This window comes from Leuresthes tenuis, unplaced genomic scaffold (genome assembly GCF_036924035.1).
Source record: "Leuresthes tenuis unplaced genomic scaffold, fLeuTen1.0.hap1 SCAF_19, whole genome shotgun sequence".
Lineage (NCBI taxonomy): Eukaryota > Metazoa > Chordata > Actinopteri > Atheriniformes > Atherinopsidae > Leuresthes > Leuresthes tenuis.
The window spans coordinates 6297014-6357961 of NW_027325373.1; the positions used below are offsets into that span (position 1 = coordinate 6297014).

The 60948-nt window shown below is 39.2% G+C and overlaps 3 protein-coding genes across 3 annotated transcripts; 1 reads left to right on the forward strand and 2 right to left on the reverse strand.

Annotated features, from left to right (window-relative positions):
- The first annotated feature begins 39398 nt into the window (after positions 1–39398).
- On the forward strand, positions 39399–40583 carry ppp1r3c2a (protein phosphatase 1 regulatory subunit 3C2, duplicate a). The gene is made up of 3 exons (XM_072372578.1): positions 39399–39412; positions 39516–40407; positions 40524–40583. The coding sequence occupies exons 1-3, from the start codon at positions 39399–39401 to the stop codon at positions 40581–40583; spliced, it is 966 nt and encodes a 321-aa protein (XP_072228679.1).
- Positions 40584–45722: 5139 nt separating this feature from the next.
- On the reverse strand, positions 45723–46911 carry LOC140277344 (phospholipase A2-like). The gene is made up of 4 exons (XM_072372321.1): positions 46810–46911; positions 46558–46705; positions 46330–46463; positions 45723–46203 (listed from the first exon to the last, which is right to left on the reverse strand). The coding sequence occupies exons 1-4, from the start codon at positions 46856–46858 to the stop codon at positions 46085–46087; spliced, it is 450 nt and encodes a 149-aa protein (XP_072228422.1). The 5' UTR covers positions 46859–46911; the 3' UTR covers positions 45723–46084.
- A 1130-nt stretch (positions 46912–48041) lies between these two features.
- On the reverse strand, positions 48042–58406 carry prkab1a (protein kinase, AMP-activated, beta 1 non-catalytic subunit, a). The gene is made up of 8 exons (XM_072371989.1): positions 58306–58406; positions 55617–55808; positions 55316–55485; positions 54012–54105; positions 53388–53502; positions 52577–52710; positions 52344–52412; positions 48042–50986 (listed from the first exon to the last, which is right to left on the reverse strand). The coding sequence occupies exons 2-8, from the start codon at positions 55764–55766 to the stop codon at positions 50909–50911; spliced, it is 810 nt and encodes a 269-aa protein (XP_072228090.1). The 5' UTR covers positions 55767–55808; positions 58306–58406; the 3' UTR covers positions 48042–50908.
- Positions 58407–60948: the final 2542 nt, after the last annotated feature.

Here is a 60948-nt window from a genome sequence, read left to right on the forward strand (position 1 = left end):
ATTTAATGCAAGGTGCATTTCTGAATGAAAACAGGGAGCTGTTAATTTGTTAACCTAACTGACAAGTTTGATGTGCACAGTCTTATCTATAGTTTTCACACAGTCCATTGTGGCTTGTCCCTTTTGGTCTGTAATCCCTTGTAAACTTTAAAGTCCACTGACATTTAGAACTGATTCACAATTTACTGTATGCACTGTGATGTATATATATTTACCAATTTTAATCTAAATCAGCGCGCAGCAATTCTGTGAGAGCATTTAATTGTAGATGTTGCTTAGGTCGGTAAATATAAAACTGAAATACAAATGAGGGGGATAACACCTTTGTTTAATCTCACCTTTTCATTAGGTCAGCTTTATGCAATCAACTTAAATCTAAATAAAAAAAATACTTTGTGTCAAAGTGAAATCATAAAGTTACAATACTTTTTTTTTTTTTCTCCATCAGTAATTATTCATCATAAGCAGCCATTGCACACGGTTTATGTTGCTGCCAGGAATAACTTCCTGTAACTTTCTGTGTTATAGCGGAGCTGAAGAAGCCACTTACTGAACACACTCCTTTGTTTCAACACAATGTTTGAGAGGGTGTTCAGTATTGTTTTTGTGTGTTCAGTAACTTGTGCAGCATTCTGAGCCAGCCCTCACCAATAGTTTAATCAGTTTCTTCAAGTCAGTACTTCTGATGCTGCTGCTCCAACAGCTGGTTGCAAAGCAGATTGCACTTTCCACCACAGACTTAAAAAGATTTGCAACATCTCGGTGCAGACATTGATCGACCTCAATAGGAACATTCGAGTCTGTTCGGCCTCCTCTTGTCGACAGCCTCAGCATTGCATTTCTAGTCTAGTCTGTTTTGGTGAACAGCCAGATGGCAAGGACACAGAACACAGATGCAAGGTTTTCAAAAAAGGTAGTCTTTATTTTTAAGACCAAAGTCTCCAAGACAGAGAACTAAATACGGGCTATCAAAAATATCAAATAATAATCACTCCACTCTAGGAGGAAAACAAAAAGACTTAAAATTTATCAATAAACTGGTAAGCGCTCTCTCTACAGAGGCAACGTCAAATAACAGAAAACACTCCTGAAAACTGGAGGCACTATGAAAGGTAACCAAACAAAAAGTCACTCCTCACGGAGGAAACAAAAGGCTATGAAAATTCTAATCATATAACTTAAATCTATAATACAAAACTTACAAATCAAAATCACTCTCTTGGAGGAAAAACAGAGCAGAACACAAATGACTTTGGTTTTAACAAGGCTTGGTAATACCGTGGCAAGGCTAGAGTGACCGCACGAAACCAAGGATGGAAGCGAACACACTGGCACAGAACAAAGGGAGATGCAGACTATAAGTACACATGGAGGGGAGTGGGGAACAAGTGGACACAATCAGGAATCAGGGAAGACAATCAGACTGGTGACACACGAGGAAAGGCAAGTGACCTGAAACGAGAGGAGAGTCACTTTTTCAAAATAAAATAAAACAAACCCAGATGACCTCACCGCGGTGTGACACCAGGTGTCTGTAGTATTCCAACACCTCCACCTATTCTCTAAGGATAATGTTTGGCTCATCCCTGGTCCTCCTAAAATCTGCAATTATCTCTGTTTTTCTTTTGTTTGTGTTTAAAATGAGACAACTGTGCCGACATTATGCCACAAAGTGACCTAACAGTTTCATGTACTTGTACTTCCTTGACAGGACTCTGAGTTGTACTGTAAGTCTGAGGAGTACAGAGTGAGAAGAGACAATGATACCAACATCCTCTCAGTCTCACCTCGCACCCTACGCACAGACCACAGTTTGTGAGGGAGCCAATAATCCAGGAAGTCACCGAGGCATCCACTTTTTTCCGGAGCTTCTCACATCATGTTGCATTACAGTTTGTCCCTTTTTGCTTCTTACAAAAAAATAAAGTTAACTAAGATCAAATTGTAGTATTTAGAGGGTCTGCTGTTTCCTGAGATAAGGCCGGTCCTGAACTATACTCAAAATTAAGTTTAAAAATATCAAGTCAGTCCTCTGATCAGATCTCTGCTTTTTTCAAGGTTTTTTTTCATTAGGTACATGTGAGTTTGCTACTACCATTTGCTGACATTCACTAAGCTGAAATTCAGCCTGAATCAGTTTCTAAATTTCATCCTCTCCCATTGTTAATAAAAATGTGTGGTTAGTGGGGCATGGCACTTTCTGGCTTTTGAAGGGCATGCATGCTACATTAACTGTCCAGAACATTTGGGTGTAATGTAAATGAAAAGGGACAGTACTGACCAGGACTTTCTTCTTGCACAAAGCTTGCAGCCTGGAGTGTTTGTCTGTACACATTTTCTATTTCATCTCCTCACCGTGAGCAGAACATTTCATCACTTATTTAGCTTGTTTCTGATTCAGCATCTGTCCATCTCCGCCTCTTTCTTCATTGCTCCCCCTGGGTGTGCTTGCAAGTTTGAGTGCGTGCTTTGGAGCAGATGTTCACTAAAAGTTGTCTTTTATTTATTTAATATATATTTTTTATGATTTATTACCTGAAATTCATTGTTGCTCAGGCGCTTGTCTTTGTCTGGTTACACGTCTTTTCTCTCACCACAAGACCTCACATCCCTCCAGCTTGGAAGAAGGATTGAAGCTTTGTCAAAAGAAATCTTTCCTTGATCCTTCACCTAGACTGCTCTTACATATTGGTAGCTTTTCCCTAGCAACAGAGGGGACAGGCAGCAAACGAAGAGTGGAATGAGGACAAAAGGACAGAGACACAAGGAAAGCTGTGATTGTGTTATGAAGTTATGAAATGTCACAGTGTGTGTTTATATTTGTATGTGTGTGTAGCTCCCTCGTATGTGCTTTGCATACTTTTCTGTTTGTATTTCCTTTTTTAAACACAAGCCTGAGTGTCAGCTATTGTGGCTAGAATGGTTATAGCACTCCTGACTGCAGTGGTTCTGGTAAAAATTAAACTAAATTGTGAGCAGTAATCCTTGAGTTTTTTTCTAATTTGATGGAATAACATTGTTTGTGATCAAACAAGTTTTTTTTGTGTCAGCTCCCTTTTTAATTGGACCACTGGCTTCTTAATAGAGAAATGGTAAATGGGCTGTTTTGATAACGAGCTTTTAAGTTTTATTGACCACTTTCAACACAAGCCACATTCATGCCATGCTTCGGGCTGGACTCAACAAGCGCGTTTCTGAAACACGTACACACACACACACACACACACACACACACACACACACCAATGAGCTCTTCAGGGGCAGTGGGGGGTTCTGGAAAAGCCAGAGTTAGAGAAAAGCAGTCATCTGAGTGGTGGAGGGCAAATCCATACTTGATAAAAACTTTCAGCATGCAACTTCAAATAGCTTGTGGATTTTGATTCAAACACTATGATTGATTATTGAGGCATCTCAGTTATGTTTGTATCTGTCATTGTCATTGTGTTAGGAGTAATACATGTACCAATGGTTTACATTGCAAAGGTATTCTATAGCTGTATAGATAATAATAAACATATGCACAACATATTGGGCTTTGAATGTGTTTCACCATCACTTCAGGTTATTTATAATTGATTAGATGCCAGTGCAGTCAGTTATGCTTAATGAAAGAACAGATAAAAAAACACACACACACACATGTAACCAGTGGAGAATGAATGATAGTCTTGCTGTTTCATTGGCTGGGGGACAGAGAGAAAGTACAAAGCCTTTTGATTAAAGATTCTATCTCAGTCTGTGTTTAAATATGTTGGTTGCTATAATTCACCAGATTATGCTGTACATTAATCATAAAATGCTGTCTGTGTAGGAGCATTTTCTGGATTCTGAGTGGATCTCTGGATGGGATAGACAAGAAACTTAATTTAACAATTCAAAATACCTTTATTCACATGGGATGGTCATATTATCCATACTATACAATAAAATTGTTGTGTTTTGGCATTCAAGAATTCATCATAGAGTCAGACAGACAAAATGGAGTCTTAGGTTATTTCCTAATGGAATTCCACCAACAGGAATCCTCTACCTGTAATGGAAGCTTCCATAATGGTATTTTGCAATATGTAATGTACATTGCAATCATTTGGAAAGGATCATATCCTTCATCCCATTAAAAAAAGGTGGTAGGCAAAGGAAAGTCAACCATAAGGACGATTTTTGGATTTATAAATTACAGGCTATAAAATATCCATGACTAAATAACGACTGCTTTTTTGTAAAAACAGTTTGTTTATTCATTTACATAACTTATTGCAACTTGTGTTATCAGTTATCAGTTGTTATGGTGAAGAGAGACATAAGCTGACAGATAAAGCTGTAAATTTACCAGTCAATCTACTTTCCCATATCACCTATGAGCATAAACGTTGGCTGGTAACTGAAACAATGACATCACAAATATAAGAGGCGGAAAGGAGGTTCCTTTTAAGGGTATCTGGGCTCACCATTAGGGATAGAGTGAGAAGTTCAAGTCATCGAGGACAGGCTCAGAGCAGTCGCAACTCTTCCACATTGAAAGAAGTTGGTTGAGGTGGTTTGGGCAACTGCTCAGGATATCTTCCAGGAGCCTCCAAATGGAGGATTTTCAGACATTTCATAATGTTGAGCTGGAGGTCTCGAGGCAGACTCAGGATCAACTGGAGAGATTATATTTCTCAGCTGGCTTGTGAATGCCTTGGGTGGTCTTGGGACGTCTGCTCAGACTGTTGCATGACCTAGTCATAAATATGTGGTGAAAAAAAAATGCATGAGTGGAGAGTGCATTGGAGTGCACCCTAGATATTCTTGTACATAGATCAAGTTTTTGTATGTGACCTTAAAATCTTGTTCTATGTTTGCATAAGCTCCCAGCTGATAAATGGGATCAAGAGGACCCGTACTGTGAAATCATTGATATTCATCTGTTGGTTAAGCGGCACTTGACCAATAAGCTTGCAAAAAAATTCTCATTTTCAAATGATTTTTCATTTATGAAAGTATTTCAAATAGTTATACTATTTCTTAATTAAAAATAAAGGGTATCATTACATATTGCAATATATATATATATCTTTACAAATGGCATATTTTGTTTTAAAATAGTTAATTTGTGTTGCAAATGTAAGTTCAACATAGGTGACTAACTAGATTAGTTAAGTACACTTGAGTAAATATATTAACTACTTAACATATATCAGGTTGATTGAAAAGTCACACAGACAAACTGTGCTGATATTTGCTCTCTTAATTACACATTAAAACCTAATCATGTCTTAAAATAGCACAATTAAGTATTGTGCATTTCAGTATTTGAACAAACTAATTACATTAATCATGTATAATCAACACATCAGTACACTGTTAGTATGTCAAGAACATATGCCCTTACAAACTGCATTAATCATGAGTGTTTATGGAGGTCAATGGCTTATTCTTATTGAGGGCAATTTAGTTTACTTGGATTCCTAATTACAAAACTTAATTTTGATTAACAATCTGTGCCATTTCAAGGTAAAGATAGCCTCAGCCTTCAAGTTTGTATTTCTGCTTGCTGAATCCAAAGTTGAAAGAATGACTCCTCTGAGCACATCCCTCTTTCTCTTTATAAGCGTTAGAAGCCAAATTGAAGGTGTTGAAAAAGTAATTTAGCAAGACTTTTAACTTCAATATTGTAACAAAAGAAGAGAGATGTTGAACGTCGATGTCATGATATAACAAAACCTTAGCTGCATATCTATAGGGAACTGTGATGCAATGTTCCACGCTGCAGACTTTTTTGTTTACTTTATAACTCTTTCATTGTCTGACATTTCAAAAGGTAAAATTACATATATTCAGACTCATAGTCAGACATGACCCTTTATCTAATCTATTTCCACGTGGCAGGGCTGACTTTCTAGTTAAATCAAGTATAAGGATGATGCATTTAAATTTGATGACCTTTTCATTTGATCATTTAGTAAACAGAAGCAAACTGAGCTGAGAAAGGTAGAGTAAGCAGCAGATGTGAGTATTTTCAAGGCGTTCCTTTTCTTTCCCTAATTTTAGAATGCCCCCATCCCCAAACATTGTTATTAAATGCTTTGAAAAATCTGTTGTAGAAGTTTGTTGCTGGGGTTTAGAAAAGTGAAACAAAAATCACTGTGTCCTTCGAATGCTGTGCTCTGTACTCCAACTGTGCAATAAACCTCACAAGAGACATCACAGCGGGGATTCTCTCGCTCTCCGAAACACTGACTCTCCCAATAGGAGTTCCAACATTTGTCCCTGTCTTCATTGCCTCAAGGTTTAAAACTCACCTTTAATTTATTTGAGTGTTCTTTTTATTTAAGTGATTATTTCCATGAAATTAATTTCCTAAGCGCTGTTTTTTTTACTGCTGCACAGCCACACAGGAATTTAAGGCTTGGTACACCGCTGCAGGAGAAATTTGAAGGTGTTCAGTATTCCACCCTGTTTCCTGCCACAACACTTATTTACCAGGGGAGAAATTGTTCCAGAAAGGCCATTCAAAATGAAGCCGCGCAGCAGCTTGTGGGTGGCCATGGATGATAAAGAAAGGAGGAAAAATAAAATAGATACAGAATAAGCTGGAGTGGGGAGGAGGACACGAGAGCTGAGATGGCACAGTGAAACAGCTTGGAAGGCAGTGCAGCAGCAATGCTCCCCCTGGGGATGGGCAAACTCAGCACAATCCTAATTTTCATTTCTCGGTATACAACCCCAGATGATTAGGGCATAATGATGGTTACTCTAATTGGCCCTTTGTTTTTCCAATTTCACACGATCACATGAGCTCCTCGAATACAGACGCATAAGAGGCTGCTTTGCACAGTACTCATAGAACTATTGCTTTAGGCTCTGAACACTAAAGTCAAGATTTTATGGAACATGCATTGCTTAGAAAACTATTTTTTAGGACCACCTTTGGTCAAATAAATCTGTGAATATCATCCTGTAAAATTCATCCAGAAACACCTGCTCATTTGCGATTCAATGTGAAAGCCACTCAGACTGAATCAGGGTCACCTAACCCTTTTTAAAACTTCATGAAAGGGAAAGGTGGCTTTAATGGAGGTCAGATACAGTAGCAGTTTTTATTTTTTTCTCCCCATGTACTCTTTTTTCCAGGTTACAACACTGATGTTGTCAATTTTTTATCCTACCTGGGTAAAAACTCTGTCCAAAATGGTCAACAGCAGGGATGGGACATCACTTGGCTGTGAAGCATTTGTAGTGGGCTGAGAAAAAAAACGTTTTTGGTAATAAACATATAGCACCAAATCTTAATTTTTCAGTAATGACACTGAACACATCATAGCTTAACTGGACCATCCTACGGTGCCTCTTGACAGGCATGGTATAGATGCAGGAAAATAATGACTGCTCCCGGATATTGCAAGTCGTAGTTGTGTTATTTATGTGAAAAAAAATTCTGTGTGTTTAATATCTAACGCTGCATAAATGCCATGGTGAAATATGACTATAAGCTGTACACAAGAGATTTTCAGGAGAAAGTGTGGACAGTTTTTACAACACATTGAGAACAGCACACCAGGCTTCTTGTCGTGTTAATATCATCTCTGCATGTGCCTGTACATATCCACAACAGCAAGGACTTACCAGCACCCACACAGCTCACTCGCACTCAGGCATTTATGGCTCATTTATGGCCCACTGATGTTCTGGAGTTTTTACAAGAGAGCTGGGTAGAACATTTAATTTGGACCGCATCACATGGACATTCGCATGCGCACATGCCACTCCTCCAGAATATCTGCTGAACATTTCAGAACAGCGCATGTGTCAAAATGACTTTAGCATCAGCATTTAAGATGTCTATATCAATATACTAATAAGAACATGATTAATGAAACATTCTTTTTTTTTTACAAATACTTTCTGTTTTTAATGCTTGGAAACTCTTGTGAGGGAGCAAACACCTGTTGCCGAATGCTTTATTAAGTTCTCAAAGTGAAGTATGTTTCAATGTATGGGTAATGAATTCTCATTACATTATTCCTGATGTTGTGTTTTACACACCACTAAGCCTTCCTCTCAGACAGCGTCTGATGACATACTTGAAGCAAGCCTGAATCTTCTCCATTGTCCATTGATTTTGTCTCCTGGTAATAGTCTACAGTGAGTCATCTGTTTTGAAATCTGAGAGGAGCTGGATGACTGTTTTTATCAAACCATGTCATGAAAAAGGAAAGAAAAGAAGATAAACTGAGATATTGCAGATCAATACAGACAGACATATCGATCTGGGAGCTTTCTCTGGGTGATGTCAGTTTTCTAGTCTCGCTTTCTAATTAAATTCTATCTCTTGTCAGTCTGACTTTGTAGTCAACCAGTGCAGTCAGGTAAACTGTGCATTCTGTGAATTCTTTCAACAAAGATCTAAAAGTCATTGCAGGTGAAAGCCAGCAGGAAGACTGGTTGTTAGAGAGCTGCTCAGCCAGCAAATTTAATCCCACACCTGCAATCATAAGGACACGGTGTCATGTGAAAGTATGCAATAAACTTAATGGATACTAGTTTTACCATGTGCACTCAGTCAGTTAATACACCGTCTCTTGGGAGTTTGTTTTACCCACACATATGAAGAGATGGGCTGTGTAAGCTTTGAAGGTTGATTTGTATGCAGGCTTCTGTCTTACTGTGTTTTTCTGCCCTCAAAACAGGATGCTACACTGTGTCAAGAGCAGTTGTTTTTATCTGGTTTCAGCATTTTTCCATGATGTAGCCCAAAACATGTCACCCATGAAAGTGGGAGCTGTACTGCAAAAAACCTGCGCCGAAAGTCATCTTTGTAGTGTTTTCCAGGCCTTGCAGTGCTTTATCATGCACAGGGGACAAAACCCGGCAGACTGATGGGAAAGGAAGACTATCATCAGGGGATGTATTTAATTTCCATAAAGATGACTTTGTTTCCTAATTAATCTCCCAGCTCCATCTCTCTGCTTTGCTCCTGTCACTTCCACAGAATGAAACATGGCCGGCAATTTGTTAAATCAATTATTCCGGGGAAGAAGTGGGCCTTTCGGCAAGCCCATTCATAGAAGCACACATATCATACACTCAGACAAGCAGATGAGGCGGCAAAGGACACTGATTGTAGAGATAGTAGAGTTGCCTTCAAGTAAAAAGAAGTGAACAGTGTTGTTGGAATTTTGGATCTGGGCAGTAGGAAACAGTGACTGTTTGTCCTTGTTGACATGGCAGAGAGCTTTGTAAACACTTAGCTCACTAGGACTCTCCTTGGCTTCATGCCCTGAACTGCTGTAGAAAAACAGGACTGCTGCGCCCCTCGGGACAACATACACAGCGAGATAGAGAGGCAAGATGGGCGAGGGCAAAGTGACAGAGAGGGACATGAGCAAGGAATGGTAGGAGGAACCAGAAAAGATGGACTGCCACAAGGGAGAGGAAATGAGAGCCAAAAAAACATAGGAAAACTGTGTTTTGCTACATTTACATTTAGATACAATATATATTTTCTTAAATTCTCTGTCTAGAACTTTTTTATACACTCGGGTCATTAAAATATTGACTTAGAGTAAACAGTGTTAAAGCTGACACATCTCAGGGTGCGCTGGAGCAGAAGATGAGACTCAGACTTGAAACAAAAACAACAAAGCACACTTTAGATCAAGTTTGACTTGTAAATGATCTACAGGTGCACAGAATAGAAGCATGATTCATTTCAGGCCGAGACGAGAGACAGTGGATTGGTTCCAAATGAAAAAGCTGACTTTCAAATAGGAAGACAAACAGACGGGGGCTTCTGCTGGTAGCGGCGGCTCTTTCTGGCTGCATTAGGGAGAAGAGGAATAGCGTGGCAAGATGTGTTTAAATCAGAGCGCTCTATCTTGTAGTGGGACACATTTCATTAAGCCCAGCAGCTGGGGCCGCGGCTCCATGCGTCCACACATCTATCATACAAATCCATCAGGCCTGTCTCCTTTTCTCACTGACAGCATGTGTGTGATAGAAGCCCGTCCTCCTACTCAGACGACTCACTGACTGCCCGCACTTATTCATTTCAACTTCCATCTTCCCCTTTCTGTGGAAGGATTTCTTATTTGGGTCCCCCTCCTCACTGTCTCTGTGTTTCCGTGGTGCTCTTCATTTGCTCTCAACATCCACCTTTGGGCTTCATTTCTCTTTTCCCTCATTTTTTTGGGTGAACGGGATAGATGTTAGCCTGCTCTGAATGGATTCTGAACCCTGCTGTTTTTTCCCTGTTTCATTTCACTCCTTCATTGGTTTTCTAACTCTCTCCGAGTGCTGTGAGTGCTATAGTACAAGGCACAAAGCCCTGCATTATTATTTCTTCATCCATTTTTGATAATTTATCTAATCTTAAAAAGAGAAGTCAAATGCAAATAGCAAGTCCAGGATGCTATCATTGATACTATCAAAGAATCCCTAACCGAGTCAAAGTCAATAACTTAGTTATAAGGTAGCCTGTAACATCACAGATGTACAAGAGCAACTTTTTGCATTGTCGCCCCATGTAGCCATTGCGTATTCTGAAACCTCAAGAGCTGGTTTAAATGATCTGTAGTTAGACCAAAAGAAGTTCACATATGACACTGCTCCGGTTTCTAAAACTGGTTGTGTCTGACTGGATTTACAGAATTAAAAAAAAAAAGTGTTTATCAGCAGACAGATAGATAGACAAAAATTTAAATACACACTTAGCACACAAAGAGGATGTCAAATGCCATGAGGGTGTCAGCAGATTATGGGTGAGAAGTATCAGATTATGATGGCATAACTTAACGTTGCCCATCAGGTAGTAGGCAAACATGAAGTATGAATTCTAAGCGGATTATAAGAATCAGCTCTGAAGTACAGAGCTAACATTATTCTCAATTCACCATTGATCTATTTATTGGTAATGTAATATCCATTGTAATTTACAAGATGTTGTATATGTGAGATATTATTGCAAAGTAACTGCAATTAGAAAAATGTGCTTAGTGGAAAAAGATATTACTCCCTACGTAAAACATATAATGGTACAGACAGCATATAAACTTGAGCAACTTCAGTTTGGAATGAGTGAATTACCAGTATCTTAAAATGAGAGCTAAGGTGACTTAGTAATTGGTATGCTTTGTCCTTCGTCCTTTTCTTGCCCTCTCTTCAGCGTTCCGTGTGTCTTTGCTCCAGTGTCAGATTTCTTTCTTTCTGCCTGACCTGTTAGCAGTGTCCTACACAGCATGCAAACCCAGAGTGTAATTGGAATGGGTTATGCAGTCAGAGGGAGAAAAGCAGCCAATTAGGGAACTCTGGTCGAGGAGCTCTCGGGTGAGGGGTTACACTGTGGCTCGCTGTCCTGAGCTTCCTCCTCTGGCAGTTTGCCCATTCGTATAAGATACTCTGCGTATGTCAGTAAATCAAAGGCCTGTTTTTAGATGAAGAGCATCAAACGCTTGACCTACAAACTACTTATTAATGCAGCTGTTAATGAACCAGTGGGATCTTTCAAATCCAGTAATGAGGGTGTTTGTCCAAAGGTTGAAATAAAGGATAGGGAGCCTGGCGGAGTTTGTGGCCCCAAGCTAGCCATCCGCTGTCCTGCTCATTTATTGTTATTGTTAGTTCTGCCAGTGGTGCGATATACAGAGGTGAACTTCACTCTGCTAGCAGTATGTTCGTCCTGAGGGGGGACTCCTTTGAGACTGAGGCCTGTTTAAAAGACTAATGGAGCACGTCTTTAGAATGCTTTTGTGTGATGAAGCCTTTACCTATATTAGAATGTTTGAGAAAGATGGCAGATTTATTTAAAAAAGTTTATGATTTAATGAGTCTAGAATTATTAACATCTGGTAAATAAATATTAATGTATACCACCTATCTATAGTTGTTTTTTGTCATTTACTTGACATCGTTTAAAAATAATTACAGGCATTAGCTGCTTAATGTTTTTAATGAGGTTGAATCATGGAAAATAAGCCCATGTTCAAAAGGTCAAGAACAAGGAATAGATCAAATTATATTAACGGAAAATAAACAAGTAGAAAAAATGAAAAACTTGTGTTATTAGGTAATGTAGTAGGAAGAGTTTTTTTCAGATATGGGCTAATTTGAATGAATACAGAAAATCCACACAGAAAGAAACTTAAGGAATTAGGTGGTCTTATTTAGTGATTTTCATCATTATGAACAATGTATTAGTGCATGCAGCAGAAACTCAAGTAATTCAGGAATGAGAGCACAGTTTCCCTGACCGAACAGAGTCAGTGGAGCTACCATCCCTGACTGGATTCACTTTGTGGAACTTCTTTAACAACAAACACATCCATTTGTCGCGCTCATGTGTTTTAAGTCATCATTATGTTGACTGTAGCATAGCTATGTTTTACAGTGGACAACGGACAAAGACCCACCAGCCGTTCTGTTCTGTGTCCTATTTAATACTGCAGCCGGAAACAACCATCTTTATTTTTTGTATTACATGCAATTACAAACTGTATAATACTGCGACAACAATATTAGCAAATATCAGTGATATATCAGTAGCACTAAGCATCAGCTTACTTTTCCACTGGTTCTCCCCGTCTACAACTTAATTTCTCTGTCATGGATTATATTTCTTTTGGTAATGTAATTCCTGAGCTTTTTAACACCTGTTAGGATCAAAATTGTAGGGCTGTGGTCTGTCATGTGTATGTGAATTTACATTTGTGAACTCTAAATGTCAAAGCTCCAGTGTGGCTCTTTGTATCTTATTGTTAATATTGGGATGGATGCTCTCTCTCATGCTTCATCACTCATGGTCTGCTGCATCTTTTGAAAGTTGATGAAATTGTGAAACTAAAGTTTTACTTTTAGTGCTGTAATATTCTACTCCACATGCAACAACATGTCCTTTGGCTTCACAATTTGATATTAAACACTACAAACCTGAAATCATGAGCCTTGTTTTCTAGATGTCCACATTTAAAGCATGACTCCTCATGCTCTTGTTCTTCAGGTTAGAGTAACATCTCACTTAGGAGTGCGTTGGGATGCATCTCAATGATTTTTCATAGATTCACTTCGGTCATCACCTACTTTCATAATACCGACAAGCCAGGTGTGTTTCAGTGTGAAACTGCTGTGTGGCATTCTGTTTATTCCTCAAGCAACTAGTCTTGGCACATCACTGAGTGTATCGGCTGCTTACCATAAATAGCTTTGCGGAAAAAGCAATGTATGTGGGGCAATTCCAAATTCAAAGTGAAATGAGTTGCGTTTGCTGAACACAAGAAAAAAAACATCATTTTTTCATCAGGCACAGGAAAAAGATTCGCTCCCTTTCATTTCTGATCACAGGTGCCCTAAATAAACTCCATACCTCAGTTAGGTTTTACATGCTTGTGTCAAATATTTTTTATGTTGCACAGGGAAATAACATTGCTTTATACATGTTTTTTTTATCATCTGATTGACTGAAAAGTTTTTTTTTACTATATTTGCAAGAAATATTCCTTGTGTACTTTTGGTTTTGTGAATTGTTTTTACTATGCTGTCCTCATTACATATTTCTCATCTTATCTTTGAATGACTCCATTTTTCATTTTATATAGATAGTTTTTTGTCACTGACGCAAAGCTGAACATAATGAAGAATAAAAAAACTTTAATGCAAATGATTGCTTAAAACTCAAGTTCTTTTCTTGTTCTCACCGATCATTGCACACTGAGTTACGCAGCAGGAGGAATAAACATTTAGGGATGTACATTTGTCACAAAAGCTGAGGAAGAAAAATCAGGCCCTAATGACCATAAGAGAATTGTTTTAAGGATGTATGGCTCATTTTTTCTTGTCTACACTCATTTGAAAAAACTTCAACAAGCATTACATTTTTCCACACACCATTTGCATTTAGAGCATATGCTATATCTTTAAAAAAAATCATGGTAATAATGTTCAACATTTATTTATTTTCTTATTCTATATTTGCTCTAATTATTGTATGAATCAATTGATATGTATGTTTTTGGATTTTTTTTTAGCTGTTGTGTTTACACGTATCCCAGTTTTTTTTATCAACAGTTCAGCCAAGTCATCTCATTGTCAGGGACATATCTGAGGAGCATGTTTTCTTGTCTACTGAACATGCAGTTTGATGCTTGCTTCCCTGCTTTGCAAACTGTCACTATTTCCAATTAATCAAGTCCAGTGTGCTAATTAAACTTAATTATGCTAGCTGTGTTTGAAAAACATGTCAGTTACAAAGGTTGCCTGTGTGGTTTATTAATTTCACTGAATGAATACAATCTTATGGGCATCAACAGCAGCACATATCTGCATCTGGGTCAGCCTACCAAAGCATCATCTCACGTTTCTTGCATGGCTGCATTCATTTATCTCACAACCTGACCTGCCTGCCTGACTTTTTTACGCTGTCGCTCGACTCTCCTCCACCCCTAGGTCAGAGAGGTTAAAGTTGAACTCAGATTCTTACTTACTCCTTCTTTTCTACCGTGTAATCCCTCACCGTCTGTGGCCCGATTCCTTGTGAGCGGCAGATGTGAAGCTCATCTCAGACAGCCCTGACACGCTCTCTGACTCCATCTGTCTCCACACATGTCTGCTGGGTGACTTGCTGTATAGCTGCAGAGCTGGAAGACAGAGCTGCGGTTTTGGTGATTTTGAGCCAATCACAGGATAAAACGGCATCAGCACCTTGTGAGTGAGGGGAGAGAGTGTGCCCCCTGCTGAGGAAACCAAAATGATCAGTGTCTAAGATCTTAACAAAGCATCTTAACGACGGAGGCGGGTGAGGCACTCAAATCCTTTAAGTAAGGGTAAGCTATGCTCAAACATTGCTGCTGTCTATAGAGAACTGGTCTCAGTTGTGCACAGTTGGGGTGAGCAGCTCCAGAGCATAATCTATTCAACAAACAAAGAGACACACAGTGGAAAATATTTACAGTAGAAGTGTTGGAAGCAATTTACAGACATTTCACTATAAACAGTATTGTTTGTGTTTGTAATATTCAAACAGACCATTGAACAAGAAGTAAAACATGTCAAGTGAAACATGACATCATAGTATTTTTCATATAGATGCATCTGTTCAAAAGGTTCTGCAAAAGACCTGATACGCAAACTAAAAATACCAGTGCATCAGTATATTTGCAGCACAGACAAGCCCACTGGTGAGAAGAAGCACAATATGACTAAAAAACAATAATAATAAAAAAAAATTTAAAACTGGTCTGTCCCCATTTTAATGCTATGATAGGCTGGTGACATCTTCTGGCCCAGTGTTATTGTATGAGCAGGTGTAAAGAGTGAATTAATGAACGTAACCTTACATTGTATATCAAGTCTAAAAAGATCCAAAAATCTTATTTACAAAATATAAACCTAGTTCTATAAATTCATTGTTTCTCCATGCCCCTTCAGTGGAAAAAAGAATAATTTCAACATCTGGTAGCAGGACTGTATCATTCGTTTGACTTCCAAAAACAATTGCACATTGGAAAATAAACCTATTTTAAGTTTGTTTTGATGAGTTAAAGCTCGGTTGGATTTAGCCTCGAAGCTGGCTAACTTAGATCTCCTACTTTGTGTATACAGTAATAATGATGATAAAAATAAGAATTTATATATACAGCACCTTTCAAAGCAGAGTTACAAATAAAATATGCAGAAGAAATTGAATTCAAATGTCATTGCAAAAGGAAAAATATCTATAAAAGCAAGTATGTACATGCATAGGTAAAAATAACATATAGAACCCTGATTCCAAAAATGTTGCGACAATAGTAAAAACAGAACAAAGTTATTCTCTACAAAACAGAAATTATATAAAATGTTGAAAGGGAAAATTAGATTTTGAAAAATCAGTCATAAAAAATATTAGCTCATCTTGAATTTGATGGCAGCAACACGTTTGGGAGTGGAGAAAAAACTGGGACAGGAGCTGTAAAAGTTGAAAGAAAAAGCTGGAGGAACATGTTCCAAATCAATACTGGATACCAACGGTCTTCAGGGCCCTCAGGCAGCACTGCATTAAAAACAGGAATGATTCTGTCATGGTAATCACTGCGTGGGATCAGGGTCGTTTCCAGAAATCAGTCTGTGAGCTCAGTTCACTGTGCCATCCACAAATGCAGGTTAAAGCTCTCTCATGCAAAGAGGAAGCCATATGCGAACATGATCCACAAACGCTGCCGACCTCTCTGAGCCAAAGCTTTTTTTTTTTTAAATGGACTGAGGCAAAGTGTTTTATGGTGAAACTAATCAAAAATTGAAATTATTTTGGAAAGTAATGGATTATTCAGAGAAGTTCAGTTTGGAAATGGAGAAGCTTCCAGCTTGTTATCAGTGCTCAGTTAAAAAACCTGCACCACTGATGTTATAGGGGTAAAAAGCTGGTACAATTAAGCAGCTTGAATCGTATTTCAGAAAAGAATGGGAGAGCATTACCCTCCCAAAATTCCAGCAACTGGCCTCACATCTCGAATATTTATAGACTGCTGTTGAAACAAGAGGAGATGTTACATAGTGGTAAGCATTGTCCTGTCCCAACATTTCTTTTGTTTTTTGTTCTACTGTAATATTGGTATGGTTTTGATGAGATTCTTATAGCTTAAATATCAAAGTAGAAATACTTTTCATGCAAACGTACTTCCTACAGAGTGACTTTTCCAGTATAATTTCAATCATTTTACACTAAGAACATAATATAAATATAACTATAAAGTGGTATTTTGATACTGATAAAGCTATAGCTGAAGGTGAAGTTAATCACTGTATTTAGAGGTCAGAAGGAACTGACCATTGAAAAGTCAGTAAAAAATGTTACTAGCAGCTGAAACTGTCGAATAAATGCACTGGAGTAAAAAAAATGATCCCGTAAAATGTACTAGAGGAGTATAATGCAGCATAAAATTAAAATGCATGTGCTCAGACAAGCTTCTTCAATGTTGTATAAGCTGTTGTTAGTTACGTTTGTTTTACAAAATGGTATTAAAGACCTTCACACAAAAGCCATGTGAGGTCGTTTTTTTGTTTTTTCATTCTTGCTCTGGTGACTTTTTGTTCATCTCTCCCTCCCAGTAAATCATTATCTATCTCCCTCCCTCTCACCCCCGCTCGTGCAGAGCGCCACATTATAAGACTACAGTGCCCTTTCACAGAGGGTAACCAAATCCCCACTGGGATGCTTGAGTAAATGACCGTGGGAAACGGGTGTACTTTAGAACAGTGATGATATTAGGTCCACGTGAAGAGGGAAGCCTCTGCTGACTAAATCCTCTAGTCCCTTGCCTGGTGTTTACACCAGGCACCATATCGCTCCAGATCTGAAATCCTGACTATCCTCAAAACCCCATTAAAGACACTAATCCTCAGCTGTGTGCGCTCTTCAGTCCTCACTCTGGGAGGTTTTATGGTTAGACTGAGTAATTTAATTTCTACTAAACCGATTGCAAATTCTCTTTGTGTCAAATATTTCCAAGCATATATGTTTTGTCTAAATTCCCTGGTTTTGATCTTGCACATGGCAATCAATTGCACGTCTCATCACAGACAAGCTCATCTTGTTTGTTTGCTGGGCTTTATGGAACAGCAGGGCGCAACACGTGTTGCTGAAATGCTAAAGCAAAGTGGGACTATGCTAGTAAAAATACAGAGTACTTTTGCTGTATAAGTAGGGGGGGGGGGCTGTTGGTTTTGTCTTTACATTAAAATATTTTCACTACACTGTCTAATGTGCCTTATGGTGTCTTACTTTATTATAAATTGATGTTATCTAAATAAATTCAAGTTGAGCTGTTACTATCGAAGCTGTTACTCTTGAAGTGATTAAAATGGTAAAAATTACATTTGTTCCTTTTTTCTACAACCAGGGTCAAAGAGAATAGAATACAATAAACAAGGGTGAATAAAGGTAGAACTTACGGTAGCCCTGAGGCTGGTCCTACAACTCCTTTTAGATATATCTAAATGGATCTTGTCTGTGTGCAAAAAAGGCTAATGTAAAAACACTTTGTCAGTATGCATGACAAAAAAGTCCCCACAAATACAGACAGAAACAAGTGTGCTGAAGACAGAAAGCATTGCCAAGGCCAGAAGGGCAATTTACAACCCCAGACAAGACTAGAGAAGTGCTCTCATTTCTGGGACATGTCCACTTTTTTCACACAAAACACGGCAATGCTTTTAGATTCAATAAAGCAAAATTGAAATAATCAAAGTGAACCAGACATGGGGCAGAAGGGGGTTATTTTTTATCACTTTCAGATGTAAACTTAAGAAAAAAGGGGAAGCTGAGTTCAGGCAGCAAAGTCAGATAAAATTTCTACTGTTATGATATATTCTAGGCTCTGTGCATTATTCAGACAAGAGAGAAAATCAAGATAAGTAGCCCAAAAAAAGAAATTACTCACAAGAAGAGATTCCTGTTACATGCCATAGTGTTTTTATGGTCACAGGGGCTGAAGAAGTAAATGTATATCTAGAAATATAACTGCTTCTGACACGGATATCTTTATCTGTCTGGGTATGAGCTGGATTTAAGGCTTTCTCTGTGCAACTCACCCTAGGGGGAAATTTTGCGCATGTACACATAGCAGAAGTAGAAAATACTAACTTTTCAAAACATTCCCTTTCACTTTAGTGGAGAAATATCAGGTTAGTTTTCATAGGGCCAAGTGTTATTGATTTTTATTTCAGAGAGATAGAAATCAAAGACATTTTTCTTTCTATTTTTCTGTTATTGCTGCCCGGGGGGATCCCTCAATCAAAGCAATAACAAAAGATGTAATTGGATGATATTATGAAGTAGAGTGGGATCGCGGGAGTTATTATCCTCCCTGCCACTGCTGGTGGAAATCTTTAGGATGTGATTCACGCAGAAATCATGCTCATGGACAAGGTAATGTATTTAACTTTGTTCATGTTACATTTAATGTTGTAAATCTCCATTAGTTGAGAAAATCCATCTTTTCTAATGGAAAAGTCACAAATAATCTTAGCTCAAATTCTGGTAATATGAAATCATTTCTCATAGCACCACCATAGCTAACATTAAGTGGAAATTCCATTGTGGGGTAGTTCAATGTAGTTGTTTCAAAGAATGTGTTAATGATCACACTAAACACTGTTGTAATAAACTGTGGTAATGTTAACATTTGAATATATCAAGAAGATACATTATCTCAACCGGGTTACTGTGTTGCATGTAATTAATTATATAATTACGCAGTTTGCAGAGTAAATTCTGAATTAATGTTATATTATTTCAACTACAGTGAAGAAGTGGAATATGTCGTCACTGACTGGCATACAAAAATAAAAGTCACTTTTAATATTAAGTTACACTCAATAGATTTTTCAGGGTTTGGGTATTTTTAGAAACATGGAGGATAATGTAGGTTTCTTATGCACCAAATTGATGTGAAGAACTGGTGGTAACTTAAGCCCTCTGGCTAATATCCCACCCACACCCCGTCTGGGTTAAAAAAAAATAAATACAGCACTGGTTCACATCATAAATACAATATCTAGGAGCCAACAAGGACATATGATCTATGCCCGAGCAAGAGGACATAATTTTTCACTGAAATGGGGAGTCTATGCATTATCCAGTAAGTTGGAAAAAAAAAAAGTAAACAAAGCACTGTTTGTATAAATCCAGGTCATGTATTAGTTCTGTTTTTAGAATCCAACATTGTCCTAGTTCAGGCATGTCTTAAAAATACAGAGACGTCTCAAAAACATGTCTCTGTAAGTGCGAAGCTTTGTGTTAATTTCGATTTAAACCAACACATCATGTAGGTCGTCCTGTAAGTTTGTGCTTTAATTTAGCATTTAAGCTTGATGCATCAAAAAAATAAGTTAATGTCACATTTACAAATAGATTTCATTCACTATCCTGAGCTTCTAATCAAAATGACCTCTCCCACTGACAGCCCCATGGCAATGTTGAATAGGCTGATAAAGACATTCACCAATGTTCCCAACAGCCTCCAGTCAACTTGGTGTATGTTTATGTTTATGTATTTAGCAGACGCTTTTATCCAAAGCGACTTACAAATGAAGATTTAACAAGCTATATAAAGCTAACAATAAACTACATAGAAGGAACCCACTAGTCTGACTATGTCAGAGGTGACAGAGTAGAGATAGGGTGCAGGCATAGAAGGAAGTGCAGAAAGATAAAGTGCAAAGATAGAGGGGGTAGGTAAGTACAAGGTAAGTGCTAGGATAGGAGATGCTCTCTGAAGAGCTGGGTTTTCAAGAGCTTCTTGAAGATAGACAGGGTTCTGTTCTGGTAGCGCTCGGTAGGTCATTCCACCATCGTGGGACGACACATGAAAAGAGTTTGGATTGTCTTAGGTGTGGTGTAGGCACTGCTAGACGGCAATCCTGGGACGAACAGAGGGACCGAGTTGTGACATAAGCCTTTGCAAGAGCATTCAAGTAGATGGGAGCCGTTCCATTAAGCACTTTGTAGGCTAACATCAGTGACTTGAATTTGATGCGGGCGGCTAAGGGTAGCCAGTGGAGTTCAATGAACAGAGGGGTGACGTGTGCTCTTTTAGGCTGATTGAAGACCAGACGCGCCGCCACATTCTGTGGCCTGCACCAGGAGCTGGGTGGCATGTTGGGTCAGGTATGGTCTGATCTTTCTTATGTTTAGTAATGCAAAGCGGCATGAACGAGCAACAGAGGTAACGTGATCTTTGAAGGTTATGAGACCCAAAGTAAAGAAGTCAGCAGTGGTCTATATGTTTGTCGAAACTAGTACAACATTTATGGCAAATGATTGACAGAGTTGCAATATTATATTCACAGCTATGTTAATGTATATATATAATTGAAAAAAATAGAATAATTGTGCTTTTGTCGCTCTATTTTATTGACACTACAGTTTTCTGCATTAGACTTTTAAATGGCAATGCGTACAAATTAAATAGCATGCTGCTTTTCAGCACTTGTTGTGTATCATTAAAACTTTTTTTAAGCTTAAGCTCATTTTGAAATGCAATACTAAAATACTTTTGACAGGAGGTAAAATGTCCTTTTACACCATTTTTGTGAGACTGGACTGCCTTCTGTGATCTGCTTTTGGTTTCCTTTAACACCTCAGAGAAAAACGTGACTTTTAAATTAAGAAATTCTTTTTGTTTGTTATTTTTATGGGGATTTTGCTTACTCACTGTACCCAAGGTCAGTGGAAACACACAATTAGACGTGGATTTACTGTGGCAACAATATTTGTGGGGAAAAGGCCCATGTACTCTGGGCTTTATTAGTGTACTTCATAATAATACAGAAGCCACAGTCTGACAGTCCACTTTGTTCAAATTACATTGTTTGAAAACAAAACAATGAGCTAAAATACCATAAAGTACCCTGTAGAGCTGAAGAGGACAGCAAAGTTAGATGAAAATTATTGAGTCAAAACTTCTCCTTCTTAATCACAAGGTTTATGTATTATAAAGTCATTCATAACTTCAATTACTGACACTAAGCATTACTGTAGCCGAGGGGTACAATTGACATAAAACTAAACCTTTAGGTCACATTTTGCAGTGTTGCTCTCACCTCTTGATTCCAAAACTCCCATTTCCCTGCAGAAGGTTGAACTTATATAGGATCTAATGTTCTGTACAGGCAAGAGAACAAGATCCACCTGAAATCTAATGCAACGAATATCTGACAGACATCTTTCACCTTTTTTTTTCTTTGTCTACAACAAAATTGTCATGACTTTGTTTCCTTATTTTTCAGGTAAAGAAATAAAAGGCAAGCTTGGAGTATCAGAGCGGTCATCACAGTGAATGAAGCCAGCCATAGAGAAATAGGCTATGATCACACCTCTACATGTCAAAAATGACTAATATAAATGACCGTAAGCTGTTTACAGATCTGTAAGTGACTGAGTCATGGTCACAGAAAATAGGAAATTCACTCTCCAAACTAATAATCAGTTAAAGATGCAGCAGAACCGGCTGGCACACCGCCCATATTGGATCCACTCAGACCCGAGCTAAAGCCTCCTCGGGGGCCCTTTAATGGAACAACAGCTGCGCCAACGCTATTTCTCATCTAACATACTTAGAGGCTGCCTTCTTATCAGAGCCTCTGAACAAAAGCACCAGGTCGCCCTCCCAGCACTTCCCTCCTTCTCCACAGATCCCTAACATGATTGTAAACTTTCAAAATTTAATTGAGCTTCCGGAGAATTGCTTTGTGAATTTGATCGAAGCCCCCACTGGAAAACAAATCTGCTTGTTTCCTTGGAGAAAATCTCCCCCCCGGCCAGGGCCCTGTCCCAGTACACGAGCAGTGAAGGAACACAGAGAGAACCACACACATGATCACGCACACACCCAAGACAGCACTCTAATATAATTACGTACAAAGCAATTATTCGAGCAATCAGTCTCAGTTTGATGATGTGTCAACACTCCTTGTCAGTCCTATTTCCCAAACTGTTGTTGAGCCGCATCCCTAATTTTGTATTAATACTAAGCATCAATAAAAGCTTGCACTCTCTCCTCAATTTTAATCATTGTAGCCTCAAGCGAAGGAACTGTTGACAAGAGGTCAAGAGTCAAGTTATGAAATATTGCAAAAGTGGGAATTTATATGAGTCCCTCTGTTAGTTATCCTCCCAAAGTAAATGTCCAAAATGGACTACTTGAATGCATATTACCTCCTTGTCGTGATGGGTGAGGAGGCAGAGCAATTTAAATGTAGGGATAAATTTTCTGCGTCAGAAATAGACATGGATAAGTCCAAGAAAGAAATAAACTACAGGTGATACACACTAATGTACCTGTCAAACAGTGAAAATAGAGTGCTGGAAGTGAGGGTGGGAAGTGCAATATAGGAGAAAGAGCATATTGAGCATACTTTATCATCACTATATTCATGAGTCTGCACAGTCTTGTGGTAGTTAGCACTGTTGCCTAACAGCAAGAGGGTTACCGGTTCCAATCTTGCCTGGGGCCTTTGGGGTTTTTTTTGTGTGGAGTTTGTATGTTCTCCACTTGCATGCGTGGTTTCCCTCTCGGTACTCTGGCTTCCTCCCACTGTCCAAAAACATGCATGTTAGGTTAATTTATGTTTCTAAATTTACCCTTGGAGTGAGTATGAGCATGCATGGTTGTTTGTCTTGTTTGTCTCTGTGATAGAGGAGTGACCCGTCCTGGGTGTATCTTGCCTCTTGCCCAGTGACAGCTGGGATAGGCTCCTGCTCCCCCATGACCCTGAATTGGATTAAGCGGGTATAGAAGATCGATGGATAGATAATCTTGTTGAATGCGAAAATCTTTCTGTAGAAACAAAACTGTGGTGAGCATGATGTCACTGCTGCCAGACAGTGTCCTTTGAAACTTTGTGACAGAGCAATTCAGTTCAGAAAATTCTTCCATTCATCAACTCATGATACCATGATTCCCCCAAAATGAATATGCATGCTAAAATAGTTTACCAGTGCAGAATCACAGAAAAGCAGTATGTGAGTTACGACCAAGCTTTTCCTGATCCTCAATTGAATGAAAAGAGGACTTTCACAGGTTGGCTACAGCACTCATAGTTGTGAGCTGAAAATAATTCAGTGCGTCACTCCTCAGAAAAGGATGGAGTCATGGCAAGAAAGTTCGACAAGTGAACTTTTTTTTTTTGAGTGCACACCGATTCTAACGTTACTCATAATTCTTCCATGGGTTATTATGTACTGTAGGAAGATTAGCTGTGTTGTGATGCTGGTTTGTTATACAGCTTCTGTGTGTGTTGTATGGACATGCAGGGTTCCCACAGAGTCAATTCCACTTTGGTGGTCTAGATATGATATTTTCTCAAGCATCACCAGCAGATGCGTATTTGACTGTGTCTAATACTTTGGTTTATGACCAAATAAACACAAAAAATGAATGAACCGTTGATTCTTTATGCCCACTTTTTTATACAGATTCGGGGATGATTGGCTGGAGCCAAGCCCATCTGAGTCTGGGTGAGAGGTGGAGAGATCGAAAGTCCATCACAGAGCTAACACAGAGATTTAGACTCTACATTTGTTTTACCCAAGCTTTGTTGCTTTAAGGCTTCACTGCAAGTCACATAAAGAGTTAACCATTGGCTTTGTTTATTGTTTAAATTAGGTGCTAATAAATCCAAACAGTCTGCTGAATAAAGTGAACACTATATCAGCTGTCAAAAGTGAGCATGTTACTAGCATGTTGGCATTTAGTTAAAGCACTTGTACAGTCTCAGGGGGCAATGCTACCTTGGCTGTAGACTTGCTTCCTCAGCTCAGGGTTATAAATGTATTTACCTTCTTCTGCCATAGTTAAGACAGATTTTAAATTATTCATGAAAATGTATGCTCAGTTGGTCATGTTTTCATTTCTAAACCGCCGCCCTGTCTTTCCTCTGAACATCTCCACCTAAATAAAATGTATTTTCCTGAGATTTTTTCTCCACTTTGATGAAATTTCATCAAAGCGTTCGGAAGGCCGTGTCTAACAGCAGCGTGACTGCCACCTCCAGCATCACATAAGGCACGTGTTGACTCTGACCTTGTCTGGTCAGTTTTCAGACTTGACGGATTCCTCTGCTTCCCATGTTGCATGTGAATTCCGCTAATGATTATTTTTCTCAAATACTGTATTCCTGTAGTCTGCGTTAGTTTCTGTTGGCATGTTATCTGTCTTTCAAACGATCAGCCTGAAAATAGGATGCTACAGGAATATCAAAGCATCCTCCATCACCCAACATCATGATAATTTTCCAGACCTATGAAATAAAGTTGTAGAGGTGGAAACCTAAAATAAAAACGAGCAGAAAATCAGATGAATGTTAGGATAAGTGATAAATCGTAGGTGAAGTTTACTTGCTGGAGTAAGTTTTCTAACTTTTTCTAACTGTTGGTTCGAGCTTGTTACAAGGTGTCTTAGCCTTTTGACAGCACAGCCACTTTTTAATTCTGCAACTGTCGGGTCTGCTGCATGCAGTCAGTGTAACTCCATTTATTTCTGTCATTCTTTCTGAACTGACAAGAGCAGACGATGACTTATTTGTGCACGCCACTTGGGGATGGTTATGAGATTGCATCAAAGAGTCTTTCTGAACCTTTGCCATCATAGTAGGTGCTCATCTGGGAGATGAGCAAAATTAGCAAAAATAAACCTTTCAGTCCTTGAAGTAGCTTAGCCCCTTTTTGTCCTTCTTTTCTGCCCTTATTTCTTTCATTTGTGTTTCCCTTATTAGAACTGTAACTTGAGGCTAATAACATCAGTTAAGATTTATCAAGGGGAGTAAAAAGAACGATGAGACTGTTAGAACGTTGAATATCAAAGCTTTCTTTTCTGAGGCCAATTACTGCATGAATTTAACTAGAATAATATAATCTATTCTGATTCCTGGGGGGAAAAAGGCAACAAATCATGGATGGAGGAATACATATCAGTGAAAAATCCCAAAGATATCAACTGAACTCACTGCAATCAAAGAATTACTGACACAGGCACCTTATTGACATGCCACACTAGCAATACAGGTGAAATGACAGAAGCTCCCCTGCCACTCTGCACCACATTTCAGGGCTCTGCTTTCATTTTGAGCAGCACAAGCCCCCACATCACCTACCACAGTCACACACACAAACACACGCACACATATGCTCTTCAGACCATCTCATAACCCATGCCCCTTTTGCCATTTCTCATTCCATTAAACCTTGAATTATTCAAAGCAGATGAAATTGATTTCTTGATAGTTTAATCGCAAATCAAAACCGAACCGTGGACCCAGTTCGTTCCCTCAGGACAATTTTTGACAATCAAATATTCATGGAGAAATGAAATGTTAGCAGATCATTGCTGCTTCTGGCTGATTAGGCAGACACAATGAAATTCAGATGGAGAAAAAGAAGGAGGCATGGAATTAACTTATGCCAATATGCCACGGCAAAATTGAAAATGAGATAAGATTTTCAGACTTGATTCCAAAAATCCTGGCAAAGTCCCTGTGTGGGAGGCTTCCTTTTTTTTTCTTACCAAGCCAATTTGCCGCATAGAGTAACTCGGGCCTTACTTATTACCCCATAAACATATGAATGAATTCAAAAGCATGAACTAGTTTATAATGTTCTCATATGACAGAAGATTCAACACTCACTGACGGAGCATGTTTTTTGATTGACACAATGTAAAAGATACCCACTAGAGGTTTTACATAACGGTTGCTGACTGTGGTACATTAAAGGTTGACGTTACTGTGGTCTACACTTACATGCTACCTTTCAGGAAGGAATAAAACTCAAACCACTGCCTGTAGAGTAAAATCTAACCACTGCAGCTCATAGTACTTAGAAGTGTTGCTTGTTGAATTTTCACACTTTTGGCCCTTCCTACCCTGTTTTCTGAGAGTCTCTAAACATAAGATGCCCTAATAATTTCTGACTGTAGCTTCATATTTATCAAAGAAGTGGTGTCAATCTCCTCATCTCACTCTCAGCAAGAAAACAACAATCATTTTACTGCACTGTAAAACTGTCACTTGTACTATCTGCAGATGTGCTGTTAATTTGTTTGGATATGAAGGCAGGAACAAGAAAGGCTTTTGTTGAGAATAACCAGAGCTACCGAAATTTCTTTTAATCAGTATAGATAAGAAATGCCCCCCCCCCATGTATATGGTAATTTCGGCCTTGATTATATGAGAAACTATATTAGAATCAGCCCCACTACTTATTTTATATCCAAAGTATGGCATTATCTGGACAATAACAAGAAACAAGAAAAGGAGTAAGGTGTAACATCTGTTCGCCTATGACCCAAGGTCGCTTTATAAAAACATAAACAAAGAAAAACAAACAAGCAAAGGGTGAAAAGAATAAAGGGTGAGATCAAAAAACAACACAAGGAATGGGGTAATGAGAAAGAAATTCTAATACACTTTTGCCTGCCTGTTTTTTGTGTGTGGCTAATCTGCTGACCGTCTATTACAGCTGAAACCAGCTTGACTCCAACTGTATCTTTTCAAGGCAAAGCATGAGCTATTCACTCTGACATGAAGAACACTAACATCAGATATATTAGTTCAACAGATTGCATTACTGCTCAGAACATACTTGCGCACAGCTGTTTCCATCTCTCTCCAGCATTATTCCGGGAGGTATGTTACATGATTTCCAGTCCTTGGAAGAGTGCAAGAGTGTGTACTGTTAGGATACATACAATTCAGATATTTCCAGGATAATGATAATCTACTGTGGCATTTACACCGATCAGACATAACATTAAAGCCACTGACAAGAAACATTGTTCCCCTTGTTCCACGGAAAAAGATACTGCATCCTGGCACCTATGTGGATGTTACTTTCAGCCTCGCTGCCTAACCGAACATTTTAGCTGACATGTAACACTCCTCCCATATGGTAATAATACTATCTTACAGCAGCAGCCTCCCCTCACAGGACAGCGGTGGATCCTGTAAAGCCTAAAAAGGAAAGGCTCAAAGAAAATGACAGAGTCTGATGTGCTACCCAGATACCAATTTGATGGGATCTGATGGCATCTGTGAAAAGTAAGCCCAATCCTCAAACACCCACCTACAACCCAAAGGCCCCATACCAGACACTTTAGGACACCACTAGATGTTCTTTGTCCACACTCTGACTGATCTGAGCTCTTTTGGCAGCATGAGGAGGATGCACTCAGCATTAGGGGGGTGGTAATAATATTATGGCTGAATAATGCACAGATAGGTGTCCATCTTAGCTCAATTTATTTTGTCCTATGAAATAATAAAGTTAAGATAAAACCTATTGGCTGCAATAATCAATACCGATTATTAAGCATATGGGGTGGATTGATCATGCTTTGGGCTTGTATTGCTGATTGCAGCTTGAGTAAGATTTGTCTAGAGTAATTCACCTGAAAAGCAGCAAATTCTGGAACCGTACATCGCACCAACTATACAAGAAAAAAAAAGATTAAGATTGAAAAATAATAATTCTCTACAATAAGATAATGATTTAAAACCCACATAAAAAAAATATATATATATATATGTGTGTATATATATATATATATATATATATATATATATATATAGTAGATTATCCCAATTTGTTCTAACCCTAATTCTGAAGGTGAGTGTAGTGTATGATACCATCTTAAAATAGGTCAAAATGAGCAATATTAGAAGACTTCGCCTTCGTCCCGATTATCCACTAGACGAGAATTCATTATTTACTTGCAATCGTTTCTACCACAAGGGATTTTTCTTTCATGCAATAAATTTGTGCGTTCTGGTTGCTTATAGATAGTACAGCAGCAATGGAGTATGATACACTTCGGACTGTGTATTTTACTCTTGCTCCATTGGCTATCCCTCTTTATACTTAAATACCAAATGTGACGTGCTTTAGTGTGCATTATTTTCCATCTCCATAGCGTATTAATGTAATGCAATGAATGTAATATATGATTGTTATGTGTTTTCATGTCACACAGCTCAAGAACATGTATAGGCCATTAACAAGCAGAGGAAAAAATAAAAACCGAAAGTAGTTCTTGGGAGTCTGGAGAATTTCTGTGAACGTAACAGTGTCTATTAATGGCCTATATGTCATACTGTTGCCCCTAGAAGTTAGTGCCTGACAGAGCAACTACTTCAGTTGTTACAGTTCTCAACAATATACATCATTTGCTGATATTCTGTCCAAGGTTACAGAAGTGCTTGCGTTTGTGGAAAGTATTTCACGAGGTTCTATCAGGCTGAACGAACCAAAGCCACAAACACACCTATGGGCTTCAGGCCACTGTGGTGGTGGTATTCAAAATTAAGGTGCCATGGTACAGCTTTTATTATGCTTAAGTTTTGTGTAAGCGATTAATGATGCTGAATAAAAAGCCATTGTTTGGTAAATGTTATGACTGGTACTCCATTGCCATCAAGTGGAGCTGCACCAGACTGCAACTGAGTAGAACTCCAGCAGAAGCCTGTAATCCGTTGATGAAATAGACATGAGGGAGGGAAAGATTTTCACCACTCACATTTCTGCCTATTTGGCTCTTTGAGCTGACATGAGATGTGATTTGCAAGAATTGAGAAAGATGGTAAAATCACAGTGCTATACATATACACCTACAGAAGATAATATATTTTTTGACCGGTCAGTCTGCTTCATACAATCTAAAAATTTGGTTTAAAAGGAGATCTGGCCCCTCTTTCATCGTCATTCATATTAATCTAACTGGTGGCAGATGTAAAGGTTAACAAAATTCACATGGATTTCCTCCCCAGTTAGATGCCTGTGCTACTTGTTATGCAGTCTTTAAATTAGAACATATCTGTTTCTGGAATATCATAAGCATCTGCAAATTCTTATTTTTTTATTTTCAATCCATGTTCGCATGGTCAAGAAAAACTGCTTGAAAACTGCTTGTCCCTGAAAGTGGGACTTGGAAAGAATGTTCACTTTTAGAGAGATGTGTTAACTTGGGTATCCCTTTCTCAGCAGGCATCCCCGCCTGGTGTTATGGTGCTTGTTAACCCAGCTAACCCAGCCGGTCGAGGCAGATGGTCGCCCTTGCTGAGTCTCGATCTGGTTTCTTCCTGTTAAAAGGGTAATGAGGATGGGGGATCGTATCGAAGAGAAGTTTCAATGCAATCTCTTGGTTACTTCAGCAAGGCCAACTTCATCTTAACTGGCTCTGTATGAATTGGACTAATTTGGAATTCACTGGATTATGATTTGATTGTCATTGTTGACTGAATGAATTGGATTGTAATTGGCTTGAATTAGATTGTATTTTTGAAGTACCTTGATATGAACTGATAATTATATTCTCATTGTTGCATGTATTGCGCCAGTGGTGCTGTGGTGCAGTGCACTGTAGACAATGCAAACATTCTAAATAATGTGTACTTTATTTAGCCTATCAAAGGTTGCACTCAAGAGAAACTCATCACCATATACAAAATCATTTTTGGGGGGGTATGTATTTATCTATGTATACTGGTTGTATATAATTTTTATATCATAAATTGTGATACAGCTCAGCCTGTTTTCTGTGTTTACACATGGCTGGAGTTCCTATCATTTTTTCATTCATTTTAAAGGGAAACATCATATTTAAAGGTAGTTGTCAGATGAGGTATATGTCATTTTCCCTTTGCACTCGGCAGGTATTCTTTTTACACTCACATGATATTTCAATTGTTACGGTTCTGCCAGCACCGACAGCATGCTGACGTGCCAAAAATATTTCATTTGGTTGGACTACCTTGTGGCTGATGCATTACTTTTAGTCTTATTCAAAATCCATTTTTGCAATATTTCAAGACTGATTTGTTTGCACTTTTCTGTTCAAGCAAATGGCTCCCGGGGTAGGTCAGCAACGGTTTAAGTTGATGATTCATACAAACTGAAGCTTGATAAAAAAAAAAAAACAGGTCGTAGTTATGTGAGATTTGTGTCAGCCTCCAAAAAGCCATGATATTTAGTGCCAACCCATCAATCTGAATTTCCTATTGTGGATGAACTGTGCATAATATACAAATGAAACTCTATGTTCCAAGGTGGATAACGCTGCCTTGAATAGTTTGGACACTGTAACGGATCTGTTCTGGTTATGAAAACAAGCTACTTGATTCCCAAGTACTGCTGTGTAATCTTGATAAAGATTAGGGTCAAAGTACCACTACATTTATAACTGTCACTCACAATGATAAAATATTCCAGTTTTTCATATTATTTACATTGGGATTTCTGAAGTTTAGAGAATTTCAAAAACTATAAAGCGATGGAAATTTGGTCATCTTCTCCTAAAGGAGGATTTATTTATTTACGATTTATTTATTTACGATTTATTGAAGTGAAAGCAACTGAGATTAGGAGTGAGCAATGTAGTAGCAGCGGAAGCCATCTACTTTTATTAAAGAGTAAAGGGTCCTGAGAAGTGAGTTTTAAGGTACTGAATGACACTCGGAACACTCAGTCATTATCTTTCAGTCATTACATTTATATAAGGCTTAAAATGTCAATTTCCTGTGTTAGTTTTGATACGATCATCTCGCTGGCTAATTCCGCAGTATTAACAGAGATTTTTGTTTAAACAATATAAAATGATTTAAGGATAAAGGAAGAGTCAGATAAAATAAATCCTCAGGATAAAGCTATACGTGTTTCACAGGCATCTCTGCTGCTAATAGAGATTGTGTTTTAATTTTTTCCAAGCTTTATCAAAAGAATAACTAATTAGAGAGACTCCTTAAGCCATGTTACATAAACTCTATTGTGAGTCTGCATCTCACAGTAAAGAGGCATATTTCTTTCTCAACCCACAGGAGGGTGCTCCTCCCTTATTCCTCCTGGCCGTACAGGAAGTCAGTGCAAATGGTGTTAGAGGTCCTGCAGGCTCCTATCTTCTCTCAGCCAAGGGTGGTAATGGGGTTACAGTGTGCAATTGGCTCCTCTGCCCCTAGAAGCTTACATCAGACCCACATCATACCTTTTTAAAGCAGAATTCTAATCTTGCTGCCAGCAGAAACACGGTCTGGCTTTGAAGATTTTTTTTTTTCTCAAAGAAACACATTTTTGCCTTTGAAGATGCAATTGTTATGATTATGTTTATTTCCCCAGAATGGACTCAAGTTTTTAAAAGTGTCTGAGAATTCAAAATGAAAAGTTACATAATTTCAGAAAATTTGTTTTTAAAATATAAACAGCTCATTTTCATATCCATATCTCAATCCTGCAAAAATAATTTAAAAATAATAATGGCCATAAATTTTAACTGGAAGCTCATGACAAGTTTATCATAAATTACCTGTTATCCCTTAAAGTAATTTCATTAGACTGTGTATGTTTTTACCATTAGTTTACCATGAAGAGATTACTGAAAAGCCCCACAGGACTAACTCCCATTAGACCAACAAGTCAGGGATCCGGTGTTGTTATGACACAGATATAATGCTATATATACATTTAAACTATATAAACATAGAATGAGATGTAAAGTGGCCACAAAGAGACATAATGGCAACACAAAGATGTAAAACCTTGTAGACATTTGCAGAATAATCAAAATTAGATACAAATCATAAAGAAGTGGCTAATGAGAGGCACAAATTTCTGAAAAATAAAAATGAAACACAAATGACAGACAAAATAACCAAAATGTGAATAAAATAACCTTTTAAGGAAGAGAGACTGGTTACAGCTAAATGACCCATTTAATGCAAAACAACTAAACTGAAACAGAATGTTGCACACAATGAAAAGAGATTCAAAACAACCAAAGTTCTGTTTGAAAATTACCACATGGATGGGCAAAATGTTGAAAATGACACAAACAATTATAAAGATGGGGGGGTGACATAAAGAGATATGAGATGAAAAACACATTTAAGATACATATTTTGAAACTCACAGACACAGAGAGAAAAGAGAGAATGTGCTTGATTTTGTTGTGCTTCTTGACTTTCTTTCTTAGATATTTGACTGTGGGCAAGCTCCTCAAGGTAAGGAAATGCCATGAAAATAGTTAGCTTTAGTTTTTTGTTTTGGTTCTTGCATATTCAAGCAAACCTTTGATCCTCAGATAAATAGCTACAATCCAACAATACCTCAAGAAAAATTCGTTTTTCAATTGTTTACTCAAAAAAAAAAAAAAAGATGCAACATTCTTCTGTGGAGGAACGGTGCAGGAACTAAAACCAGGAACTAAAAAAATAAAACTTAGGAATAACACTCTATGTATTTTGCATCTATGTTCAAGTTGACATGTGTTGTCGTTTTCTCATTCCAATGCAAGCACTTTGACACCAGCAGCTGAAAGAGTTACCTGTACTGGGGTTCTGGGGGTCCAGCTAACCCTTGATAAAGTGTCTATCCATTTTAATCTCTTCCACTTCTACTTGATTATGCTTATAGTGGATGGGTTGATAAAAAATATTTTGAATATCATTTAAAATCTCTTTCAAAACTCACATATGCCCAGCCTTTCTTTTCTGGAGGTTTTAGAGAACAATTTAGATTGTTGCATTATGTCACCACACACTTGAAAAGAACACCGCACCCTTGAAAATAACAATGCACCCTTGAAAAGAACACCACACCCTATATGTCAGCGGTTTGAAGAAGACAGGCAGGATTATTATTAATTATGATTATTTGCAACTAAAGGAATTGTCAGGAGTTGCGGATTTTTAATGACTCCAGCTCTGATGAGGATGGTTGCGAACACAACACACTGATTTCCAACAGTGGTGCTGTGATTTTGAACAAATGCACAGTTACAAACCATAAAGTCTCACAGCGACATGAAGAGACGGGATTGATTGATTTTAGCTGGGTGCAAGACAGCTAGCAGGTCTCTCAGTCCTGCTGTGTCAGTTGATTTATGCAGTTAATTTTCCTGTCAAAAAGAGTAAACTAGCCTAATTAACACAAAAGTTGTGCTTGTTAGAAATTGTGGTTAATCACAGCCTGGAGGACACAATATAATGTCATCACTTTACGTTCTCATAGTGTACAAGCTGGAAGGCAGAGGTAAATATACTGTTCTAAATGTAATTTCCAGGTCTGAACTCATTCTGTGGTTGTATAAACACACTGCAACTGGCAGTGGGAAATTACTTTCAGTTTATTTATATACTCATGTTTAAACTCATCGCTTTCGATGTAACAATTGTGTAAATTGGATGCCCCTGGCTCTAATTTCATAGATATCAGGAGGTAAAAAATGGAGAGCCTTACTTAAGTTTTGCATGCTAAATGTCTTCTGTTTATCAAAAGAAGATATGTCAAACCCTGTATTTTATTAACAAGTTGACGCACTAGATATTTTCATTTAATGTCTGTGACATGTTCCAACAAAAACACCACAGAAAGAATTTAGAGCTCTTTTTATTGCAATTGCTTTTAGTGCAGAACTTTTGCATCTAATAAGTGCTTTTTACTGAAGTGAGATTTTGTAATGACAGAGGGCAGTCTATTTACATGATAATAAAATAAAAGGAAAAGTCCATCTTCTATTAGAATCAAGATTTCCTTGTTGAGTTATAGAATGTCCAACAAAATACTGGTAGAGAATAAAACTGCTGTTTTTCAAGAGCAAAGCAAAACTAAGAGCAAAATCTGTTCTACTTCTATCTACTGAGATACACCATACGTAGCATGATTTGAAATTGAAGAGTTGCAGTAGGGTGAAGCTAAAGATGGGGAGACTGGATCATTCTACTCTGAATTGGGAGTGTGAGAACAACTCAAAATGCAACGTTTTGTTTTATCTCAGATTGTTTGAGTTGTAGTGACTTCAGACATGAAAATATATGCTTTCAAGCACAGAAAATTTGTTTCTTTATAAGAATTTCCTCAAAATATCAGTTCTACGTTACAGTTCTTGGAGTATCACACTTACCCCTCTTATATTAGTAACATGTATTATTAGCAATTGAAATTCAGCTGCTAGATCAACATGTGTTAATGAATCACAAACCAGCATGACTGTGATGAAACACTAACTCAAACCACTGCGAATAACATAAACAAAAAAAGAAAGATGTACATCAGTCAGTGTTTTTTTTTGGTTTTCAACATTATTCTTTGTTTTCTTTTTTTGGGTGAGAGGAGGTCACATGGGAAAACATATCAGAGATAATGATTTCAAATGTATCCATCAATTATGCTAATCCATAAAGAAACTCAATCTGTAGTCCTCAAGCATGCTGCCTGTTCATCACTCACAATTGAATGCACCCTGGACAAGAAGAAACAAGCATGGAATGGATCAAGGAGATAAATCCACAGCCATGCCTGCCTACCCTGCAGTGAACCCATGAGTTAAAACCTGAATTCTCTGTACACTACATGCCGCTCATTGATTGTGTTCTATGTAACGTTGGAACACGTTGACACGTTGACACAACTGAAAAGTTGGAAACTGATAAACTTGACTTTATATTGCTTTTTCTGTCAAGTATAAACAGCTAAAGTCAGTTTTTTTGGATCAAACACCTTTGCTAAACCCTGTATTCCTAAGACATTGATAATAGTAAGGAAGAGGGTGGGGGTGGAGTGCAAACAAAATCCATTTTATGAGGTAAGGTGTATGACTATGTGTGAGCTCATTTTCCATTTTAACACAGCAGACAGTCTGCTGGTATGCATTATGACTCTTGGCTGTACAGTCTCAGTGATCTGGAGAGGGGAGGTATCTAGTTTATGTCAGCATGTCCTCTGCTGAAGTCATGTGCATATGATAATTGGATATAATATGCCTGAGTCATGAGTTAACCAAAGACAGACAACGGGGTGAAAGTAGACAGCTGTTTTGGTGAAAAAATGCTGAGTGAATGGCCACAATTATGATAAGAATGATTACACTAAATAATGGAGACTTGGCTTTTATAATGTTTATTGTAGGTTTCTAGGCTTATAAGACTGAAATATCACAACCGTTAGAAAGAGTAAACAGATCTGAATCTATATGATGGCATATGATGGTCCAGAATACTATGCCATGGAGTTGAAAAAAAACTGTGCCCATCTAACACTCCAGAAACAGTATTGCTTTCATTCTGCTTTCATTCAAGTTATATGATACTGGAGAATTGACAGGTTAATGTGAAGCATAGTTAAAGTGTCAATGTCAGTTATTTAAACATAGAAAGATTAGCCATTAAAAACTTTCAGAAGCTGTGTCAAGTAGATTCCTACTTTATTTAATCCAACACATAAGCATTTCAGTTCCTATTGCAGCTGTGCATTACTTGCACATAGAGGACCTTTGATTTCATTTGTCTTGCACTCAGAGGGCAAAGGGCACCATTGGAGGAGAAAACAATCTGTTCTGCTGCAAAATGTATCCATTGAAAGTGCACCTTTTTATCACTGGCTTTGTATACTCTGATCTGAGTGTAGAAAGCTTGTGAATGTGCAGCTGTAAAAATACAAAGCAATCTTAGATGGGTTATGTGTAGATTTATCTTCTTATGTAAAATGGTAAAAGAAGCTTGTACCATGTTTGATCATTGCTCTGAACTCCTCCTCTGGTTATGAAGCCAACCCATATAGTCCACAGAGAAACCTTAATTTCATACATTTCATACTACAGTATGACAGCCATCATTTTCTACATAACCTTTTTTATTAAGTGTCACAAAACATTCAATAAACTTCCACTGAATGGAATGAGCCTTGACATATTCTGGTTGTGTGATAGTCCTAAACAAGTTGTATGTTATGAGATCAGCTTTCACACATAGACTGACTTATCCCGTACATTTTGTGTGAAGAAGCCTTATATCGTAAATGACAGCCTGGAGACAGAAAGATAGACAGCAGGTGTTAAAAAAGTCTGTGTAAAGGCTTATTCATTCCATTGGGTAACCTCACCTCAGCTGCATGAGTCTGCATGAGAAAATCAGGTTTGTTGTCTCTTTCTCTGGCTGTAACTTACTACAAGTAAGGAACACAATGAACTTCAGCCGCATAGTGCCAAGTGCAAAAGCCAACAAAAAGCTAATTGAACAAGATAACAATATAAATCATGACAGATAAATATATAAATCATAATAAGTACATCATGACAGAGATGGAATGATAACCCACTCATGATCATAGAGATAATGGAATAAGATTTCAAGACTTGGCTTTCATTATCAGAAAGTTTAAACACAAAAAGATGATACTTGTTCAATGAGGTTGGTTTTTTTTCTACACCTATTATGTAAGACAGCCTTCCCAGTATTTGTTTCCCCCAAGGAAACCTGCTTTGACTCGATGAGAAATGGACTCTGAACCCAGTCTCCAGAAAAATACATTATTTCCTGGAAACTGGGCTGATATAAAAGACCAAACCATGCATTTTTCCTTAATTCAAACTAAGTGGTTTATGTCCTAACCGTAACCCAGTATTTGTACATGTAACAGTGATATTTACAGTATAACTTAAGAACAAGAACAGTTTTGTGCTGGAGTTGAGCACAGATCAAGTGAAGTGGCTCTGGTGACTGGGTTTTGAAGTCTGCAGTGTCTCTAAAGGTGTCCTGTGATGTCAAGCAGCAAAATTCTTGCAGCAGATCATTAAGTCTTGCACATTGTAAAGTGGATTCTCCGTCGGGGTTGTTATACAATATATCCCATAGATGTTATTTCTGTCTTACATCAAACCATTCCATATCATTCAATCCAGTTCACTTTTCCAGCGTTTCAGGTTTTCAGGGCTTGCTACAATGGGTGTTGAGTTGTAGCCTCATACATATCATTGAACCTTGTTGCCCATGAACCATCCACAGGTTTCCTGGTTGTCCTTTCTTTGACTTCTTGCTATGGTCCATTGTCAATCCATCACCTGTCAGTTTAATGCTATGGTGTGAGTCTGTTGGTTATTTGAACAAATCATCAGAATAACATGAGGTAGTGAAAGGAAGAGTGTGTAATAAGAATCCAAGTTAATAAAAAAGAAAATGACCAAAGAATTAGTTATGCAACAGATATGATGCAGTGTGCAATAATTGCTGTCAAATGTGTCACCAAGAGCTGGGTGGAACCTCCATACTAGTCCGGTCAGACCTACCCTTTACCTGTATTCTTTTACCCCTCTGCCATTGTTTATCTAATAATCCAGATTTGTTACACCAGCATGTTTAGGTGACACACACTCTTGGAGACAGATGCCACACACTGGAGCGGTGAGCAGCCAATCACGCCCGGGGAGCATGGAGGTACAGTGCCTTGCTCAAGGGCACCTCAGCCGTGCCAAGGAGGTGGACTGCCACCCCTCCAGCTGTCAGTCCACCAATCTTTTTGAGCAATGAAAGTCGCAATCAAACCGCCAACCTTCTGGTTATTGGATGACCCACTCTAATCACTGAGCCACGGCCCAAGCTATTTCCACTTTGTAACGGTTAGTGTAAATGATGATTTGGAAATTTCTCTGAAACTATTCCATGCTAACACAAGGGGGCAATAATATAAACAAATTAGAATACATTACAAGCCATATCAACACACAACCTTTTTGTTTGCAGTAAAATGTACAATGTAAAAAATACATTTTAACTTTATTTCATAAGACATAGCATTGACATGCAAAGCATTTCTGGATAATCCTAGGTTCCCATGTCCCATGTTCCACTGCTTTGAATAGTATGGTACACTCCTTAAATATTGTGTTACCAGTAGTGACAGTCTGGAACATCAATTTTATCTAATTATTGTCCTGAGATGTTGAAGATCAAGCTGTCTAAAATTAGCTATGCATCAAGTATGCAGACATTTTTCTCAGATGACTCACTTACTCACCCTTATCACAAATACTGACATATGGAAAACAAATATTTTCACACAGCAACGGATATGGTACAATGTGACACACCCTACAAAAATCACATTCAGCACAGTATACTGACTCACCATTAAAGTACAGTACTAACCAAAATGATGAAAAAAGGCCAATACATAACCAAAGTATCAAACTGTCCTGCAGTCTGACAAATCAATGTTTTTTAGATTGATAAAACATAGCGCTGCATTGTGGTGTGGTGACACTGTCATCTCAGAGCAAGAAAGTTTCCCTTTCAAATCCCAGCTAGGGCCTCTTGGCATAGAGTTTGCATGTTCTCTGTATGCATCTGTGGGTTTTCTCCAAGTCCTCAGACAGAAAAAACATATGCATGTTATATTAATTGGTGATTCTAAATAATCCTTGAGTGTTGGTGATTCAAAATGATCCTTGAGTGAGAGGGACAGCATGGTCGTTTGGCATGTCTGGCATGTTGAATAATGGCTTCCCTGTGTGTTGATTGGTTTAAGTCAAAGGTTCCTGACACAACAGCTGTATGTGCCCCTGTCTGACTAGGAACAGGCTGTTCTAACTTTCCTTTTTTGGTCCCAAAACATAAGTTATGTATGTATCCATATTCAAAATTGTATTTGTGTAGAGAAAACAGGGTTAAGGAGATTGAAACTGGATTGCAGCTTTATGATGAAAGAATTCTCTAAAGGAAAAGCTCTCAGACAACACCTCTCATTCAGCAGATCTGTGGGTGGCAGGACATCGACAAAGGAGCTTAATTTCATTGGCTAAACTCTACTCTAATGCAATGTGATGCAACAGAAGGTGTGGCCTCATTCCAAAACTCAAAACACAGACTCCCAAGAGAACAGAGATAGACTGCAGCCTCAGTTCTTCCATTTCCCCTCTCACTGATTTGGTCAAACACATAGTGCTCTGCAATCTGTAAGTATGAAAAATCACTTTGTATTTTAGGCATTCTGTTTCACAGGGATGTTTGTTTCTTAGTGTAAAATGTAGTTCCTGACTAATCTTTCATCTGCTCAGAAGCTTTTTTTCACATTGTCTTTTTTTTCTCACTTTTAGATCGTTTTGATTCATTCAACAGATTAGCACATCTGCAACGTGAAAATGAGTTGCACAAGGTAGGCTACTGTTCTCTCTGAAATGTTTTTTTAAAGTATGTCACATTGCCATACATTGCAAGGGGATCTTATTTCTAAAACCCTTTGTGTTTCTCCTTTTCAGAGTTCTTCACAATTTTAGTCACCCTCAGTCAGCTCAGGCCATGTATCTGAGCCTGGGTCGGAGGCATTCTTTTTCTGAACTACTGTCCATGTCAACTCGAAAGTCCAAGCAGCATCACTGGCAGCCAACAGTCAGTTCACTCAAGACCAGCCTTCACTCCATGCATCTCTCTGCCTCTTCGTCCTCATCGCTTACCATTTCTCGGGTGCCCTCAAAGCTGCGGAGTTGTTTACGCAGGAACAGCGGCGGTGTGAACAAGAAACGTGTGGTGTTTGCAGATGACAAAGGATTGGAACTCACTGCTATACATCTGTTCAACCCTAAGCCGCTCTCTTCCACATCTGCCCCAGGGATGGGACCCTCTCCAGCCCAACGTCAAGACCAACAGTCAACCTCAAGCAAAACACTGTGCCACAAGATACAGCTGGGTTTCCCTCAGCCCACACAAGACTTTAAAACCTTTCTTGCATGTCTGCGAGAGAGGAGCGTCCAGCTTGAGAGCTGCAGCATTTCAGAGCACATCCTAAGAGGCAGAGTGTGCGTCTCCCATGTTAGCACCACAAAGGCTGTTCATATAATGATGACTTTTGACTCTTGGAAGACTCATTATGACATTCCCTGCAAGTTTGTGCAGCATCAGCAGTGGAGTGGTTTAGATGTGGATGTTTTTTTCTTTTACATGAACTTACCCCAGAACATTGATCCAAAGGAGCGAAGTGAGTTTTGCGTCTTATTCAGACCAGGACCTGGCTCTATCTACCACTGGGACAACAACAAGGGGCAGAATTACAGAGTGTGCATAGAAAAGGATGAATCAAGTGCAAGCCAAGGCAACACTAACCATTGTGACCTGACACTTTCAAAGCAACAACCACTTGCCAGGCCACAAATGGTAAATGGTAAATGGACTTGTACTTGTATAGCGCTTTTCTAGTCTAACTGACCACTCAAAGCGCTTCACTACATGACAATAGTAGTGCTTGTATTAAAAATTCTGGTAATCTCCAGTATCTTAACAGGCGGTTGTTCCGCAGAGCAGAGTGGAACGATCCGTACCGAAATAAGTAGACCAGTGAACTTGATGTAAACATTTTTTGAGTTATGATGTGTTAATATTGTAAATAATGACTCTCTTAAACGTCTGTGTTGGATTGTCTGAAACATAACTCACATTCCTGACCCGAACCAACCCGCTAAAATATGAATATTCTGAATAAACTATTATATTTAAAAAGAAAATGCTGTATTTCTCTTTTCTACCCTTTGCTGAATTGAAATTCTAATATTTCCACTCATGGAACCCTGTAGCCAAGTCACTAAAGACAGCTGCCATTAAGCCACTCCTAAAGAAGAGAACTCTAGACGCCTCTGTGATGAACAACTACAGACCTGTCTCTAACCTCGCTTTTATATCCAAGATTATTGAGAAAGTTGTATTTAACCAGCTCAACGACTTTCTGAATGAAAGTGGAAGTCTCGATAACTTTCAATCAGGCTTCCGACGTCATCACAGCACTGAAACAGCTCTGGCCAAAGTGTTAAACGACATTAGGTTGAATACTGATTCTGGTTATGTTTCAGTCCTGGTTCTGTTGGATCTCAGTGCTGCGTTTGATACTGTAGATCACAGAATCCTGGTTCACAGGCTGGAAAACTGGGTTGGACTTTCTGGAGCATGCCTTAACTGGTTCAGGTCCTATTTAGTAGGCCGGAGTTATTTTGTTACAATTGGCAGCTATAAATCTGAGCGAGTGGCCATGACTTGTGGAGTCCTCCAGGGGTCAATTCTTGGACCTCTTCTGTTTAACGTGTATACGCTCCCTTTGGGTCAGACATTGCAGAACTTTAACATCAATTATCACAGTTATGCAGACGATACACAACTTTATGTGTCTCTGTCACCAGACGACTGCAGCCCAGCAGACGTACTGTGTCAGTGTCTGGAGGAAATAAACTCCTGGATGAGAGAAAATTTTCTACAATTAAATGAAGACAAAACTGAGATAATTCTGTTTGATAGCAAAGACAAGAGAGTCAGTATTGGCAAATACCTTGAGACTCTGGCCCTTACAATCACTGACCAAGTTCGTAACCTTGGAGTGTTGATAGACTTAGATCTGACTTTCAGTAGCCACATCAGAGCTGTCACCAAGGCAGCTTTTAACCAATTCAGACACATCAACAGAATTAATGGTTTTCTCTCCCAAAAAGACCAGGGGAAACTCATCCATGCATTCATCTCCAGTAGACTCGATTACTGTAATGGTCTTTTAACTGGACTTCCCGAAAAGAGCATTAAACATCTGCAGCTCATCCAGAACGCTGCTGCTCTAGTTTTAACCAGGACTAAGAGAGTAACTACCGATAAAATCTTTACACTGGCTTCCAGTCAGTCACAGATTAGATTTTAAAAGCCTACTGATGGTTTACAAATCCCAGAACGATTCAGGCCCAAAATACATCTGTGATATGTTCAGAGAATATAAACCCAGTAGAGCTCATATATTCAAGGACCCAGGTCAGCTGGTCCAGTCCAGAGTCCAGACTAAACATGGAGAAGCAGCATTTAGCTGTTATACTGCAAACAAGTGGGACAAACTGCCAGTGGAGATTAAACTGTCACCAAATGTAGACATTTTTAAATCCAGGTTAAAAACATTTCTTTTCTCGTGTGTCTATGCATGAAATCTGCACTGTATCTTTCAACTTATCTAGACTGTTGCTTGTTTTTATTCATTTTAATTCACTTTAATTATTTAATTTCTTTCTATTTATATTATTTTACATATTTTAATGCTTTTTGCAGATGATGTGGTTCTGTTAGCGTCGTCAGGCCGTGACCTTCAGCTCTCACTGGAGCGATTCGCAGCCGAGTGTGAAGCGGCTGGGATGAGAATCAGCATCTCCAAATCCGAGACTATGGTTCTCAGCCGGAAAAGGGTGAAATGCTCTCTCCGGGTCGGGAATGAGATACTTCCCCAAGTGGAGGAGTTCAAGTATCTCGGGGTCTTGTTCACGAGTGAGGGACGAATGGAGCGGGAGATTGACGGGCGGATTGGTGCGGCGTCTGTAGTGTTGCGGGCTCTGCACCGACCCGTCGTTGTGAAGAGGGAGCTGAGCCAGAAGGCGAAGCTCTCTACTTACTGGTCAATCTACGTTCCCATCCTCACCTATGGTCACGAGTTGTGGGTAGTGACCGAAAGAACAAGATCGCGAATACAAGCGGCCGAAATGGGTTTCCTCCGCAGGGTGTCTGGGCTCTCCGTTAGAGATAGGGTGAGAAGCTCATTCATCCGGGAGGGGCTCGGAGTAGAACCGCTGCTCCTCCGCATTGAGAGGAGTCAGATGAGGTGGCTCGGGCATCTGGTTAGGATGCCCCCTGGGCGCCTCCCTGGGGAGGTGTTCCGGGCACGTCCCACTGGGAGGAGACCCCGGGGAAGACCCAGGACACGCTGGAGAGACTATGTCTCTCGGCTGGCCTGGGAACGCCTCGGGGTCCCCCCGGAAGAGCTGGAGGAAGTGGCCGGGGACAGAGACGTCTGGGTTTCTCTACTCAAGCTGCTGCCCCCGCGACCCGACCCCCGGATAAGCGGCAGATGATGGATGGATGGATGGATGGATATTTTAATGCTTTTTCTGCTCCCTGCTGCAATGCTTTTATTTTATGTAAAGCACTTTGAATTGTTTTGTACATGAAATGTGTTATACAAATAAATTTGACTTTGGCTTTTGACTTTGGTTAGATTGAAATATATACATACTGTAGCCGGGCATGTATAAGTCATGATCAAGATGCCTAGGGGAGAAATTATTCCACATACATACAAATTTTCCCCAAGCATGTACACAGGACCTATAGTGACCTACTGTATGGTCAACATCAATATCATGCACAGCAGGCAGAATCAACAAAGTGAGAGATCCTCTTGGCAATGGGGCACAAACTATTTGAATTGAACAGCTTGTCCTGGCACTCCCTTACCTTGCATGCATGACATTTTTACATCTTGTGCTGTACATAACCGGTTTGGCAAAGAGCAGGTAACCATGGCAGCATCTGGGACAGCATGTATTTGGGGTGATGCACGGGATTGTGTTTGCATGCAAGTTTTAGCAACCACAGTGGGAAAGTGTATGTCTTTGCTTCTCTTGTTCCATTCTTTCTTAATCACTTCCCTTTCAAACAGGTTTGCTCTTCACTTTTTTTCAATCACGTGGGCCACTGTGCCTCTAGCTTTCACGTTTTGGCTACTGCCAAAGCTAAGTGGCATGAGCTGAATTGTTTGTCTGCTGTTTGCACATGCAGGTTTCCACACCTTGTACTTTTAGGCACGTTCTTTTTATGTGTTGGATTTGTTTTCCTCTCTCCACTTCAAAAGAAGCCAAAAAAAAATTCTCTTTTTTTTTATTTGAGAGTGAAAGTTGGACTTTTATGTTAAGAAAGTATCTTGATTCTTTAAATAAGGTATGCTGGAAATAGGATCATACGGTCATGTAAGAAGAAAAAAATACACCATCTTCAAAATCAAATGTTTTATACAAAGAAACTGCTGTTCTGGAACATTCAGGTGTGTGTGCACTCAATGCCAAGAAGGAAAAACATCAGCAATGATCTTAGAAGATCAACTGTTGCAGTTCATCAATCTGGGAAGGGTCATAAGGCCACTTTCAAACAATTTGGAGTGTATCATCCTAAAGTGAGAGAAAAGTGGAAAAACATTCAAGCTGTCAATCTTTCCAGGAGTGGATGTCCCACCAAGTTCACCCCAAGTTCAGACTGTGCAGTGCTCAGAGAAATTGTATAAAAACGTAGAACTACATCTCAAACTCAACAGGCCGCAGTTAGCATGTTAAATGTTAAAGTTCATGATGGTACAATTAGAAAAAGATTGAACAAATATGAGTTGTTTGGAAGGGTTGCAGGAGAAAGCCTTTTCTCTGTGAAAGGAACATAACAGCACACCTTGGGTCTGAACAAATCACAAGACTTCCGGACCAATGTCCTTTGGACAAACAAGATAATATAGACATGGTCATAATGCACGTTTGGCCAAAACCAAACGCAGCATATCAGATTAAACACCTTAAATCTACTGTCAAGCATGGCTGTGGAGGGGTGATGTAGTAGTAGGGTATGACGGTGATTCTGTGTAACATTGTATCAGAGATGAGACAAGGCTTGCTTTGGTCTGAATAGATAATCTACTTGATCTCAAGTTAACAGCATAATATATAATTGCAGGTGGGCCGCTCTGGACTTCCTTATTACTGACAGTAATTTCATGTTCTATTGGAATAATTCTTTATCAAATTTTCCACAATCATCAATTTGCATACTATGAGCCAACAAAGTGATGCCACTTTCTGTTGTGACTGCCACTTTCACCAGTCACAACAGCAAATTATACACAATTTCAAAGCTTTCCACACAGGCTCAGAGTGGTGTGAGAGGCTTTTTCACTGGTCAGTATCTATTTTTGTCTGTGCATTGGTCATTTTGGTCATTTTATCTTTTAGCTAGCCGCAGGCACAGCTGCTGCGCTTACAGTGCTGATGGTTGGGTTGTTTAAAAATTAGCCCAGAGAGTGAACCTGTGGGCTGAAGCCACAGCAGTGAACACAAAATGTGGGCTGTAGGTAGTTAACACAGCAGGCCCACTGAAGGAAAGGCAGTAGGCAGCAATTTATCCATTTATTTGCTTAATTTTGTTCACAAATTGCCTAACTAGCAAGTAAAACTTTCCAACAGTAACAAAAGAGTGAAGACTCTCTCTAACCTATATTCTGTATAGATTTGCTTTCAGTTATGATAAGATCTTAATGTAAGTTATGCACAGGATATACTATTTAAATTGTCATGCAATGAACGAGATAGGAAATAATGGGAACTTGTAGGCTAATGATATCAAGACGAGATAGAGATATGAAAGATAATGACTGTGCATTACTTTAGGTTTGTCAGATTTAGATCAAGTTCTGATCAGATAAAGATTGGATTATTTGTTTGAACAATTAATCACAAAAACTTATAATGCTAAAAGGTGATGTGACCAATGTTGCCAGCAACAGAAAAATCAACTGAAAAAGTTCTAAAAATGTGAGAAAAAAAAACCTGTTTAATCACTCATGATCCAAACTCATTACAATCTGCAAAATAAAAAAGAAAGAGGAAAAAATCCAAAATAATTATAATATTTTCACCCTTTTTTTGTGAGGAGATGCATTTTATTATCTGCTGAAACTACAGAGATTGTACAAAACGGCTGACATGGACCAGAGCAGATGGGTTCTCTGGAAGATATAAGATAGAGAACAGTGCCCTCTACTGGTAACATATTTGAAGATTCTACCGATGGATACTGTCAGGCAGTGAACACTATAATAAAACACAACCAGGGATGAATGATCATGATCTTATAGGTAAATCATAACAATGTAATGTAAATTATTCTGTGAGGTTAGTGTGAATACAAATATCTTAAGTGAATATGTTGCTTTCACAGGCTAGCAGATGGATGTGGCACAATGAGGCATGAATTCTTCAACAGATTCTGTTGCTTGCAGAGAACTTCACTGACACTGATCGCTGGGCAGGTGCTCATGCTCAGGGTTCCAGTATGATCTGCTGAAACACTCTGCAGCTAACCTGTCGCACTCACAGATGAACATCTCACATTCATCGTTTTTGCCTAAAGAGAAGAGAGTACAGAGCGCTAATTTCAGTCTATGACTTCCAAAAGGCAAACAGGCATTCCGAGGAAGAGAACAGTGACAAACCAAAACAGATTAGCCATTTAATATTTCAGTCTACTCACTTGTACAGGTGATCTTCTTGTTCGCTTCATCACAGGTGTAGTGATACAACTCAGTGTAAGGGTTGTCCAGGATGGGCCAGCATTCAGAATGCTGCATAGCATCACTATAACACTGGTCGTGCACTTGGCAGCACCTGAAGGTCAAAAGATCAGACATGACGATTTTTGAAACACAGTCGAGTGGCTTTGCTTGAATGTAGCATGAAAATGAAGCATCTGAATCATAACCTATCCAGATCGTCGACAGGTGTGCCAGAGCCTCCATATCCACAGTAGCAGCCGTAGTCAGCATAGTCAAGAGCAGGCCAGCTGTCGGGCATCATACACAGAATCATGCTCCTAAACTGGTGGAGTGCCTTGTAGTCCAAAGAGTGGGCTGCCGCAAACAAGAGGACACAATCATGATTTAGACTGTACAACTGTGTCGGTCTGCTCAAAACAATGTGCAGACAGCCTGAGTTTTTATTTAGATTAACTCACCCACAGAGAGGCCTACTGCTAAGAGAAAGACGGTCTGCAAGGTGTTCATCTTGTAAGCCAGAAGATCAGTCGCAGAGTGGCTCTCACTCTAAGACGAGGCCTTTTTATATGTCAGGTATGGGACCTTGCATCAGCTGTTCATACAATATAAGGTCACATGAACTCTGACATGAGACACAAAACAGCATATGCGAAAGCTGATAACCATTCTCACACCCTGCAAGCTCTGAACTCTGTTATGTGTCATTAGAAAACGCCTCTCATTAGATTTGGTCTTTGGTCAACGGGATCACATGAAAATGCTTCGAACTGAAGGTTTAAAAAAGAAAAAAAATCTGCTTTGTTTCACCTCTCCGGAGAAAATAGTACTACTGTAAAACAGAAAAAGTTGGGCCAGTGGGGAATACTTCTCATCATCTTCATCGTGTTAAGTTACATCCATTTTGTTTTGTTCAGGCTTGTAATCGTACTCTGGAAAAAAGTTGTGACATTAGTGAAGCATTACAATGATTTCCTCACAAGTATATTGACAAACTGGAGCTCCTCTGCCCATTTTTCTAAACTTACTTTTGTCTTATTGTACCTCATTAGAGGCCTTACACTGCCCACCTTTAAACTTCTCTGTCAAGTACGGATTTATATGATGTTGACAAGAAATAATATTAAATACCTTTGGTTCGTATGGTTACAATGAAATTGTCAAGTCAATCTAAATGAAGAATTTGCTTTTTTTTGTATTGTCCATACCAAGCCAACCTTTTCTGACTTGTAATTGTAGAATATCTCCTAGTATAGAGAACAGGTTTTCATTTTAATTTTGCAGTTTGAGCATGGACTAAGGGACAAGTGAAAAAAAAGGCCTAACCCTAACCAAGTAGTATTACTAAGTAGGATCTGGTCAAATGTATGCCTTATGGGAAATGCAAAAAAAAAGGTATATGTTCCCCTTGGATTTGCTTGTAACTTGGTATTTTCTTCTGAACTGGATTTTGCAGTAAGAGTGCTCACATTTTTATATTTATTTTTTTTATCATGAAAGTATTGAGGAACAATCTGCCTCGATCGATGTATTTGCCTTCCGAATGCAAAGCTCAACAGTCCCATTCAGACTCCAATGCTTTTCTCAGGGTTGTGAGTTCAAATAAAATAGGTACATGGGGGTAATTAATGTGATGTGAGGCTTGGTACACATTTGTATTATGATGACAAAGAAAGAAGCAACACAGTTGCATTTGTAACTTCATCTTTATTACATGTGTCATTACATGTGTCATTTTACAGAAGAGCATTTGTAAAGGGGCCATATTATCATCATTGAGAGGTGGAACATTATAATTTGAGGGTCTAGAACAGATTTCTACACTTAAAAGCTCTAGAAAAAAAGTTTTCAATAAAATGCTCTATTTTTGCTCCTATATTTTTAAGACATCTCTCCCAAAAGGTCACTCTGCACTACTCTCTCTGCTCTCTGACAAGCAGTCATCAGTAAAATGATGAACACAATTACAGGCTGGGGTTGTACTGCTGATGTGAGCGGTGGTAAAACAAGCAAACAAACAAAAAAAACTTAAATATTTCCAGCAACTGATTTGTCACGCAATCCTCCTCCAGAAATCTATAAGAAAATGTTCAGATTGTACTATAGAAAACAGCATATGCTAGATATAACTAACCAAAAGGGTGGAGTGATAAAAATAAAGGCTCTATAACACACTGAGATAAAGTAATCCACCCCCCCAAAAAACATACTGCATTTAATTCCTATGTCTAGCATCTCAGCATCAGTAAATCCTCATCATGTTAGTGCACAGACCACAACATTTACTACTTGTGGCCTCATGTCTGTGGTAATAATACTTTTATAACTATTTGGCAACATAGGTTGGTTTAATTTAACATAGAATATTCTTCAGTCTCCATAGAAACCTACAGACCATATTCACTAACGACAGCAGTCTTTAAACAACAGCAGTGTTTTAAATGTCTTCCGCTCACAGTTTCGGACACATTTCCCAGTTGAAATCAATCGTAAACCGACTGGATGCAACCAGTGCTACTGAAGACTGGCAACGTCGCAAGGCAGAAACAAATACCGCCGAAGCCGGCCGGGATCAACGTGAGCGTATGACTCTAAATGTAACGCGCTCGCTGTTTAGAAGCACAAACGTGTGTCATCTGTGCAACGGTACGTCGACACAGCCTCAGCACTCAAAGAACAAAGCGTTACTCCTCTGATACGCTGTCAAAGTGTAAGTGCACAAACCCATCATCAACAACAGCAAAAAAAAGCTATACAACTAAACACGTAAGAAAATATACTACTCTACTCTGTGTTGTGTTTTTGTCAATAAATTTCATCAGTTTCAACATAAATAGCAAAGAGAAACAGTGGAAAACTAACGCAGTGCATGTTTTCAGTCTTTTATCTGAACTTTCACATTCATGATGCTTTCATCTTCTCAACCAGAGGGAACAACTTTTGTCCCACTGGGGCTTTTCAGTCGGACATTCCCAGCATTATTGATCGTTACATTTTCGTACAGGTGTTTTTCTGCTCCATTTACAAACATTTCCGTGGCTTCCCCTGTCAACACTGCCTTCGTTTTCTTCCAAGGAAAGTCGCCGTTGTGGGGAAACTACAGGGGAACAGCTCGAGGCAGATTATGTAGGATCGGAATGATTGTGACATTTACCATCATAAACGGATGTGCACACAAACTGGATATACAAAGAGTGTACAAGATATTCCAGGGGCGGTCAGTGTCTGTGGTGTATGACAGTAAACTTTACATCGTTTTCTGTATTTCTCCATAAATATGACCTGAAACATCATTCCTAAAAGTGGGCTCAACATTATAGTTCTTTTAGAATCTGGTGTGATCTCCCGTGCAGCAATATGTGTGGCTATTAGTCACAAATTTCAGTCTTTCTTGTGCGCAATACAACCTGGACTCTGGGGTGTTGGCGAGTTCCTTCGCATAAATGACTTGTTTAGGTTCATCCAATGGGTCAAGGTCAGAACTTTGACTTGGACTTTTTAAAACATTCACTTTGGTCAAATTCAACCTGACGCAATTTTGTATTAGTGAGGACTTGTGCTCGTGCGACACTCCGGAACACTCTGGAAGAAGCATGACACAGACTGTCCCGAGGTCACAGACCCCTTGGCGGAGCTTGATATTTTTCCATCTTTGACTTTCATCCAAATGTGGAAATAGAAATTGTGGAAGCTGAATGAATCAGCGCTGCTCTGGTTATAGCATGTTTTTTGGGTGGAGCAGACTGGACAGTAAGGGACTAGGAGCCAGTCGAACTGACGCTAGGCTCCGTTTGCTTATTCATTCCAACGTTTTTTGACAGGAAAACTCGTGTTTAGTCACGTCCTGACATTTTCCTTTAGAAAATGAAGTTTTTGCGCGAGTTCAACAAGGAAAATCTGCTCTCGTTTCCTGATGTCTGGACTGTTCATCCTGCTACGTTCAGCAGTTCATCAAACTCACCTCATTCTCAATTCTGTTTTCCCAGCTCTGATCCAGCTGCCTTCTTCGCCGCGACTCTTTGAGAAAATCAGTGCAATTCTCATTCTGTAAAACTTAGTTCTGTTAATAATCTAACTCAGTCAGTTTAATTCAGTCCTTGTATATAAATGAATTTCGATCCATCCTTTAAATTGGATCAAACCTTGTTGAACTGGTATAATAAATGGTAACTTACAGGGCTTTGAAAATATTTTATGTTCCTGTCATTCATGCAGAAGTATATAAAATTCTACATTTCAAGCACCACTGCACAAGCCTATAAGGCTCTCGAGCAGGTGACTGTTGATCTTTTGAAACTTTGGTGGACTGTTAGACCTTAGGCAAACATTTCTCTGGAAATGGAGTCCAAAATAAGTCAAATCTTTCTTTAATCTTTCTTCCGCCTCATTCAGAGCTGCTTCCTCGGGTCAGGAGGAGTTTGACAGGTGGAACCTGCATGTGGTAAGAGACCGGCTTCGCCTAGTCTCTCCATTTTATGCAGAAAAATATGCGGAAGTAATATTTTGTACACTCAGTGTACAGATAGCACACAAGGCTGGAATGAAAAAGATAGACGGCAGTCAGATGGGCTTATATAGTAAAGTGGTCACATACTTCTTCTTATAGCGATGTGTCGCACTGAGCACCATCACTCCATCCTGTGAAAGAAAAAAAAGACATTAAAAACCTTGTAAAAGTACGGAGACATTTGTGCACCTCATGACAACAGCAACATCAGCTCTACTGTGTTCAGTAACCGTGTTGTAATTCTGTGTTCAGCGTGCACGTATGTACACCGCTTACTGTTCTCCACTTATTTAGCTTATTAACATGTACATTTATTCAAATATAAATGTTAGGTTATAACTGTGAAGATGAGGCTTTATCCTTGCAGGTGAGTAAGTCTTTGGAGAAAATGAACCACCTGCTTTTGTCCAAAAAAAGCATTCACAATGGGCTCTGCTTACATTTACCCACAATGTGGCTCAGGTATCCTGTGATAGGGAAATTCAATCTGTTCTGAGAAGCAAACGTTTCCTGGTACTTCCCAGCACGGCTCACCTCCGACCACTGGACCTTTTATTTGGAAGCACACGTGAGTCCACTGATGCCCATGAAGTGTGTCTGTTGGGCTCCTTTAAGCCATCATATCTTCTACTAATCGTGTTATTTAGTAGCATTAGCACAGTGTTCTTTCTGGCAGTCGGTTTGATCAATTTGGAGTTTTAAGAGCAACAATTGATAGTTTCATCTACCTAATAGTCATTCTTAATGTAATTCTCAAAATACAAATGAGACATTTTTGGGGACTGGATAGTGTAGTGGTATGATTGCCACCTTCAATGTGGGAGACCTGAGTTCAAATCCCTTGCAAGACTCCAGTAGGGGTCCTTAGGTAAGAGCCCCTTACCCTACATGCCTACCTGTAAGTAGCTTTGGATAAAAGCGTCTGCTAAATGCATAAACATAAACATTTTCATCATGTTATTTCTTGACCTGAAAAGCAGCATCTGCTCCCTGTACCTCTGTCTGACCCCGGCCGCCAAATTCTAAATCCTGCTTATCTTTAAAAAAACCTTATCACTGCAAGTAAAGCTTAATGGAAAAAACGTCTAACATTTTGCCAACTCAAACAGAAATCTTGTGTGATTTTTTCCAGACGCAGTGTGAGCTTTTTTATTCTATTATCATTATCTATTATTTGGCTCTGGTCTCCCAATTTATGTCTTTGGCAGCAAGCACCTTCAGTTTGTTTGTTCTGTCAGAATGTTGTATGAAGGCCAATGACCTGTCCCTCTGCTCGTTCTACAGCTTGTTATCATAGTAAGAATTCCACAGATACTGTCTATATGCATGCTTGCCAACTTAGCAGCTCACATTTTCTGGTAAAACCTGCTAATAAAGCGAGTCGTTTCACAAGTGTCTCCATAGAGAGATTTCCCACATCAGCAAATGGTCCAAATGACCAAACACAGAAATCCTATTTGGTGTCATGCAGTCAACCAGAAGACTCACCTTGATTGAGAGAGCATAAAGGTGGTTTAGCATAACATGGTTGGGCTCTGGAAGTAATGCAGGATCGCACTAGATTGGTAAAAAAATAAATAAATCATTTTATTTCCAGGAAAAAAAACAGTTGACAAAGACACTGAAAAACAAGAACGTTGTCTCAAGAAAGCTCTGATCAGAAAATTAGAAAATGAGAACAAGAAAAATGAAGCCAACTTGAATGCATTGCAGCCGCTTACAGAGATTCCAGTGTCTTTGTTGAGGATGACCTGGAGGAGGTGAGGAGGGAGTATGGGTGGAGACTTGAACTTCTCCTCCTGTTTAGGGGCATAAGCGTCCTGATGATATGGTCCAGGAGGAGAGCTGGAGAGGTCTGACAAAGGAAGAGCAGCATAATATGACGAAGGCCGAACAAAACTCTAAAACTCTGTTCTCAAAATCTAACACCCAGAACACGGCTCTATGGAAAAGATTTTGGTGGCAGAAGCACAAATTTGGTGCACTTAATCCCGATTATTGAATATTTTAATGAGCAAGTCTGAATAACGCTCAAATCGTGACATCAAACACTTTTATTAAATGTTGTCTTTTTTTTTTTAACCTCCCAATGAATGTGCACAAGAATTTATACAGCAGTGAGGGAAGTTAGAAGAAAGAGGGAGATGACCTGCAGCAAAGGGTCATTAAAAGCTTGGCACCAGACTGCTGTGACGAGGATTTCAGCCGCTCTGCATGGAACCTTTGCTGAATCAGTTGAGCTATACTATGTAACTCTTTGAAGAAAAATATGAATCTGTTGGTGACCCTGCACATTACCATCAGCTCTGACTCTCTACACATTCATACAGAGCATGTGTGAGTGCAACTCACAGCGTTTAGAGGCATTTTAAACCAGAGGCCAGTGGTCATGACACGAAAATAACTGATAATAAAGCAGCCAGTTGGACTTCAGTGAAAAATTGGCTAAAATTCATTAATAAGTAATAAAACCTAATGCAAATGCATTGGGAAATCTTTAGGACAGACGTGAAAATGGCTACCAGCACTCACCTGACATGTCAGAGCACTTCTGGGAATCCACCATGAGGGCGTCAAACACCTCAAAGTCAGTTTTCTTCACCTGGATGATATTGTTGACTGTGCCGAGCTGGCTGGTTACAACAGGCTGTTAGGAAACACCACACAATCACGTTCACAAAGCTCAATTATAAGCCAGGCAGATAGGGGGAGCATTCTAACAGAATAACAACACAGTGAAACAAACCCCTGAAGCATCATGCAGTAATTCAGTTTGAGACCACACTGCCTCTAATCATTTCTCTACTCCACGTCTTAGAAAATTTGAGAGACAAGCCGTAAATAATTTTCATCATACACATCAGACACAGAAAGTTTGCTTACACGTGTTAATAAGTACTGTCTCGTGAGATTATTGCTGGAGGACAGACAAGAAAATTCACAAGATACACTTGTATTGTACAACAAACTTGCAGCAACACAAAACCCCTATGATGCAATATGAAATGATGGCAGCTGTAACACATCTGCAGCGCCTCCATTTACCACAGAGAATATATCGTAATGACGTAAATGACGCGTTAAAGGCATTCTTGGTGAAAACTGAAATGCCTGCTTGATTCAAAGCCATATTCAACAATGGGAATAACTGCCCACCTCAGCTGGATCGTGGGTCCACTGCCCGTCCACATAAAACTTGTACTGATGCTCCCCTTCAGGTAGATCAACGATTGCCACAAAGGTGTTCTGACTGAGAGGCAAAAAAAATAGCATTTGGCAAACAGTTCAGTTCGAACAGGACTTCTTCAACCTCATTAACAACACGTATATGGGCTTGAAATAGAAGGGCTTTAAACTTTTTGAGAATATTTTGCCTTCCTCGCAGCACAGGAGGAGGCGGTGGTGTCTGGTAGCGAGACAGTATGAAGGGAGTGTGGTGTGTGCGTTTTGTAGGTAATGTGACCTGTCAAACTGCCGTTAACTCTGACCTAGTGGCTGGCTCGACGAAGTTAAAGATTGAAACTGCATAGTTGCACAATGGCAGTTAAGAAACAAAACCAGGAGGGACTGATGCATCACCTGAAACAATGAGTCACTCCGTCTCAGCAGTTAGATCAGACTTAGCCTGAAACAGAGACTTTAGAAGAGGTCTCTTTGTGTGTCCATTTATCTGCTTTTGATGACAAACTGTAGATGTGTTTACATGCACAGCAATAATCAGATAATAACCCAGTCAAGACCTTACTCTTAACAAGGCGTTGCCATGTGCCAGTATTCCGATCTTAGTGGCATTAAGTAGACATACAGATATATATATATATATATATATATATATATATATATATATATACCTTAACTGCACTAGTGCATACTTTTTCACAGCATGTGTGGCCACACACTGCTGCTTTACAACATTACATGTCTTCTCATTTCATTTTGGGTCAGTTGTTGAAACAGGATGTACACATACCCAGTAACAAAGAAAAATGCTCTGCAAGTTGATTAACAATGACCTGTAAGTTTTACTGTGCAAAAATGACACATATCTATTCATTGCAAAATATTACTTTTGAAAATCACATCAAAAAATGTTTGATTTATGATGATGAAATTATTCCATGCGTTTGCGTCACTTCAGGCGTCATTCTGCAAACTGTCAGAACCTGTTGTCCTGATGACATCAAATATGCTAATAAGGACCTTGAAAAAAAAAAGTGTAGCCAAAGTTGGTAAAACCAGGGCCAAAAGATTTATTAGGAAGTTCAAATGCATTTGATCTCTGGATAACAATCTCAGAATTTTACAACAAGGAGGTTTTCTAAAAACAAATTCTCTAATCCTATAGGTCGGTTGACAAATACTGATCCTTTTCCATGAGGTTGTAAGAGCCGACCAATCGAGATACGCCTAAGACGCACTGTATCTCACTTAGATGAGTAGAGTTTAGTACATGCCCTCACCTTCTAATCAGGGGAATCTTGTTGGCCCAGTTGTTGAAGGATCCAGATATGAACACCTCCTTTCCATCTCCAGTCCAGCGAAAGACTGTAGGTCTATCTAGAGTCGGGCCTTTGTCCTCAGCTTCTAAGTCTTGCTGCCATGCAAGGAACTCCTCCTTCTCTAAAGGAGCCTGAAACAGAACATCGGCACCATGATATTTGTTCATTTTTATTACGGTAAGAGTTGGGCCGGAAGAAGTCTGCAGCACCAAAAACTATGACCGTAACAGATCTGTGCCTCTGAAACAACATCGACACATACCTTCATATCTTCTCCGTGAAAAATATCTGCGTCCTCTGGGCTATCCATCAGGATTTTTGGCCTCTCCCCCTCCTTGATTCCCCGGCTGTCCCTCCGCTGAGCCTTCTCCCCCTGGCCCATCGCGGCCCTCTCGCTGCTCGTGTTCCCCATGGCTTTGTCTTTTTGTCTTCTCGTAGGCCGTCACAACGTTCACTGTGTGTGAGCGGAGTCGAGAGACTCGGGTGAAGCCAACTGAAACCTCAGACTAGCTTTTACATATCGCAGTTAATCATTGACAGCTGTTGAAAGAATACCAGTAAGGCAGAAGAATTAGCTCATCAAAAGGTGCTAAAAATAAAACTTAGAAGCTGCACTGGATACAAAATTACGTGGAAGGATTTCTGCGTTTTCTTTTCACTCCTCACTGTTTCATACGATACGATTTCACACCCACAGCTATGCTACCTTTGCACAGTATAGATTTGCATTCTTTTTTTTGACTTGCTGTATGACTAAACAACAATCTCTGCATGTAGGAACTGAATAACAATGGTATTTTTTTCCAACACCCCACCCAGGCGTGGGAGTTGGACGGACATGTTATGCTAGCTTCAACGTGATGCTGAACATAACATTTCTCTCAGCATGCTATCTTATCTCTACAAAAGACCACTGTGTTCGTACGACTGAACCTTTTTTTCTCAGGAGCAGGTTTGTTGGATTATTGCTGGCAAATTTATGAAGCAGAACACAGCTGGTGAGTTTTTGGAGCAATTCCCTCACGACTGAAAAGCTTCCAGGCTTCCACTGATTCCACAGATGTATAAAAATGAACACTGAGAGGCCGTCGGCCTGCTTGAGGTCCATCGTCATGAAGACATCTTGCATGTACATTATGTCAGCGCAGTAAGCAGTGATAAAGCGTGACCTTGACACATAAAAAACGACTGCTATAGCAGTAATGTGTGACTTATTACATGCTGCTCCGGGCCAAGAAAGTTTCACACTGATCTAAAATTAAACACAAATCAATGAGAAGAGAAGCGAAGAGGGAACAGAGAAAAGCGATTCTCGAAAATCGTGCTGACTTGAAAAATTGTAAGAACAGAACTGTTTGGGTGAGTAATGTAGCTGTGATCTCACTTTCAGGTGACTCGAGGGGGCAAAACAAAAGTTATCATGGCTGCCTTTTAAAAACTCGACTACTCTGGGTTTTATGGCTCAAATGGTGACAGTGGCTTTCAGATGATGATGTAGTAATTTCATTATTCTTCAAAAAAATTCTTATAGGTCTTAAGACCCTGCCTTTACTTGAGATAGAAACTATGTCTTGTATATTGTTATGGAAATATATATATGCTACATATGTATATTGTAGCGTCCAGCCGTACTTGCTATTCCACAAACAGTCAACTTATTATCAAGCAGAAATGGTTACTGTTGGCCGTAACCGCACACTAAAATGTTAACTTGAGGCTGACCCTCTGCTCTCTCACAACTCCACACACTCACAGGCCTCCATCCCTCACTCGAACCCGCCCCGCTAACCTCCTCATCCAATCACATACCCGTCATAACCAAACACACCCACAAGACGTCACGCTGTCAATACTCACAGAAAATCAATACATTAAAAAGACGCAGGCACAGGGGCTGAAATGTTTACTTGGCTGACCCTCTGCTCTCCCACAATTCCACACACGCACGGATTGTTACAGCAAAACCGTGAGCACAGTTTAATAATCCGTGCGCACGGTTTTCCACCGTTTTTTTCCCCTCTCTCCTGGTGGCACTTGCCAGGCTCCGTACAGTTGCGAACCGCTCCAGTGCGCGCTGAAGGTCTTGGTTTGAGGAAGCCAGCAGAACAACACCATATGTGAAAAGCAGAGATGTGACCCTGAGGTTCCCAAACCAAACGCCCTTCTCTGCACGACTACGCCTTGACATCAGTACATGAAAAAAGGGCAGCCTTGGCGGAGTCCAACAAGCATCGTTAGCGAGTTCAACTTAGTGCCAAGAGCGCGCACGCAGCTTTTTCCCTCAGGACCCCCACTGAATCTATCAGCCTTATATATATATATATATATATATATATATATACATATATATATATATATATATGTATATATATATATATGTATAGCCTCCCCTGCAGCTCCCGGCATCATTTGGCAGCCTTTGTCACCCTGGCCCCCACAGGGAAATACGAGCATATCTCCTTGTTCATGTTAAATAATTTTTTTCAAAAAACAGTCCTCTCTATAACAATAAGGGTGAGTAATTGTATATTTGCTGTGCATTAGTGTTGCTGGATGAAATGTTTAATCTTCGCCGTGACGCTATAAGAAATACAGTTACATCCTCAAGATAGTGTATTTGTGACACAGTAATTATAGTAATAGTAATGCTACGCTGTCCCCCACCGTCGAGTCAAATTAATGTGGACGTTAAAAAAGTGAAAATAAAACTCTCCGATACTTTTCTTGTAGCATGACACCGTTATTAGCATGTGGAGTGTGCTGCAGGTGAAAGCTAACCCCGCATCTTCTCCTGAAGCTAGCAGGATAGCATCTGGTATTAATGTGCTATGTCGCCGGTTGTTTTGTCGCACTGTAAACCGTGTGAGTGCCCCCGGCAGCAAAACGCGGGTGATGGCAAGTAAATCATGAAAGCACCAACTATAAATGTATTGTGTCATTTAGGTCGTTACCTGAGAAATGCCTAACGTCGCAGTTATCGGTGTGAGGTAGTCAACTCCATTCCAGTGGAGCCGAAAACATCTTTGACAGACCTGCTAAACAAACCCGCCCCCGCTCCGCTCATGCGCAGAAGATAAAAATGATAAAGAATACGTCATTTCGGGAAAAATTGCACAGCAGGTTCGCACAATTCCATCCTCCATACATGCACATGTTGTGGCACAAAAATGCTTGCACATAGTCATTTTTTTTCTGATGTTATTTTATGAAGACGGTGTTATTTTCCTCTTTTATACTATGAGGTGTAATGTTATGTATTCACCACTGGATGGAAGCATTGGTCAAGGGCAGAACATTCGTAGACTACGTTCTATTTGAGCCATTGAACCGATTAAATGTTCTGTTTTTTCATACCTATGGTAAAGTAGATATCTAATACAGTGCCCACTTACGTTTTAAAGATGCAAGACATTCCAAGTTATCATGCAGTAATGTAAAACTGATCCAGGAGCATATTATTAATTTGATTTTGATTTGATTATTTTATTTTTTTACTTTGTTATTCACAAAGCCAGGGCACTGAATGGCGATGTCTTTGACCTGGTGCTTAAGACTAAATTTAGACCCGTGGCAGAGGAGGGACACAAAGCAGCTTTGTGTGCTTTATAGTGTGTGTGTTTTTCTGTTCATTAACTCGTGAGCCTGTCAGTGCAACTTGTCCTTCACAACAAAGTAATATTTCAACAGTGTCTGGCTGTTAGAATGCCTTCGGAGGTTACCTTTAAAGTAATTTTATTCTTAGGACACTCTCTTTTAGACTGCAGTGACTTGTGCTTGGCCTAAATATGAACACCCTATTGAAATTAAGTGATGCAAGAAATCACTCTTAAAGCTGTTGTGGTCACATTTACTCTGAGCAGCTGAGCCTGAGCTCCTGTCAACAGAAAAAATTTGATTCCGTAGGAAAGGAATAGTAGTAAGTTAACATTAACAAATTTTCTAACATTTAATTCAACTCATGAGGTATCGTTAATTATACCTCTGACATTATTCTATTTGAGCAGAGTCACACAATGCTGAAGGATCAGCACAGTCTGATCTTTATTGGTTTGGTCCATCATTAGTTTGGTCTTCTCTAAACCATTTTATAACTATACTCTCATTTTCCTCAAACTTTGCTACAGATTGAAAATTGGTCAATGATGTTCACCCAGAAAAAAAAGAAAAAAAATCTCCAGCATCTCAGCCACAAGGTCAGTGAATGCTGACGACTTTATTGCTTAATGAGTAGCTAGAATAAATAAATAAGTGGGAAAAAAACTAAATAGATCTAAAGAAAAACAACAACAACAACTCTGTTTTAAAATGGTCCCACATGGTCCCATCATTAGAAATATCACAGCAGACACAGCTCCGGTAATAAGCTTGGTCACACTTGATTGCTGTACACAGATGTTGGTCCACAGCAGGTATTCAGCTACGAAGATCAAATTTTCCCCTTCATATGTCTTGCTTTAACCAGCGTACATTATTAGTTTCAGCCCCGATTACTACAAATCTTTCTTTTTTTTTGAGAATGTGAAAATGATTAGACTGTTATTGTGTGACTGAGCTCTATGCATGCGTATATCTGTGTAGACAGTACAGGAGACAGATGTTAGCCATACAACTCTTGGTAAAAAACATAAATAAATAAAATCCTGACCTGACTGCTCTGGAGCCAGACAGCAGTAATTGGCTCGTGGCAACAGCCGAAAACAAGATGTTGGCCTTCCCGTTAGAGATGGGGGGGGGGTTCGTCTTTTCTTTTATCCGTCAAATTTATTACAGCATATTTGATAAACGCAAATTCAAAAAGTCAACCAATGACACACAGTCCTGTAAAAAAGGAGGTGCACCCATTTCAATTTAAGGCTTTACGTATCAGAACATACAAAAAAAGATCAGCAGGTCCAAACCAGGTCTTAAAATCTGAGAAATGCAACTTCAGATGAACAACAGCTCACAACGTATTAGACTGTGTCATTACTTATTTATTAAAAAGTAAGCCAACATCTAAAAGCAGTGAGTGAAATATTAACTTAATCTGGACTGATTTAATAGAAATTAAGAGGGTAAGTATCAGGAAGGTGCTGATCCAATGCACTTTATTTATTGATCATCCATAAACAATAGCACCTTTATAAAAGCAGACATGTTGGCAGTTTGCCGGTTTGGAGCGTTTAGGTGTGTGTTAACACAATGACAAGGAGGAAAGACTTGTGTAATGATCTTAGGGAGAGCAGCTGTTGCTGCCCATCAATCTGGGAAAGCTTATAAGAACATTAGCAACAGTATGAAGTCCATCATTTCACAATTAAAACGGTTACTCACAAGCAGAAAACATTTATGACAGTTGCCGACCTTCTCAGGAGTGGACATCCCAGAAAGCTCATCCTTAAGATCAGACTGTGCAATGCTAACAGATATTTCAAAAAGCCCAAGAACTACATCTCTCTACAATCAACAGTCCTCAGTTAGGATGTTAGATGTTAAAAATATGTCTTTTTTGGAAGGGTTGCAGGAAAAAGCCTCTTCTCCTTAAAAAGAACACAGTAGCACAACTTAGGTTTGCAAAGCTGAATCTGAGCAAACCGCAAGACTTCTGGAACAAA

What these genes read in the sequence shown, in the direction of transcription:
- ppp1r3c2a (XM_072372578.1), top strand. An exon ending in CACTTGCCAGGCCACAAATG is followed by an intron (nt 40,408 to 40,523) that starts GTAAATGGTAAA and finishes GGTAATCTCCAG; the next exon opens with TATCTTAACAGGCGGTTGTT.
- LOC140277344 (XM_072372321.1), bottom strand. Translation starts at nt 46,858, where the DNA reads ATGAACACCTTGCAGACCGTCTTTCTCTTAGCAGTAGGCCTCTCTGTG. An exon ending in AGCAGTAGGCCTCTCTGTGG is followed by an intron (nt 46,706 to 46,809) that starts GTGAGTTAATCT and finishes TGTTTGCGGCAG; the next exon opens with CCCACTCTTTGGACTACAAG. An exon ending in CAAGAAGATCACCTGTACAA is followed by an intron (nt 46,204 to 46,329) that starts GTGAGTAGACTG and finishes TCTTCTCTTTAG; the next exon opens with GCAAAAACGATGAATGTGAG.
- prkab1a (XM_072371989.1), bottom strand. Translation starts at nt 55,766, where the DNA reads ATGGGGAACACGAGCAGCGAGAGGGCCGCGATGGGCCAGGGGGAGAAG. An exon ending in TTCACGGAGAAGATATGAAG is followed by an intron (nt 55,486 to 55,616) that starts GTATGTGTCGAT and finishes GTTCTGTTTCAG; the next exon opens with GCTCCTTTAGAGAAGGAGGA. An exon ending in GAAGTGCTCTGACATGTCAG is followed by an intron (nt 52,711 to 53,387) that starts GTGAGTGCTGGT and finishes TTCCTTTGTCAG; the next exon opens with ACCTCTCCAGCTCTCCTCCT.